Here is a 72,089-nt window from a genome sequence, read left to right on the forward strand (position 1 = left end):
TGTACAGAGCACTCAGTCATAAATTACTTCCAGTTTTAGAAGAGGTTTATAAACATGCTTCAGGAACCAAAGAAACCTCTCCTTGTTCCAATTCCACTGGCAAGAGAAAAAGAAATGTATAGGCAATAAGCTCATTTTATTCCTTAACTCTGTCCAAAAAGCCACAACTGTTAGATTTATAAAGCTATTAAGCAGTTTCTTTGCCTTGATCCAGTGGGTTTATTCTGTGGAAAATTTCTGGAAAGTAATATTTATTACCCACTTAATATTGCAAATACAGTACTAGATAATAGAAAAATGGGTATGGCCGAGGCTTTTACCTAGTGAATTGAGAAGCTGAGAAAGCACTCATTTCAATGAATATAGTCGTAGAAGGTTTTTGTAAAAATTTTAAAACTAGCTTGAATCCAGGGAAAATAAATTGGACTTTCTCATCTTGGGGTGTATATTCTTAGAATAATCATGGCTAGATTAAACTATTACTATCACACATGTTTCTTAAAGCGAGGTTTGAAATAGCAACAAATTGGGAGAAATCTTTATGTCCAACACGAGGTTTAGTTCATTCAATGGACTTTATGAAGTTATTGCAAATAATATAGAATGTTTAGTACCAGAAAGATGGCCGTCATATTTTAAGTGATTAAAATGATTTTCCAAGCAGTCTTCATGGTATGATTTGCATTTTGTAAACTAATAGAAAAATGCGTTTGTGTGTCTGCAGTGTCTGCCCGTAGTCTTAGAGTCAAATGGACAGTAAAACTCAAGACTATCAGGGGTTTCCCAAGTGGTGCTAGTGGTAAAGAACCCACCTGCAATGCAGGAGACATAAGGGATGTGGGTTCGATTCCTGGGTCTGAAAGATTCCCCGGAGCAGGGCATGGCAACCCACTCCAGTATTCTTGCCTGGAGAATCCCATGGACGGAGGAGCTTGGCAGGTTCCAGTCCATGGGGTCACAGAGTCAGACACGACTGAAGTGCCTGAACACTTGTCAGAGGACACACTTAGCCCAGGCTGCTGTGGAGGGTGCCACACAGGAATCACAGCTCGTCTGCAGGGCAGGACCAGGCACTCGTTTTCAGTGGGAGTCTTTGCAGCAGTACCACTCTGGCAGATGGACAGGGGAAACACACCAATGCAGGCCAAGATCTGCCATATCTTGGAAGCCCCAGACCTCATGACAGCTAAATATTTCTTAAAACTACTCAATATGTTTCCATGGTCTCCAAAAGGAAATCCAGTTACAAGATTCGCCACACTCAGGGAGACCCACGACTACCTGTCTAATCCGGTATCTGGAGCTCATTCATAGTCTCTTCCAATCCAGACGCAGTTTACCAACCAAGAGTCATCTTCATTAGTAAGCAGTATAGCGTAGTGCTATAGACTGAATATTCACAGTCATAAATCCCAAGGTCATAGCATTAAAAGATGGAGCCTTTAGAAGGTGATTAGCTCATGAAACCAGAGCCCTCAATCATGGAGTTTGTGCTACTAGTAAAAGAAGACTGAGAAAGCTTGTTGCCCCTTCCTCCATATGAGGTTACAGCAGCGAGATGGTAGTTTAGGACCAAGCCATCACCCAACACCGACTCCGCCAAAGGCTTGATCTTGGACTTCCCAGCCTTCAGGACTGTGAGGAATAAGTCTCTATTATTTATAACCTGCTCAGTCTATGGTATTTTTGTTAGAGTGGAATGGACTAACATTTACTGTCATAGTTAACATTACACTTGTTGAGCCATCAGGTATTTAGGTAGTCAGTTTAAGACAATATCTAAACTGAGAATAACAATCCAGGCTTTATTTACTGACTGGGATAGTAATAAAAAAGAGAAATTAGGGGTGTCCTTACCACCTTTATCAGGTCTCCAGAAGGTAGAGCTGAATTGTTAACTGAAGGGCCAGTTTTCAAAGAGAAGTGTCTTTAACACTTTACCTGTACTTATAGTGTTTATTATATTAACCTTCTATATTTATTCTTTCTGTTTTGACTTTTTTGGTTCTTGAAGATTCAAATTACTGAGTCATTTGTATATATGTCATCTCCTTTATATTTGTTTAGTCACTTGGATGGAAGTACCACCAGCCTGCCTGAAGATAAAGCCTCTTATATTATACCTCAGAAGATGCAGCCTTAGGCCATGCCCACACCAACCCTGGGATGATCATGGCTTCAGCAGAGCTTGCTTTTACTGTCTTTTCCCCAACTGTTCTATCAGGCTATTCACCTCTGGTGGTATCACACCCAGATTTCAGGCTCTACAAATTTCCAGCTGTTTGTTTTATTGCTTTTAACAATATTCTGGGATATAAATTGCTATATCATCTAATTAAATTTTGATCCTTTTGCAGGAGTAAAATCTTGAGGCCAGTCTTTGAGATTTGTTTTGATCCCAGGAGGGTTGTTCTTAGCCATCTTCCCCATAGTCCTCCCTCGTAAGCCTCCACTGATCTACAATTTCGCTTATCAGTCTTAGAAGGCTACCAGGCTCCTCTTAATTGCTTGCACCAACATCTCCACTGTTTTCTTTTTTATTTATTTTATTGGAGTATAGTTCCGTTACAATGTTGTGTTAGTCTGTGTACAACGAAGTAAATCAGTTGTATGTATACATATATCCCCTACCTCTTGGACCTCTGTCCCACCCTGCCCCACCATCCCACCCATCTAAGACCACAGAGCCCTGAGCTGAGCTCCCTGTGCTTTTTGGAAGGTTCTCACCAGCTATTTTAATGGATCTATATCCATGCTTCTCTCTCTGTTTGTCCTACCCTCCCTTTCCCCCACTGTGTCCCAGGTCTGTTCTCTATGTCTGGGTCTCTATTCCTGCCCTGGAAATAGGTTCATCTGTACCACTTGTCTACATTTCATACCTATGTGTTAATATATGATACTTGTTTTTCCCTTTCTGACTTACTTCTCTCAGTGTACATATGCTGGGCTCATCCACATCTCTACAAATAACCCAATTCCATTCCCTTTTTATGGCTGAGTAATAGTCCACTGTTTATGTGTAATACATCTTCTCTACCCGTATGCATTCTTGGTGGGAATGTAAATTGGTACAGCCACTGGGGAGAACAGTATGGAGGTTCCTTAAAAAACTAAAAATAGAACTACCATATAACCCAGAAATCCCACTATTGGGCATATATCCTGAGAAAACCATAATTCAAAAGGACACACATACCCCAGTGTTCACTGCAGCACTATTTACAGTAACCTGGACATGGAAACAACCTAAATGGCCTCTGTTTCCAGCAGTGCCCTTGGGCTTAAACTTCCCCACATCTTGTTCTTTGATAAAATCATTTCTTTGAGTGATTAAAAGCTCTCTGCTCTTATAGCTTGTCTCTCCCCCTGGGTAGAACCCATGTGCCACCACTCCAGAACTTGGGAACATTGGTCTACTTTTCTCAGAACGACACCCTTGCTTGACAAGCAGTGTGCTGAGTGGGGGAATAGGCTGTGGTCTTTTCAACTTGCTTCTCCCAGCAGGGAATCTCTGCCCACAAGTGAGGTGGGATCAAGGGGGTTTAGCCTCAGTACTCTCAGCCTATTATGCCCGGAATAGAGCATCTGCAACCTGAAGCTGAGAGGATGAGCTATGCTGACCTGGTCCTCCTGGGGAGATATTGCAGTTCCAGACCCAGAGCTGGGGGTGGGGGGAGCCTGTGTTCTTGGCTCCACCAGCCTGGGTTGGTGCTTCCATCATGCTGAGCTGGGGGTGGGGGGAATGCCACCAATTCTTTTTGTTCTTGGGGCTTCCTTGGTGACTCAGACAGTAAAGAATCTGCCTGCAATGTGGGAGCCCTGGGTTCGATCCCAGGGTAGAGAAGATCCCCTGGAGAAGGGAATGGCTACCCACTCCAGTATTCTTGCCTGGAGAATTCCAAGGACAGAGGAGCCTGGTGGACTACAGTCCATGAACTGGCAAAGAGTTGGATGTGACTGAGCGAATAACACTTTACTTGTTCTTACTGAGATTTAGTAATCTTTCTTGAATAAATACTTCTCTAAAGGTTCTCTCAGGGTTATATGCCCTTAGGAAAATTTCTAGAAACTTCAAACAATTAAAAAAAATAATTTTTTCTAGTTATGATTGCTTTGCTGGGGAGGTTTGTGTAGCTCCTCTTATTGCCATTCTAGAAATTTATTTCCCCTTCTTGTTTAAAATTTGTGTCTCAAGGACCAAAAGTCTGTAGTCATTTCATTAATACTACACATTTACTAAAAAGATGGAAAACATATGCAGTCACCTATTAATGTTAATCTCTGTGGCTCAGATGGTAAAGCGTCTGTCTGCAATGCAGGAGACCCAGGTTCGATCCCTGGGCTGGGAAGATCCCCTGGAGAAGGAAATGGCAACCCACTCCAATATTCTTGCCTGGAAAACCCCATGGATGGAGAAACCTGGTAGGCTACTGTCCATGGGGTCGCAAATAGTCAGACATGACTGAGCGACTTTACTCACTGGCTGAAAAATTATACTGATTTAAATATTCTTATTTTGTTTATGTGTATTTTTTGCCTCAAACTTTTTTTTCAATGGAGAAGAAACTTTTAGTGAAATCTTAGTAGGAAGCTGCTATGTAGTCCATGGAGCTCAGCTCGGTACTCTGTAATGACTTAGAAGGGTAGGATGGGGTGGGTGGGAAGGAGCTCAAAAAGGAGGGGACATATGTATACCATGGCTGATTCACATTGTTCTATGGCAGAAGTCACCATATACTGTAAAGCAATTATACTCCAATTTTAAAGAAATAAAAGAAGCAAGTAAAAAGGAATAATTTTCCCCTTGGTGGTTGCATCATGCCTGCAATCCATTCTCTCCCTTTTACTGAGAGATTTGATGGGAAATATGTCATTAATATGTTCTCCTGATGAACATACGACTCTTAGGAAATACACTAATAGCATTCACTGATGGGAGAGTCTTCAGTTGTGGAATGTTGTTAGCATAGCAGAATGTGCCTGGTCTGTCTAGAATTGATGTATTTCTGGGGCATGACTGTGTCGAAAAAGTCACAGAAACTATTGTTGGGGGAGGTCACGACAGGGTGTGGTCGCTGGTTGTCCAGAGCATTGGACCGGAGAAAGCAGAGGCTCCTCATCCCCTCCCCGTCCTTGAAATCTACATTCCACCTGCTGCAGTCATTCCACAGATGCAGCCCTGAGAGAATAATGTGGTGTCTAGTCCACCTTTACTGAATACGTGAGTGAATCCAGGTTTGTTGTTCTTTAAGCTGTGTTGTTGCTAAGCTGTGTGACTCTCTTTCTCTAGCCCACCAGGCTCCTCGGTCCCTGGGATTTCCCAGGCATGAACACTGGAGTGGGTTTCATTTTTTCCTTCAGGGGATCTTCCTGACTCAGGGATTGAACCCGCGTCTTCCTGCATTGCAGGCGGATTCTTCACCGTTGAGCCACCTGAGAAGCCTTCTGAGAACCTCTATATAAACTTCTAAGATTCTGATGTGTGGATGTGGAGATACTTGTCTTTCAGCCACTCAAGATGAGCCTTGTAAGTAAGTTCCCCTGCTTTGAAATCTGCCACCTAGCAGTCTGGAGGGACCTCTTTCTTCATGTTCTTCCTGCTTTCCGTGTACGGAGGCCAATTTATCTATGAAGAGATGTTTTGTGACAGAAATAGTGTTCTGTGAAAGGGAGCATCGCGCAAGCTAAATATTGCCCAAAGAGGTAAGAAAGGATCTGGGAAGCTGTGTTGAACGTCCTGGGTCTCTCCTCCGTTCCTTAAAGCCTAATATGGAGTAAGAACTCTGATTCTGTTGCGTCTGAGAATCCAATGCTTTGTATTGTTTCAATGTTAAAACAAGAAAAAGGGCCACTCTCTTTGGAGCCTGTATGAGTTTAAACACTTTATTGAAATGGCATTAGTAATCACTGAACTCTTTTACGTAAATAATAAACAGTTAAATTCAAGAGAAGCAGAGAGATGGAGGCTGTGTCTGCTCACTGCCAGCACTGCTATTTATAACATAAATTAGGTATATTTCATCAAACAATTGGGCAATGCAGCTTTAGATCTTTGTTTTTTTTTTTTTCCCTGAAACCCAATTTGCTCTAAGTCAATTTGGCGATTTACTGAAATAGTTTTCTGGGAATTGATTTTTAGTGAATTGGACTGTTTCCAGCAATACAATTAAAAAATAAAAATATTTATTTCAGTTCCTCTGGTATTTCCATGGTGCCTGAATATAAAGAGGAATTATAGAGAGTTATGGGAAGTGAATACCTTTTTTCCTCAGCTATAAGAAGTTTCACATTTTTGGTCTGTTTTTTGCCTTTATTTTGGTCCCATGTAGAAAGTTTTTTCCTCTTTATTTTAAACTTACACACCCACTAAAGAAAATTTGAAAAAGAGAGAAAAATATTAAAAACAGGACTCCAACCAATTTTTATACATTTTAAATACATTCATCCAATCGCTTTGGATATGCCTTAGTTTTTCTCACATGTTTGTAAGTTTTTCTCACATCCTGAACAGAGTTAAAACGTTTTAATATCCCATGATTCATTTTAAGTAGAATACTCACTTAAGTTTGTTTTAAAAATCAATCCAGGTATCTGCCTACATTTCCCAACCATTCAAAAGGTCTGATTCATAAGAAACTCCAAATTGCTTGTTTCTGCTTCTTCAGAGCATAGACTAGTCCTGTGAACTTGATAAAAGGCACAGAGGGGAAAAAAATTTCCCAATTAGCTGGGGGCAGAACTTTAATGGGATGCAGGAAAGGAAACTGATTAAGAGGTTTTAGCTCTGGGTGCATTTACTCATCACTGGATAAGTCATGTAATTGCCATGCCTGTTTCCCAGGTGTGATGAGGGAGTGTATCACCGTATCACTATGGTCCTTTTCAGGTCAAATAGCCAGCAGCCATCAAAAGGCATGACCCCGTGTTTCAGCTGCTTTCTTCTCATGTAAAACGTTGGTCTTACTTCTAGAATCCTTCTGTGTGAAAGAATCAACTGTCATCAATTTATAAATGTTTTGTATTAAAAAGAATTTTTTGGCTAACTCAGTTAGGGTGTGAACACATTTCCACACAGAAATGATATTAAATTTATGGTTCAATTTCTAGCAAGGTAGCTAGAGAGAGCCCTAATAGCATTATTAGTTTTATTTATTTCTACATCCTGTTGGATCCTAAGATCTCTATGGAATCATAAAGTTCAATAATGTATCCCATACAAATAGCAATGCCAGTCTTTAAATGCAGTCTCTTCCTCTACTTCATTGTCCATATCCCACATACAAGCAGAAAGGTTGAATAATATAAAAAATTACACCAGTTAACATTTATTATAGTTATACTATATTCTAGTCTTTGTGCTAAGCCCTTTATGTATACTGTATCATTTAATTCCCACCACTTTCACCATTTTATATGTTAGCAAACTGAAACTAAAAATTAAAGTGACTTGTTCAGAGAAATAGAACTGTTAAAATGAGAAAACAGACCAGAGGTCGCCTAACCCTGTGCTCCTGCCTGCCCCCTTGTGGCAGAAGCGCCACAAAGGGACGTCTCCTGCAGCCATAATCGGCGTGTAGAGAAAGTGAAAGTGAAGCGTAGTCACTCAGTTGGAGTCGACTCTCTGCGACCCCATGTACTGTAGCCCGCCAGGCTAATCTGTCCACGGGGTTCTCCAGGCTAGAATACTGAAGTGGGTCGCAAGTTCCCCCTTATCCGCAGTTTCAGTTACCTGCAGTCCACCACGGTCCAAAAATATTAAATGGAAAACTGAAATAAACAATTTATGTTTTAAATTGCATGCGATTGAATAGAGTGATGAGGTTTCTCCCTAACCCGCTCCTTCTCACCCAGGATGTGAATCATCCCTTTGTCCGGCCGATCCAGCCCTCTAATCACTTAGTAGCTGCCTCAGTTATCAAACGCACTGTTGTGGTATCACAGTGCTTGTGATGAAGTAGCCCTTCTTCACTTACTGGTGGCCCCAAGATGCAAGAGTAGTGATGTTGGCAATTTGGATATGCCAAAGAGAAACAGTAGAGTGCTTTCTTTAAATGAAAGAGTGAAAGTTCTCAACTTGAAAAGGAGAGAAAAAAAAGTTGCATGTTGAGGTTGCTAACATTTACAGTAGGAATGAGTCTTTCATTCGTGAAATTGTGAAGGAAAGAGAAATCGGTGTTAATTTTGCTGTTGCAGATCAAACTGTAAAAGTTACAGCCACGGTGCATGATAAGTGCTTAGTTAAGATGGAAAAGCCATTAAATTCATACAGTAAGATATTTTGAAAGAAAGACCACAATTTACATAACTTTTATTGCAGCATATTGTTATAATTATTCTGTTTTATTATTAGTGATCATTGCTAATCTCTTATGGTACCTAATGTATCAATTAAGCTTCATGAAAGGAATGTAAGTACAGAAAAAAGCAAGATATATATGTGCGTGTTGTGTGTTAGTTGCTCAGCCATGTCTGACTCTGTGACCCTGTCAGGCTTCTCTGTCCTTGGGATGCTCCAAGCAAAAATACTGGAGTGGGTAGCCATTCCCTTCTGCAGGGGATCTTCTGGACACAGGGATGGAACTTGGATCTTCCTGCATTGTAGGCAGATTACCATTTAAGGGTTCTTGAAAGTATTCCCCATGGATAAGGGACTGTCTAGTGTGTCGACCAAATTTTGTTTCCTTGGCAAGAATCTCCTTACAGCAACCGTTAGACTAGCTCAGTTTTCACTACCTAGGTTTTCATAGTCTTGAATTTATAGTACTCATCACTTTTATACTAGCATTTATGTAGTTGTTTAATTAAAGTCTCCATGATTGTCTAGATAGTAAGAAAAAGGTGGTATTATGCAACAAGGGCTTCCCAGGTGGCACAGTGGTAAAGAATACACAGGATACACAGGACACAAACTGCAGGTTTGATACTCCAGTATTCTTGCCTAGAGAATTCCATGGACAGAGGGGCCTGGTGGGTTACAGTCCATGGGGTTGCAGAGTTGGACATGACTGAGCGACTAACGCTAACACTCTGTGTCAATGTTTAATTGAAATAGTTTCCTTTGAGGCAACTTCCAAAGAGTCAAGAGGTTTACTATTTGTGCAGCAATTTCTTTTCTTAAAAAAATATTTATATACTTGGTTGCACCAGGGCTTAGCTGTGGCACACAGGATCTTGGATCTTCATTGCCACATACAGTCTTTTAGTTGCAGCATGTGGGCTCTAGTTCCCTGACTGGGGATGGAATCTGGGCCCACTTAATGGAATTAAGGGCGCAGAGTCTTAGCCACTGGACCACATGAGAAGTCCCTGTGCGGTGAGAACTCTTCCCCTAATCCACTGGTTCTTTTAAAATTTTTCATTTGCTATTTGTTTTGCTTATTTTTAATTTCTACCAGCTTGATTGAGGTGTAATTAACACAAAGAACATTGTGTACATACAGCATGATGCTTTCATATACATACATTTTGTGAAATGATCACATAGCATTTTTAATTGAGTGTCACTTGCTGAGGCCTTGAGAAAACTTCAGGGGTTTCTTTTTGCCTTTGGGGAAGCCTTAAGGTCCTCAGTATTGAATCTCATTTCCTGCAAATTCCTGGTGCAAACACTCTGCTGCAGCCAGGCTCCCTGGACCGTGTCCCCATCATGGCTTTCGTCATCTCTCTGTCCCCAGACTATTCCTTCCACTTCACGTATTCTTCTCATTCCCATATGTTGTTCAGTCGCTCAGTTACGTCTGACTCTTTGTGACCCCATGGACTGCAGCACGCCAGGCTTCCCTGTCCTTCACCATCTTCCTGAATCTGCTCAAACTCATGTCCATTGAGTCAGTGATGCCATCCAGCCATCTCATCCTGTTGACCCGTTCTCCTGCTTTCAATCTTTCCTAGCATCAGGGTCTTTTCCAAAGAGTCGGCTCTTTGCATCAGGTGGCCAAAGTATTGGAGCTTCCATTTTAGCGCTTCCTTCCTTCCAATGAATATTCAAGGTTGATTTCATTTAGAATTGACTGGTTTGACCTCCTTGCTGTCCAAGGGATTCTCAAGAGTCTTCTCCAGCACCATAGATCGAAAGCATCAATTCTTCGGTGCTCAGCTCCTATGCTAAACGCTAATGACCCTTTGGAGGCCAAGTAAGCTCCACAGAAGCCTTCCGACTTGACCCATCCTGCACCCACACCTGTATCCTGCCGAGTCACCGCCATTCCCCCTTCTTGCCTACTTTTGGCAGAGGCGTCTCACCCAGCGGCAGGATAGCCAACTGCTTTTTCTTTATCCCCCTTCCTCCCCGAGTCGTTTCCCTCCTTGAAGCTGGCTGTAATACTGCATGTTCTCCGGTAGGTGGCAACATTCACAAACAGAATTCAGGCAATTCTGTTGCTATGCTAGCAGGACAGTATCCCTAAGGAGAGGCACAGATGCCCTGAGCTGCTACCGCCACTGATCTTGTTCACTAATTAGAAACATTTGCTTCCTTGGAGTCACAAAAATGTTCCCACTATTATTCTGGTTTGTAAGGGGAAACAATCTGAGTTGTTATTTAAGCGATTCCATTTTCCAGCCCTCACAAACTTAGAAGATCAGAAGGGATCAAAACAGAGCTCTCTTTTATCATGTTTTTTCAAGGATTTAGGGGGGAAAAATCATGATTTTTTTTTTTCAATTTTGGTATGGGAATTTTATTTTTTCAAGATGCTACTGCTGCTGAAATTGTGTATAGGAATCTTTATCATTAGAAACAACGAGAGGGAGAGAATGTCTTAAAAAAAACATGGTTAGATTGCTAATTGAAAACAAAGACATTAAAAACTGGACATACTGTTCAGAATTCATTTTCTCTTTAACCCGAAAATTTGAGAGTTGGTTGCTTTATGCAATGGAGGAGTTGGTACATAACCCTGGTACATTTGGTACCCAGACTTTTCTAGAATAATGACAGAGGCATTGTACTTATTTAAGCCCACTCTTCCTCTGAGTTCATATGTTATTTGTTGCCAGTGACTAAGGCATCTTCCTTGGAAAATAAGTGTACTCCCTTTTTCTTGTGTTCCTCCAGAACTTTGGTTCGCCTGTGTGAATTTTGTTTCCTGTGGCAAGTTTTTCTTGGATCACCCATTCCCTAATGTCACTTTCCCTCAAACTTTATTCACGTATGTTTACAAAATGCACGCATTATAAGTAAATGAGGCTGAATTTTAGCAAATGAATTGAAATGTGTACTTCTGAATATGCATTGGGCTTCCCTGGTGGCTCAGAAGTTAAAGAATCTGCCCGTTATTGTGCTTTTCAGAGAAGTTGTGGGAGGCCATGCATTTATTTTAATGTGGCTTTAAAAAAACACCTCTTTTGTCTTATTTCAGAGCCTGTTGTAATGGGGTAAGATCTGTTCTGGGGTCATTCCACGGGTCCTGAGTTTTTAAATTCTGTACATGTCTTTCACAATCTTGTGTTGTTCAGATGGTATTTACCTCATGAAATTTGTATCCCCCTATTTTCTTTCTAGTTAGGGTTTGCTGGGTTTGTCATTTGATTCTTGAATCTCCACGGCTTCTGGACTACACAAGCCACTCTTTGAACATAATTTGATTTTTTTTTAAGAATAACTGTGCATTGTTTTATACCAGTGTTGTTTTCAAAGCCAGAATTTATTTTATGGACTATGAGAGGGCAGACCCTCAAAGTTGGCAGGGTTGTTTCAACAATGAAAATGTGTTTGTGAAAATTAAAAAACAGAAAGAAAATATGAAGATGTAGCTAGATATGCAGCCTAACCATTCAGAAGTTTCCAATGCAACAAGCTCCTTTTCCATTAGAACAGTTCTCTGGTGGGGTTAATTGCTTGTGTAGTCAGTTTTGGCATCATTATAATTTGTTGTTCCAAGTCATGCTATGGACTAGAGCATTCTGTGCCTTTTGCTCAGCTCGGGAACGAGGCAATTTACACTTCATTGTTCAGGATGAAAGTGGATGTCCAATTAAAAAGTTGTGCATCAACCAAAAAGAAAAGGGAGGGAGAGAGAAATAGCTACTGCTGAGTAAGGGAAGGTGAAAGACAATGGTTTATTAAATTTCTTCCCAAGAGCATGCTGCGGGGGTTTTGTGTGTGTATGTGTGTGTTTGAAAGGTTAAAACAGAGTCAGTTCATATTAACCTTTGCTCAGAGGAACTCTTTCCTTGAACTTGCAGCGTGGTTCCAGCCAGTGCAGAATCCTGCCTCTGACACACTCAGGCCCTTCACCTCAGGACTTGCCCAGGGTGAGGAGCGTGTTTGTTGAGAATGCACATACCTACATGGTGGAAGAGACCATTGAAGCCTGATGTGCAAAACTCAAAAAACAGTATACGGTTTTACTCCTTTCCAATTTCCTTGCACAAAGGCATTGACAAAAATGCTGAATCAGATGTGTTGAGAGAGTGGTCTCTTTTCTGCCACGTCTGTTTCTTTTAATCTGGTTGTCCTTTTTCTGCTGGTTCAACTCTGTTTGACTTTAGCACTAATCACTGTATCAAAGTAATCTGTTTGTAGGACATAGATTAAGTTAACTTAAAATTGCCTTCCAATACACTGTCAGTTCAGTTCAGTTGCTCAGTCGTTTCCGACTGTTTGCGACCCCATGAATCTCAGCACGCCAGGCCTCCCTGTCCATCACCAACTCCCGGAGTTTACTCAAACTCATGCCCATTGAGTCGGTGATGCCATCCAGCCATCTCATCCTCTGTCGTCCCCTTCTCCTCCTGCCCCCAATCCCTCCCAGCATCAGGGTCTTTTCCAATGAGTCAACTCTTCACATGAGGTGGCCAAAGTATTGGAGTTTCAGCTTCAGCATCAGTCCTTCCAATGAACACCCAGGACTGATCTCCCTTAGGATGGACTGGTTGGATCTCCTTGCAGTCCAAGGGACTCTCAAGAGTCTTCTCCAACACCACAGTTCAAAAGCATCAATTTTTCGGCACTCAGCTTTCTTCGCAGTCCAACTCTCACATCCATACATGACCACTGGAAAAACCATAGCCTTGACCAGATGAACCTTTGTTGGCAAAGTAATGTCTCTGCTTTTTAATATGCTGTCTATGTTGGTCATAACTTTCCTTCCAAGGAGTAAGTGTGTTTTAATTTCATGGCTGCAATCACCATCTGCAGTGATTTTGGAGCCCAAAAAAACGGAGTCTGACACTGTTTCCACTGTCTCCCCATCTATTTCCCATGAGGTGATGGGACCAGATACCATGATCTAGGTGCAGACAAATATTATTTGATTCCACTTATACTAGCTACTTAGAATAGTCAAATTCATAGAGTCAGAAAGTACACTGGTAGATGCCAGGGGCTGGGGAGGGGAAGAGGCATAGACTTAGTGTTTCATGGGGAAGGAGTTTTAGTTTAGGAAAGTGAAAAATTTGGGAGATGAATGATGGTAAGAGTTGCACGGCAATGTGAATGGACTTAACACCACTGAACTGTACAGTTAAATATGGTCCAAATTGTATGTTTTACATTATGTGACGTTTACCACAGAAAACATTAAAAAAGTAATTCATGTTTATATATAAACATAATGAAATAGAACTAAAAATTTATAAAGAAAAAGCACTCCTCTTTTTGCTTCCTCACACCCTCTGTCCCAGTCTCCCTGAAAGTGATCATATTAAACTCTTTTAGCTGTTGCTTTTAGTATTTATTATACTATTTCTAACTCATATGCTTATACTGATATTTTATATTTTTCTTAATTTGAATACTATTCTTTTACTGTGGATGAGGCTTTAACTACCTTTCCCCTCCATCCCCATCACTCGCTCTGCCTGTGTCCCCTTCCTCATAATCTCTTTATGTCCAAATTTGGGGCTAAATCAATGCTCAGTGTTTACACAATTCTGATCATATCAGTTGTTCAGTGCAGAAGCAAGTAGTGTTTGAAGATCAAATTTCCTTTCATGTCTAACTTTTTAATCCTGATGTTAATAATTGCCTTATTTTAAAAACCTTGAATAGACAAAGCAATCATGAGAAAGAAGACTGAAACTGGAGGGAACAACCTGCCTGACTTCAGGCTCTACTACAAAGCTACAGTCATCAAGACAGTGTGGTACTGGCCCAAAGACAGAAATATAGATCAATGGAACAAAATAGAAAGCCCAGAGATAAATCCACACACCTATGGATACCTTATCTTTGACAAAGGAGGCAAGAATCTACAATAGAGAAAAGATAATCTCTTTAACAAGTGTTGCTGGAAAAACTGGTCAACCACCTGTAAAAGAATGAAACTGGAACACTTTCTAACACCATACACAAAAATAAACTCAAAATGGATATAAGATCTAAATGTAAGACCAGAAACTATAAAAATCCTAGAAGAAAACATAGGCAAAACACTCTCTGACATAAATCACAGCAAGATTCTCTATAACCCACCTCCCAGAGTAATGGAAATAAAAGCAAAAATAAACAAATGGAATCTAATTAAACTTAAAAGCTTTTGCACAACAAAGGAAACTATAAGCAAGGTGAAAAGACAGACTTCAGAATGGGAGAAAATAATACCAAGCGAAGCAACTGACAAAGAATTAATCTCAAAAATATACAAACAGCTCATGCAACTCAGCACCAGAAAAATAAACAACCCAACCAAAAAATGGGCAAAGAGCTAAACAGACATTTCTCCAAAGAAGACATACTGATGGCTAACAAACACATGAAAAGATGCTCAACATCACTCATTATCAGAGAAATGGAAATCAAAACCACAGTGTGGTACCATCTCACGCTGATCAGAATGGCTGGTATCAAAAAGTCTACAAATAATAAATTCTGGAGAGGGTGTGGAGAAAAGGGAATCCTCTTACACTGTTGATGGGAATGCAAACTAGTACAGCCACTATGGAGAACAGTGTGGAGATTCCTTAAAAAACTGGAAATAGAACTGTCATATGACCCAGCAATCCCACTGTTGGGCATACACACCCCAGTGTTCACCGCAGCACTGTTTACAATAGCTAGGACATTGAAGCAACCTAGATGTCCATTGGCAGATGAATGGATAAGAAAGCTGTGGTCCATATACACAATGGAATATTACTCAGCTATTAAAAAGAATGCATTTGAATAACTTCTAATGAGGTGGATGAAACTGGAGCCTATTATAAAGTGTGAAGTAAGTCAGAAAGAAAAACACCAATACAGTATATTAATGCATATATATGGAGTTTAGAAAGATGGTAACGATGACCGTATATGCGAGACAGCAAAAGAGACACAGATATAAAGAACAGACTTTTGGACTCTTTGGGAGAAGGCAAGGGTGGGATGATTTGAGAGAAAAGAATTGAAGCATGTATATTATTACCATATGTGAAATAGATGACCAGTCCAAGTTTGAGGCATGAAACAGGGCACTCAAAGCCTGGGTGTACTGGGACAACCCAGAGGGATGGGATGGGGAGGGAGGTTCGAGGCGGGGTTCAGGATGGGGGACAAATGTCCACCCGTGGCTGATTCATGTCAGTGTATGGCAAAAACCACCACAATATTGTAAATTAATTAGCTTCCAATTAAAATAAATAAATTTGAAAAAATAATTGCCTTATTTTTTCGTTGCCTTACTTTTCTCCATATACATTAATAATTTGTTTTCCAAATATATCAACAGACTTGTCAAACATCTGTCAACAATTTTTTTAAACACTCAAAGCAGTTAAAACTAATTTATGGGTCCTAGTTCCTCTTCTCACCCACCACCTTACCTTCCCCAGATTTCTGATACACCAGACCCTGGAGAGTTTGCTCTGTGGGCCAGCAACACAGGAGTCACTGAGGCGCATCTCTGATCTTAGGATACTGTTTTCCAGATCCCATGCTTTTCCTATCCCTTGATTTTCTGAAGTTCAGCCTTGCTTGAGAAGCATATTTTTTGAGTTATTGGGCAGTCTGAAAATGTCTTTATTCTATTCCACACATTGATTAATTAATGTTTAGTCACTAAGCTGTGTCCAACTCTTTTGCGATCCCATGGGCTACAGCCTGCTAGGCTCCTCTGTCCATGGGATTTCCCAGGCGAGAATACTGGAGTGGGTTGCTATGCCCTCCTTGAAGGGATCTTCCCAACCCAGGGATCGAACCATTTCTCCTGACAGTTTGACTTAATTTAGGACTATGTCCCCACCTGCCAGGATTTTGAAGGCCTTGTTTACTGTTTCTGATCATCTATTTTTTTCCTCTCCAGCTTTATCAAGGTGATGTGCTCAGTCACTTTAGTCATGTCTGACTCTTTGCAACCCTATGGACTCTGGCCTGCCAGGCTCCAATGTCCATGAGATTCTCCAGGCAAGAATACTGGAGTGGGTTGCCATTTCCTCCTCCAGGGGATCTTCCTGACCCAGGAATCAAACCCACATCTCCTGCAGGTGGATTCTTTACCACTAAGCCAGGTATAACTGACAAATAAAATTGTTAAGATATTTAAAGTGCATAAAGTAATGATTTGATGTACGTATATATTGTGACTGGACTTCTCCCTATTGAGTTAATTAACACATCTATCATGTCAGCTATTTACCTGTCTTTTTCCTTTGGTGAGAAAATTCTGTTCTCTTAGCAAGATAATCTAGTTTTAATAATCTGTTTAGAAATCAGATGCTATTCCAATTCCCATTTTCTTTGTAAGTGAATCATTATTGTTGTCGTGAAATCTGTGTAATTGCTTAGAATTTTGTTTATCTTTGGTATTCTAAAATTTCATGGCAATGTGTTTTTATGTGGGTTTTTAATAATTTATTTTATGTGCATTTGTGGGTGTTTTTTTTTTAGCATGAAGACCCCTGTCCTTCAGTTTTCGAAAATTCTTCAATTTTATTTCCTTAGTATTTCTTTCTCTTTCCTTCTCTGTTCTCTCAGTCCAGAACTTTCATTAACTGGTTAGTGAATCTCAGTTCTAATTTTGATTAGAATTAGTAGTCAATTTTAATTTTTTAAAATCTTCTATACTATTATCCTTGGCTTTAAGGATTTTTCCCTCCTCCATGTGGTCCACATACGCATATTCAAAGACTTAAGAAATATGTGTAAATCTCACCTCATCTGAGAGCCCTTTTTCCTTTAATGTCTAACAAGGTTACTTGAATACTTCAAAACCATTGCCTGTAGAAATCCATCCGGCAAATTCACAAGGAACTCACATTCTGATGATCTTCTCTGACAAGTGCATTTGTGTTTTTCTTTAACCTATGCTGCTATAGTCTAGATGTGAAATGCAGATCTCCTCAAATTCCCCAAACTGCTCTCATACAAAGCACCTGTAAGCAGAATTTATTTTAGTGAATTCAGATGAAGTGAGTTATTTAAATGAGACTGAGTTTGAGCTGATTCAGGCAGTGAATTGAGAAGGGTTTTTAACTGAGTGGAGACAGAGTCGGGAAAACTTTGATCTGAGTAGAGTTTGATTTGGGTAGAGATCGAATTGAGAAAAGGTTGAGTTGTGTAGAGACCGAGTTTTCTAAAGCTCGAGTTCTGCAGAGAATTAATTGAGTAGTTTGATAGAAGATTTGGGTGACATGGACTTGGGATCATATTTCATAGAGTAAACACACTAAAAGTCTATAATAAATTCTCCAAAATCCTTTTGGGTTCCTCCTTTTTTTTTTTTTTTAACCTTTTCTTTTTGGCTGTCTGGGTCTTCATTGCTGTGTGGCTTTTCTCTCGTGTGGCAAGTGGGGGCTACTCTCTAGCTGTGGTGCTGGGCTTCTCACTGCAGTGGCTTCTTTTATCGCAGAGCACAGACTCCGGGCACGTGGGCTTCAGGAGCTGCGGCTCCAGGCGCGAGAGCGCAGGCTCAGTGGTTGTGGATCATGGGCTTAGTTGCTCCCTGGCATGTGGGATCTTCCCAGATCAGGGATCAAACCCACGTCTTCTGCATTGGCAGGAGGATTCTTCACCACTGAGCCGCCAGGGAAGCCTGGGTTCCTCAGTTTGGGGGGCATCTTTTGGTTCACTCCTTATGGAAAAGGGAAGAAAGAGCTTCATCGTCAGTTTTTCTCCTGGTTCTGCTCTCTCCCTTTCTTTCTCTCCTCCCCTCCTCCTGCTCATTCTAAAACAGCAAATGCCTTTTCAAGTTTCCCCAGAGCAGTTTCATGATCTTCTGTGACAGCCTGATCCTTCCTGTCTCAACATGGCAAGTGCTCTTCCAAGTTTCTCAAGAGACTTTTGATTCGTAGAATGGAGAGAGAAATGGCAACCCACTCCATTGTTCTTGCCTGGAGAATTCTTTGGACGGAAGGGCCTGGTGGGCTGCAGTTCACGAGGTGGCAGAGAGTCGGACACAACCCAGCGGCTGACACACATTGGTCGCTACAAAGGTATGTTAAAATTGGTAAAATGATACATTTCCCCCCCCACTGTGTTACCTTTTTAGTTAAACTAGTGATAAATTTTCAAATGCTCCTCTCTCTCTTTTTTGGAGTACATTGCATTGAAGGCTGGGAGTGTATTCGTCAATATTGACATGGAGAACAAAAAGGAAAACAAGGTTTGCTCATTGGAAAACGCAAAGATGTGCTTGTATATGAGCCCGCACATTGGTGTAGTTCTCTGTGGTTCCAATAAATGAATTGGTCACAATGGCAGTGGTAGTTTATTTTAAAGCAATTGTGGCAAATTGACTCTGATGAAAAGCTGCCACTATACTGTTCTGTCACAACCTCACCCGCCTAAATCTCTCCATATGAAGTTATGAAATTCCAATTGGTGAGCATATAAAGAGCCAAGATGACATTTCCCACCTTATATCTAACGTTTCAGAGCAAATTAAGATAACAGGCACTGAATATTTACTAAGTGCTAGAGAGAAACGGTGCATGAGTCACAAGCCTGTCCTTCGGGGAAGCTGGGAATTTTATTAGTGAAATGACACATGAACAGAAATAATTTTTAGATAATAAGACAGAGCATGAGTTTATGCAGGGATGAAATTGCAGGGTAAAGCTCTGTTATGGGATTTTGGAGAAGGGAAGGTTGTTAGGGTTTTTAGTGAGGCTGAAGGCCTGTGTGAGCAGGCTGGCCCTTCACCTGTGCCCCTGAAGGAATGCTAGGCTTATCAGGTGAGAAGGGTGTGGGGGAAGGTTTGAGTGAAGGTGAAAAAAACAAGGAGATGAGATGGTAGAGGAGAATTTCTTGGGGAAGACTCGCAGCTGAGTTCAGTTAGGAAAGGAGGCATTGATGAGTTCTGGGCAGAAAAGGCTGGATTTTGGCTCCCTGAAAAGTAGCTGCTCAGGTATGACTGTACATGAAGAACAAAGAAGGATGAAATTGTTTAACTCTGAATCCATTTCCCTGGTTACAGTGTTCTTCATTTGCTTCTACATGCTTGCAATTCTTTCTAAGCAGAAAGAGGGAGAAATTTTTTTTTTTCACTTTTTCAGTGATGTGAAGGGAAAAAAAACTTAAGAACTTTAATTTGTTTCGAATACATGGATTAAAATAAAAATGCTGTTCACTATGTAGGATTTCTGCCTGGCTGTGTCTGCTAAATTGCCAGCCCATCTGGAAAGGAAACCACTGTAAAAACTTATTTTTTTTCTTCAGGAAGAGCAGGCTTGTGAAGCTGATTCCCTGTGGTTGATGAAGTCTCAGTAAAGCTGCTGGTGCCATCAAAGATCATCTTCGGTTACTTATCCAAGTGAGGAAGCCTCTTCTGCTAGCTGCATTCTTTTGTGTATATCCAGGTATTTCTGTAACAAAATTTTTTTTTTCCTATGGGAAAGGATTGAAGTATACCTGCAATTGAGTTTCAGTTATTTTAGACAAGCCTGGCTGACTGAGGAGGAAGGAGATGGTCAGAGGAACCAGATGGTAGGAAAGGATGCCCATTTTGACCTTCAGATAGATAGGTTTGACCTTCAGAGGCTCTCAGAGCTCTTACTTTAAAAAAATGGAGTATGGTTGACTGACAGTGTTGTGTTAGTTTCAGCTGGACAGCAAAGTGAATCAGTTATACACGTGTCCACTCTTTAAAGATTCTTTTCCCGTATAGGTCATTACAGAGTACTAAATAGAGTTCCCTGTACTATGGGGGTGTGTGTGCATGCTTAGTCGCTCAGCTTTTTCTGATTCTTTTGTGACTCCATGAACTGTAGCCTGTTAGGCTCCTCTGTGCATGGGATTCTCCAGGCAAGAATACTGGAGTGGGTTGCCATTTCCTTCTCCAGGGATCTTCCTGACCCAGGGATCAAACTCTGGTTTCCCACATTGTGGGTGATTCTTTACCATCTGAGCCACCAGGGAAGCCCCCTATATTATACAGTCATTCTTATTAGTTATCTATGTTATATATAATGTGTCAGAGCTCTTATTTCTGGAGAACCCACCACATATCATTTTAATAAGTGAAAACTCTTCTATGATAAATGTCTTTATATGGAAATAGTATTTGAGTTGGTATAATGTTATATGTAGTAAACATTTTAGTGGAATATTCATTTTGATTGTTGCAGGGTTGAAAAAGTATCTGGGGACAAATAAAGACTTTTTTGATCTCTGTTAGGTCTCAACATTTTCACAGGCTAGGCGTTGGACAGCTGGTAGGCTGTGGGCACCATGTCTCCAGGGCACTGTGACCCTGGAGGGGGGGTGTCACTCAGAGCGGACCTAGGGGACTGATGTCCCAATTGAGACTGGGCAAGCAGCTTAGGGACTCAGGGCTGCTTGTTGTTGAGACAAAAACTATGCTCCTGTGTTCTTGTTCCGACCACGAACCTGCTGAACGCCTATCCTTCCTTTAAGACTCATCCCAGCTCTACTACCCTGACTTCCCATGGGTACCCCGGGGAGAAAGCGAGAGATGGCTGCTGTGTGTCCGATCTGAGAAGCCCCGTTCGCCTGGCCCTCAGCCTGTGCCCTCCTCAGCCCCCCTCCCTGACCACGTGGTGGAAAGGGAGCCTACCTTGCCTTCTCAGTGCTCCAGAGGTCCGCTGTTTCCACGCAGCCAGATTGAGAGTGGGGGGCAGCCCCGCGGGGACACGCGCGGAACCAGAGGGGCTGTTTCCAGTCCTTCAATATAGCCGCGCTGTCATGCAGGGAGGCGTGGGCTCCGAATGACCTAGGTGGAAGAGAAGTGCTAGCCGGAGCTGACTCCTGAGTACACCGGAGATGCTGCCTGAAGAACTGCAGAAAGAATTGCAAGGAAGTTTGCAAAGGACTGCTTGAGCGGTGTGGCTAGGCGTTTTGTCCTCCACACTGCGGTACTGTAGCCCCTCTTGTCCCCCGTATATGTAGGTTCAGCATCTGGGATTTAGGCAGCTGGAGATGGAAAATATTAGGGGGGAAAAAAAGCTCTAGAAAGGCTCAAAAAACTAAACTTGAGCTTGCCAGATGCCAGCAACTATTTATTCCCCTTGTAGGAGATATTCTAAGTAATCTAGAGATGATTTGGGGTATGCGGAGGAGGTGTGTAGTTTATATGCAAAGACTATGCCATTTTATATAAGGGACTTAAGCACCCTGCAGAGTTTGGTATGTGAGGGGGTCCTGGATCCATTTCCCCCATTGATACCCAAGGATGACTATGTTGGTGCTGATGAGACCTGGGGTGTGTCCATAGGCTGATGAGGTTGGGGCTCATTCAGGTCCTTCCACAAGCCTTCTTTCCTCCTTTCACTTCCAGCTCACTCATTCATCAGGCAAGCTTCACATTAGGTATTAGCAGCCCAGTTGAAGGGTCCAAGTGCCTTACCTTTAAATTACTCCTGAATCTATGGGAGGAGCTGTGTGTTTAAGACCGTGCAGTGGGGTCACCAGCAGGGTGGCTCCTAACACTGCCTGATGGGGCAGTGGTGGTCAAGGAAGGCTTCCAAGAGGAGTTTTGAGTTGGGTTTTAAAGGAAGGACAGGAGTTTAGCAGGTTGGTGGTTAGAACAAGTGCACAGGAGCACAGTTTCCTCTTAACAACAAATACATTAACAATCTGAAATGAAGACAATATTATAAATCAACTATTTGTTGTTGTTGAGTTGCTAAGTTGGTTCTGACTCTTTTGCCCCATGTCCCTGCCAGGCTTCTCTGTTCATGGGATTTCCCTGGTAAGAATACTAGAGTGAGTTGCTATTTCCTTCTCCAAGGGATCTTCTTTTAAATTTCTTTATTTTTTAATTGAAGGATAATTGCTTTACAGGATTTTGTTTTCTGTCAAACCTCAACATGAATCAGCCATAGGTATACACATATCCCCTCCCTCCTGAACGTCCCTCCCATCTCCCTCCCCATCCCACCCCTCTAGGTTGATACAGAGCCCCTGTTTGAGTTTCCTGAGCCACACAGCAAATTCCCGTTGACTATCTATTTTACATATGGTAATGTAAGTTTCCATGTTACTCTTTCCGTACATCTCACCCTCTCCTCTCCCCATGTCCATAAGTCTGTTCTCTGTGTCTGTCTCTCCATTCAGTTCATTTCTGTTCAGTTGCTCAGTCATGTCCAACTCTTTGCAACCCCATGAACCGCAGCACGCCAGGCCTCCTTGTCCATCACCAACTCCCAGAGGCCACCCAAACCCATGTCCACTGAGTCGGTGATGCCATCTAACCATCTCATCCTCTGTCGTCCCCTTCTCCTCCTGCCCTCAATCTTTCCCAGCATCAGGGTCTTTTCAAATGAGTCAGCTCTTCACATCAGGTGGGCAAAATACTGGAGTTTCAGCATCAAAATCAGTCCTACCAATGAACACCCAGGACTGACCTCCTTTAGGATGGACTGGTTGGATCTCCTTGCAGTCCAAGGGACCCTCAAGAGTCTTTTCCAACACCACAGTTCAAAAGCATCAATTCTTCGGTGCTCAGCTTTCTTTATAGTCCAACTCTCACATCCACACATGACCATTGGAAAAACCATAGCCTTGACCAGACAGACTTTTGTTAACAAAGTAATGTCTCTGCTTTTTAATATGCTGTCTAGGTTGGTCATAACTTTCCTTCCAAGGAGTAAGTGTCTTTTAATTTCCATTGCTGCCCTGCAAATAAATCTTCTTGACCCAGGGATAGAACTGGTGTCTCCCACGTTGGCAGGCAGATTCTTTACCTTTGAGTCACCTTAGAAGCCCCAGCTATACATCAATTTAAAAGAAGTGTGTTGAAAGTTTCAGCTGGTGCCTGGCATTTTTCTAAACACTTTACAGACATTATCTCACTTTATCAGAGCCCATAGACTAGAAGCTGCTTGGAAGTAAAGGTTGAGTGGAACTGTATTTTGGTGTTTACCCTAGCTTTTTTCTTGGATCCTTTTATTTTTTACTTTATTTATTTATGTTTGTTTTTAAAATTGAAATATAGCTGATTTACAGCGTTGTGTTTATTTCTGGTATATAACAAAGGATTCAGTTAAACACACACATACACACATATATATATTCTTTTTATATTCTTTTCCATTATAGTTTATTATAAGATATTGAATACAGTTCTCTGTGCTATACAGTAGGGCCTTACTGTTTATTTTATATGTGTGTGTGTGTGTGTGTGTGTGTGTGTGTGTGTATCTGGTAATCCCAAGGTACTAATTTCTCCTCCCCCACTGCCGCTCTTTCCCTTTGGTACCATGAAAGTGAAAGTTGCTCAATCCTGTCTGACTCTTTGTGACCCCATGTACTATACAGTCCATGGAATTCTCCAGGCCAGAACACTGGGGTGGGTAGCCTTTCCCTTCTCCAGGGGATCTTCCCAACTCAGGAATCAAACCGGGATCCCCTGCATTGCAGGTGGATTCTTTACCAACTGAGCTATGAGGGAGGCCATGTTTGCTTTTTATGTAGATGAGCCTGCTTCTGTTTTTAAATAAGTTCATTTGTATCATATTTTGGATTCCACGTGTAAGTGACATATATGATATTTGCGTTCTCTGTCTGACTTATAGTATGATAATCTCTAGGTCCATCCATGTTGCTGCAGATGGCGTTATTTCATTCTTTTTTATGGTCGAGTAATATTTCATTGTATACATGTACTACCATTCATCTGTTTTGGACACTTAGGTTGCTTCCATGTCTTGGCTTTTGTAACTAGTGTTGCTATGAATACTGGGGGGCATGTATCTTTTCAAATTAGAGTTTTTCCTGATATTCCAAAGAGTAAGATTGCTGGACCACATGATAATTCTATTTTAAGTTTAAGAAACTTCGATACTGCTCTTCATAGTGGCTGTACCAGTTAACATTGCCACCAACAGTGTAGGGGGATTCCCTTTTCTCCATACCCTCTCTGGCATTTATTATTTATAGACTTTTTGGTGGCAGCGATTCACTGTACTTTTGATTTGTATCTTTCTGATAATTAGTGATGTGGAACATCTTTTCATGTGCCTATTGGCCATCTGTATCTCTTCTTTGGAGAGATTCTATTTAGGTCTTCTGCCCATTTTTTGGATAGGGTTGTTTGATTTTTTGTTATTGAGTTATATGAGCTGTTTGCACATTTTGGAAATTAAACCCTTATTGGTTGCAAATGTATTCTCCCAATTGGACACTTTTATTAATGGTTTAATGAAGGCTTTTCTTTTCCTATTACTTGCCCACTGTGTGATATTTTATACCTCTTGGCACTTACATACACATCTGTTTTATCAGTTACCATCAAGCCCACACTTTGGACAATTAACCGCGCTCCCAGCACATCTCTTGAATGATGGAATTTTTCAAGTTTGTGTCTCTTCCCTCCAGTAAGAACATAGCCCCCATTCCCCCAACCTGTGATCCCAACTCAGAGTCGCACCCAGGGTACGTTGCTTTCATAGTACTTCTTAGCCTTTTGTCAAATGTCTAAAAACTGTGGAGCAAAGGAGTGTAAGTTTTTTCAAGGCTCAGAACAAAAGCTTCATGTGTCTTACACAACAGCCATGTGGTGTACGTCAAGTGCCCAGTTTACAAACTCTAATATAGAACATATTTGAAAAGACTCCCAGCTAATCCACACTGAGAATATCTATGCGCTTTTGGGGGGATTTTGGCATGAGTGTTTCTTTTCCGGAACAGGTGGTGAAGCTAAATTTGTTTGGTGTGCTTGACATACTTGGAGCCTGATATTAAAAGACTTCAGTGGCTGCAATAAACAGTTCTTCCTTTCTTTGTTTACAGGGAATTGGGACTTTCTCTGGGGTGTTGGATTTCTGTTGCTGCCCACAGGCGGGCTGGAAAGTGTCCTCAGCATGTTCTTCCGCAAGGGACGAACAGCTGGGCTGACTTGGTTTGGAAGCTTTGTTGCTTGGCTCTGAGACGTGGCCCCAAGTCCTGACATTTGGGGAATAACTAGTTTGAGTGATTCCTTCAGCGTCACAGAAACTAAGGAAATGTATACCATTTCTTCATAACACCCATGTTTGCATATATGTGCTTCCTCACAGGGTTTCCAGGTTATAAGATGGTGGGGAAGGGATGTGGGTGCAGAAAGAGACATTGGTATAAAAACATGGGAAGATTTGCTAGTTGTTGGATTTGAGAATCTTTCAGGTCTAAAAGCAGATGATTCGGTTTTTGTTTGTTTTGGCTAAATCAGATGACTGTCCCCGAATCAGCTTTGTGATGAAAAGTGAGGCTTCCTGCTAAGGAGGAGGGTGGCTTGCTCAGTTATGTCCTTGAGGCAGGGCAGCCCTGATTCTTTCAAAGCATACGTTTTGGATGGACAGCTCTTCAGTTTAAAGTTCCAGGCTGCTGGAACTAATAAAAATAAATGGAAAAAAAAAAAAATAAAGTTCCAGGCTGCTACTGGAATTGGCCGTTAGAAACACTTTTATTGAGTGGGGTAAGCAGAGGCCACAACCAAAGTATCTTCATTCTACCACATGTGACTTCAGCTGGGAAGTGTCACTGACACTGTGTTATCTCTATGGATTGTTTATGATGATTGCTTTCTATAGCAAACCTCAGTCCAACTGTCAAAGCTATCTTATCTGCAGTGGTCAAGACTAGTGTTTGCATAGTTAAGGTTGGTGGAAAGTCTTCCATTCTCCCAGCTGTTTATTGGTGTTTTCTTTCAAGATCCAGAGGCCTGACCTTTCAGTGTGTGACGGTACAGGCTTGTTGCAAGGATCAAAGAGCTAAACTTAGTTTGCATTTAGAACCTTCTCCAGGTGCAAGTTTGAACTCCTTCTGGTACACTTTCCCCTTTTGTTTTTTGCAGGCACTGCCATATGGTCTGTAAGAAAATGAGCTTTACATTCTCAGGTTTGGGTTCAGATAACAAACTGCTATTTGTTGAGACTGTGACCTGGATAATGATTTACGACACAGGTACTGCTGTGGTAGCGGAGGACAAAGTACAGTGGCTTCACAAGGAGAGAGGCTTCCAGCTCTCCCACATAACAGAGTCCATGCTTTAGAGTTGATGTGACAACTTCATAGTATCTGGTTTCTTGTCTTACCATCTTCAGCACACAACTTCTGTTTTGTGGTGAAAGATGATTGCTTCAGCTCCCAAGGTCAAATCTGTATCCCAGCCAATGGGAAGAAAAGAAGAGAAGTGTGTGTGGGAGGTGTCCCTTTTAAGGGAACGACCTAGAAATTACACATGTCACTTTCACTCAGAGCCTGCTGTCCAAGATTTAATGGTATGGCTGTTGTGCTATGTTTATATCCATCCAAAATTTGTATGTTAAGCCATAACTCCCAATGGCAGTTAATTAGGCTAATTCTCATTAATTAGTTAATCAGGTTAATTTCTTTGGGAATTAATTAGGTTTAGATGAGGTCATGAAGATGGGATTCTCATGATGGAATTAGCACCCTTAAAAAAGAAGAGACCAGAGAGCTTGCTTTCTGTCTACGCTGTGAGGATACAAGACAGCAGTCTGCAAGCCAGGAAGAGGGCTCTTGGCAGGAACAGAGTCAGTGAGCACCTTGATCTTGGACTTCTTAGCTTCCAGAACCATGAGAAAGAAATTTCTGTGGTTTAAACCAATCAGTCCATGGTATTTTGCTAAAGCAACCAGAGCAAAGATAGTGGCCATGCAAAGCAGTTGGGAAATGTTGTCTTTAGTCAGGTGACTATGTGCCCGGCTAAATTTGGATGTTTATTTCTAAAACAAGAAGAGGATAATGGGTATTTGGGACAAATCGCCTCTTCCAAGGACAAACTATTTACATTTGCTGTGTTTAATCTTCTTCATCTGGAAAGTGAGATCAACCTCATAGAATTATGAGACTTAAATGAGATGATGCTTATAAAGCTTTTAATATGGTATCTGGGACAGAATAACTATTCAGCTAGCTATGAGTGAAAGAAAACATGTGGGTTTAGTTGGATTCTTGCCTTTTGTTAGGGTAGCTGTTATTAAACATTTTTTTGGCTTTTATATTTATCTTAAAGCTTTATCCCCAGAAGAAGATTCACTGTATCACAATGGCAAAGTGATGACTTTTTCTTTTGCTTCACTTTAGAGCTTTATCTGGACTTCTCTGGTGGCTCAGTCAGTAAAGAATCTTCCTGTAATGCTGGAGACCAGGGTTCAATCCCTGGGTTGGGAAGATCTCCTGGAGAAGAAAATGGCAGCCCATTCCAGTATTTTTGCCTGGAGAATTGCATGGACAGAGGAGCCTTGTAGGCTATAGTCCATGGGGTTGCAGAGTCAGACACGACTTAGTGACTAAACCACCACCACAGAGCTCTATCTAGTGACAAAAGAGCAAGATGTGAGGTGTTTGTGAAGAAGACCCTGTATCATTTTGAGTGTTTACCACTCCCCCTCTATTTCATCAAGAATTGCCTCATTTGCAGCCTTCATCAGAAATGCCATAATTTGGAGCTCTAGCTTCTGAAAATGAGAAGAGAGGTTGATTGTTTATGAGTCTCAGAGAATAGTTGCTAGAGCTTCTAAGAAAGAGGCAATTCCTGGAACCCAGCGAAGGGTACCAAGGCCTTTGTCCACTTGTGATGGACACTGACAGTTGGTATCTAATAAAGCTTGGATCTCATATTTCTGAGTTGCTCTGATCTCTAGAGTGAACTAATTAGCTGAATTTGAGGTTTTGATGTAAAATTTATGCCTCTTCCCTAAGGTTTTCATCATTTCAGCTGATTTTAATTTGTCATCCATGCTTATTACACAAATTTTGCATTTAACAATTAAAGACTTACTCTCATTGGACTGCTTTGAGGCACAAACCAGGCACAAACAAATCTGTATAATGTTAGTACAGATTTCCAACTGTTGCCTGAGCCTGTGGTCTGAGGAAACGGGCACAGTATTGGGACCACACAGGGTGGAGGCGACCGCCACAGACTTGCTCATGTGGGAAGGAGCAGTGGAAGGTCAAGAAAGTCCTCCCTAGCCCCTGAAAGGTACAGAAGCCGACAGCCTCCAAGGCTGCAATGCAACTGGTAGCCACTTAAAAAAAATTTTATATATATATATATATGTGTGTGTATATATATATATATATACACTTTATTTATTTATTACTGTGCTGGGGCTTTGTTGCTTCTCAGGCTTTATCTCTAGTTGGGGTGAGCATGGGCTACTCTCTCATGATGTGCAGGCTTCTCTTTCTGGTGGCTTCTCGTGCTGCAGAACGCAGGTTCTAGGTCACGTGGGCTTCTGCAGTTGCAGCAGGTGGGCTCAGCCTGGACTCTAGAGCAAGCCTCGATAGTTATGGCTCATGGGCTCAGTTGGTCCATGGCATGTGGGAACTTCCCAGAACAGGGATTGAACCTGTGTCTCCTGCATTGGCAAGGGTTTCTTTACCACTGAGCCAACAGGGAAGTCCTGGTAGACACTTCTGATCTTCCTCTACTGAATTGTTTTACAAACTGTGCACTTGTTAAATAATTTGGTAAACTATGATAATTATTCTTTAGAAATTGAAATAGAATAGAAAATACTAGAGTGTATCACAGGTTAACAAGAGAAGTATGCAATATTTATTTTAATTATCTATGTCTACATATGCAAGTTTTTGCTATTGTTAGCGATGGACAAAGATGTTTGAAAGCTATTGTTCTAGCATAAAATGCGCCAGTATTATCACTGTAGAGCTGATTTTCTGTGGTTGTTGTTATTTTCTTCTGATAGAGTCAGACTGTGGCGATGGGGAGATAGGCTTTTCTGGGTTTTGTAATCTGTATCTCCCCCTTTCACAAGATGGGCTGAAATCATCATAAAGGCTAGATAGCTCAATCAGTTCCATTCCACAAATCATTGTTGATCATAAACTGTGTACAGACACTGTGCTAGGTGGTGTGAGAGATACGTAAAACCCTTTACTGCCCTCCAGGGGCTCATAAACTAGTAATGGTGGCAAAAGATAAAGGAATATACAGATAATTCAACCACAAGACTGATTGTAATAGCAAATATAATTAACTTTGATCCAAACATTATGAATTAACTCTCACAATTTAATTTAGATAATTAAAATAGTCTCATTACCCAAGAATCAATTATTTTGTATTAATACTCTTTCAGTTTTGAAGTTTTGAAATTCAGTATAGGCAAGGGTTTGGTAAGGTGGATACTCATGCATTGCCAGTCAGAATGGAAGTTGGTATTTTTGTGGAAAGCAATTGATGAACAATAATTGGCTTAAAAATACAGTATTTTCAGTAATTCCACTTCTAGGTATCCTTTAAAAAACCAGAGACTTGGACAGAGATTTTCTCCAAAGATATTTATTGTAAATTCACTTTTTTAAAGTAAAAAATTAAGAACTTATAATTTATAGGAGGAATCTATGTACAACCTGGGTCTCCTGCATTGCAGGTAGATTCTTTACTATCTGAGCCAATAGGGAAGCCCAAGGAAGTGTTTGTCATGTTTGACTCTTTGAGATTCCACGGACTGTGGCCTGCCAGGATCCTCTGTTCATGGAATTCTCCAGGCAACAATACTAGAGTGGGTAGCCATTCCCTTCTTCATGGGATCTTCCCAATACAGGGATTGAACCCAGGTCTCCTGCATTGCAGACAGGTTATTTACCATCATCTGAGCCATGAGGGAAGTCCAAGAATATATTGCATATTGTTAAAAGTCACACTTTCAAGAAATAGGTGAAAATACTGGAAAGTGCTTATATGAATTAGTAAATGAAAAAAGCAAGAGTTAAATACTGAATAGACAGTGTGACCACAATTCTAAAAAATTGTTTGTGCATTGGTGAAAGAAAAAAAAAAACTGAAAGGAAACCCATCAATATGTTAAATATTTAGTCTCTAAATTGTAGCATCTGGGTGACTTTTATTATCTTCCTCAAAAGTTTAATGTATTTTCTACAGTATGTAATTTTCTGTTTTATAATCATAAATAAAAATACCGTTTTATAAAAACCATAAAAATTACACTAATTCTAACATGCCAAATTGAATATATTATTTTTAGAAGAGCCTTTCTTGGACTATAATGACATCATTTTGAATTTAGTGTGTAGTCCTAATCTTTGCCTCCTCCCCTCGCTTTGCCAGTTGGGGAGATGTTTGCTATGGCAACAGAAATGATGAGAACAGTCTTAACTTTTAAGAAGATTAGAATGTAAAATGTCTTCTAAGCAGTTGGCCCCATCTATATACCCATTTCTATTTCCTGGGGTCCCTTTACATTTAGCCTTCTAGCTTAGGGCTAACCCTGAAGACCTTTACACTCAGTCATGGGACAAAAATGAGTGGCTGGATATATCTATGGATGTGTTTAATTCATCCATGCTATACCTAGTTTTCCTCTACCATGGGCAGTTTTGACCCAAGAGAGATTAAGCTGCTTTTGAAAGAATATTTTACATTAGAATCTTTTGGTAAACTCTCTAAAGACAGGAAATAATAACTACTAACAATTACTGAGTGATTCTTTTAAGTGTCATGCCTTAACAGTTCAATGTAACTTAACTTGCATTATCTCATTTAATTTTAACAATAACCCATCATGTATTTCATTTTATTATACCTGTTTTATCCATAAGGCACCTGACCTCTAAAAACATTAAGTAACATGTCTAGAGTCATATTAGCACTTGTACAGAGCTGGGTCCAAGCCTATGGGATGGGGCAGAATCTATGTTCTTAAACTCTATGCCATTCAGTGTTCTATGCATTACCTTTTCTGCCCTCTGAGATCCATGTTTCTACATAGGCTAGGTAATTTTAAAGAATCCCAATGTCAGAAGAGATGTTCTATCAGGACTATTACTGTAATGGCAAAATTATTCCAAATTGATTTTTGTCATGCCAGCTGCCTTTAGGTTCATTCTATTAAAATTAGCTTTGCATATTTCTGCCCTACACTCGGTGAGACTCATGTTTTAATCTCCTTGCAAATCCAGAAAGAAAAAAAAAGTAAAGTCATTTTATTGCCAGTAAAAATCTTCTAGGTTTAGTCAAAGCAAGTTACAATTTCTGGCACTCCTTGGCTCATTAGCTCTTCCAGATGGTGCGTGTAAACATGGCAGGAGCTGCAAATTGTGTGAAGGCCGAAATATAAATCAAGAAATAAGTATTCATTATAATTTGTATGACAAATGGAAAGCCTATAAAGCGAAACTGTACATTGCTCAATCAATTTCATCCCATTACTTTTGGGATTCCCCCAGGGACTATTTTCAGAAAAGGACTTCCCTGATTTTGTCAAGGTCAGTTGTCATTACAGTGTTTAGAGGAGGAGGCCTTAGCTCATATATGTTTGGGAGCATCATAGCTACATTCTTCTCTTTATGATCTATGGGCTGATTTTAGTTCTTTAAGAAAAACTAAAGAGAGAGAGGAAAATAGAACCTTAAAAATTTGAGGGTCATTTGAGCAGGAAAAGGAGGCTGGTTGCACATGTTCTCATGCCCACTGTGGTGGATGTGGTGCTGTCTTGACCAGATTCCTCCCCTGTCTAGGACGAAGGTACTCATTTCACTATATCCTGCTGGGAGAGTTCATGGCAGATGACTCTCAACTGAGATTCTGAAGAGATCTTCCTGGCCCAAGGTCACATGTCTTCTGAGCAGTCCACATCTCTGGGCTGGTTAGTGCCGCAATGTAAAGGTTCAGTTGCTCCTCCATCCCCCTGATCTCACCCTCCATCCCCCTCCTCAACTCAGAACAATTACAAATGGCCCCCCCAGCACCCGAGATCCTCATAGGATTGGCTGAGGACTTTCTTACTACTGAATCGCAATCCCACTTTTTGTGACATTTTAAAATATATTTTTATTTTTATTTTTTTTTCTGTGAAAGTTTTAGTAATAGTTTTGCACCCAACATAAGAAGCAACAGCATGAGGTGGTAGAGAGGGCACCAGACTAGGAATCAGGAAACCTGGGGTCTAATGAAAATGGTGCCACTATTAAGCTCTGAGATATCAGACAAGTGATTTATCTTCTATGTTCCTTATTTTTCCTATGTTTCCAGTGTAAAGCCTGTCTGGGATTCAGCAATTCTTCCCCAAGGCTCTCCCCAAGGGAGTGTCCTTTGACTCCAAAACTCTGAAATTGTATGTGATGTCTATGCATTTTTTTGTGGCAAGAGGGGCCATAACTTCCATCAGGTTTTCAAAGGGCTCCACAGAAGTTCAAAAATCAAAGCACCAGGTGATTAGCAAGTCATCTGTCTAACTCAGGCTAAAAACTGATGCTTCTGTGAAATACTGCATGAATTAAGATGAAAGTAATAGAATCTATAGTGAAGAGGCATCTTTACGGACTCTAGCTCCGAGATTTTGGGACTGAGCAGGGAGGTAAGAAACTTCAATCTAGTGAGAGAAGTTACAAAAATAGGCAAACTTTGTAGCAGTTCACAGTGGGAATTTCTTGAGAAAGCCACAAAGAACCCTGGTTCATTTGATCCTTGGGAAGTGGAGACTTTGAGGGATCAGCTTCAGCAATCTGAGGGCATCTGGCTGCATATTTTAAGTTATGGGCTTCCCTGGTGGTTCAGATAGTAAAGAATTGGCCTGCAATGCAGGAGACCCAGGTTCGATCCCTGGGTCGGAAAGATACCCTGGAGAAGGAAATGGTTACCCACTTCAGTGTTCTTGCCTGGAGAATCCCCTGGACAGAGGAGCTTGATGGGGTATACAATCCCTGGGGTGTCTGGCTGCATATTGAAATTTATACCTGTGACAAAGGCAAGCTGACCTCTGTGCTGGGGGAGATGGAAGAGCACCTCTTTATGCAGCAGCTTATGGGAAAGGATGACAGAGGCACCCAAGATACTTGCTTCCTAGGAAGAAGAGATGAAGCTTATTTTACAGAAGGGAAAATGTCAGGTAAGCATCAGAATATAGCACAGCTGGGAGGGTTTCCTTCCTTTGCCAGTGTTTAAACAAGGCAGAGAAATCTCTCTCAAAACCAGTGGGGAAGGATTCCTATCCTAGAAGGAAGACTGGACTAAGCTGTCTTACAGTTGTCTGGGTCAGGGTTTTTATGAACTTGGTGAAGGATTCTGATTCATGATTGCTGCATGTGGAAGATACAATTAGTAGAAGAGCTGCTACAATTAGAATATCATGTAATGATGAAAAAGAAATATTGAAACCAATCAAGAGATAATCCAAAATTTCCCCAAGTGGAAATATTGTCTGTATAATTCAAACCTGATAGATCCAACTAAGGCTCAGAGTTGTTTTTGTTTGTTTGTAAAACATCTATACATTTTAAACAGACTTTCAGTTTATGAGAGATTACTATTGATATCTAGAAGGTGGCTGACAGTATCTTAACAGAGGATGGATCAGATAAAATAGATGAGAAGAATAGCTTCTCTTGGGTTTTCCTGCACACATCACATCAAGCGCTCCATGTTGTTTATCATGGACCATCATGGAGGTGTCTTAGCTGATGCTGAAGAAAACATTTGCGGTGCCATGCTGGAGTGCTTCACTGTTTCTGTCAGCCTCAGGGTGTCTTAACTTTTCTTGAACAAGTTCAAGAGAGTTGAGCTTGTGGAAACTTTTTATTTAAAACTGAAGGTGTGGTTTTCCAGGCTCCAATTCGGTGCCTTGGTGAACCATCTTAAATCTCTTGGGGGCTCTCTGAATTGTCTTTTTTCCTTATTTTAAATAGTTTGCATTTGTATTGAAATTGGCATTAATGAAAATTATTGGAGGTACAGAGATAATGCCTTTCCATGCACTTGGGTCCACAATAGTTAGCAATTTAAACAATGCAGTATGTTTGTGTATATTATGTGTTTTGGGAAAAAAACCAAAATTCCTTATATAGAGTTCCTCTAACAGTGGAAATTTGATTCTCACACTACCCATTATTATTGCCAAGAACTGATATGCCTCTGTACATACCCCTGGAAGTGGTAGTTTTATCTCACTGGTGTGTTTATGTAGCTGTTGAAAACAACATAACAAAATATGCTATTAGTACATTTACCACAGCCGTGGATAGAGCTACGGGCCCATCACTATAGTCTCTGTCATTAATTGCACATGTTTCTGGATCACCAAATTTACTCAAATATTTTTGTCTTTCTAGTTGTGTCAGTCATTGTTTGTGTTTCACTGAAATAGACTTCTTCGAGCACCTCAAAAATTTAAGTTGCCTATACCCACAGCAGGCTGGTCTTTTTTCTTTATAATTTTCAATACTGCTTAATTTTCTGTTTGTAAGTTCATCTTACGACAGACAGAAATGGTCTTTTTCTTTTTAAAATTAAATCTACAAGAATTTCTAGAAGTACATCATTTATTTTTATCAAACTTGATTCTTTTCTCCTTGGATATTACTTTACAAGTTAAGTTTAAATTATTAAAAAACTGTTCATCAATATAAAATTTGTGCTTTAGGTTATGAAATAAATTTTAATATTTTTTACACAATATGTAATGAGATGATCTTATTGGTAGATATGAAAAAAAAAATGTTTCTCCCTGAAAAGTTCATTAGCTGAATTCCTATTTCACTAGTTTTTTTTTTTTTTTTTTTTTTTTGCAGTATGCCTCAAAAATGTATCATGTGATACTTGAATAAAAAATGACTGGAAAATTGCCTGCAGAACCAAAGACACCAGCAATATATCTATTGTAACTCAAGTTATCATTTACACTTATCATGATTACTAGTGACTGTGGAAGCATGATCTTTATATGTATGGGCTTATTAAGTCCTTCCTCATGAGATATTAGCCCATTTTATATACAGTAAGCATGAAAGGAACATTTGCATAAATCCATCACATCTTGTTTTCTTTACCATTAATCAACCCCCAGACATCATGGTGAGGTGGTTCTCTTCCTGCTACCCCTTCTCTTTCTCTCATCACATCCTCACCATTCCCACACCTAGCTGAGCTCTTCATTATTTCTCACCCCTAGATTACTCTAGTATCCTCTGAGCTGGTATGTCATTCACTGTGCAGCTGTCTTCTTCTTCTAAAATACAAGAGTGCTCTTGTATTAGTCAGGTTTTTTGCTTGCAAGTGAGTGAAACTCAATTCAAACTGTATTAAGCAGGGCTTCACTGGTGGTTAAGTGGTTAAGAATCCACCTTGCAATGCAGAAGACACCGATTCGATCCCTGATCAGGGAAGATCCCACACGCTGAGGAGCAATTAAGTCTGTGTATCACAACTCCTGAGCCCATGTGCCACAACTCCTGATGCGAACTCTACAGCCTGTGCTGTGCAACAGGAGATGCCACTGTGATGAGAAGCCCATACACCACAACTGGTAGCCTTCTGCTCGCTGTGACTAAAGAAAGTCTACATGCAGCAAGAAAGACCCAGCACAGCCAAAAATAAAAGTAAGTAAATATTCTGTTAAAAAACTATATTAAGCAAAAGATGTAGGATTTATTGGCCTATATCATTGGGAAATCCAGGAGATGGGTCTGATTAAAGGCCCAGCATGATGTAGGGTTTCAAATATACACAATGGGTATGTTGGTCACTGGCAGCCCAGGACTCAGACTCTACCAGCTGCATAGTCCTGCAAAAGCAGGTCTTCTTCCCGCATGGTTTTGGCAGGATGGTCCCAAGGAGGGTCACAAGTCTATATATGAACCAATCACTGAAGCTCGAGCCATGCACATCTTTTTTGGGCAGGAGCTGGAGTTGAAGGACAGAGTCAGCCCCACCATAAACCCATGAATAGCTCCTATTATTGCTGCAGAGGAGAAGAGAGACTTGGCAGGTGAACACAACAGATGTACAATGACATTCCATGTTGAAAGTCTTGCTACCACTCCCAGCTGCATTTGAATAATTGCCAGATTCCTTAACATGTTATATATTTCTTATCTACTTGTATGGTTTTATTTCTGCTTCTCTTTGTTTTTGACTGACAACTTGTCTAAGGTTCAATTTAGATAGCACATCATAACTTCCTTCTAGCCTGTCAAATTGGGTTGGGGATTCCTTGCCTGATTCCAGAGCACCCTAAACCTCTGCTGTCTTAACCCTGAACACACTTTTTTTGGTAATTAGTGCTTATTAACCCTGAAATTACTAGAGAAGCCTCTGCTCAGGAGCTTAAAATATAACCCATGCCTTAGCCCTGTGTGTGCGTGCTCAGTTGCTCAGCTGTGTCTGACTCTTTGCAACCCTATGGATTGTAGCCCACCAGGCTCCTATGTCTATGGAATTTTCCAGGCAAGAATACTGGAGTGTGTTGCCATTCCCTTCTCTAGGGGATCTTCCTGACCCAGGGATTGAACCTGCATCTCTTGTGCTTCCTGCATTTGCAGGCATGTTCTTTATCACTGAACCACCTGGGAAGCCCCATGCCTTAGCCCTACCCTAGCTCAAATCCATCAGAATTTTGTGATGGGAAATGGGGGGATAGCCTGTCTATCTTCATCATCAGCAGCACCATCATATATCTATCCATCTATCATCAGTCTACTTATCTACCTATTACATATCTATCTATCTCATTTTTTCTTAAGCTCTGTAGGTGATTCTGAGGACAATAAGGATGGCTGGGCTTCATCCTTAATGCTCCATCCAGATCTAAAATTCTGTGGTTCTGAATCAGGTTGATTATGTTCTTTGCAGCCAAAGATGGAGAAGCTCTATACAGTTAGCAAAAACAAGACCGGGAGCTGACTGTGGCTCAGACTATGAACTCCTTATTGCCAAATTCAGACTTAAATTGAAGAAAGTGGGGAAAACCACTAGACCATTCAGGTATGAGCTAAATCAAATCCCTTATGATTATACAGTGGAAGTGAGAAATAGATTTAAGGGACTAGATGTGATAGACAGAGTGCCTGAGGAACTATGGATGGAGGTTCATGACACTGTACAGGGGACAAGGATCAAGATCATCCCCAAGAAAAAGAAATGCAAAAAAGCAAAATGGCTGTCTGAGGAGGCCTTACAAATAGCTGTGAAAAGAAGAGAAGTGAAAAGCAAAGGAGAAAAGGAAAGATATACCCATTTGAATGTGGAATTCCAGAGAATAGCAAGGAGAGATAAGAAAGACTTCCTCAGTGATCAGTGCAAAGAAATAGAGGAAAACAATGGAATGGGAAAGACTAGAGATCTCTTCAAGAAAATTAGAGATACCAAGGAAACATTTCATTCAAAGATGGGCACAATAAAGGACAGAATGGTGTGGACCTAACAGAAGCAAAAGATATTAAGAAGAGGTAGCAAGAATACACAGAAGAACTATACAAAAAAGATCTTCATGACCCAGATAATCACGATGGTATGATCACTCACCTAGAGCCAGACATCCTGGAATGTGAAGTCAAGTGGGCCTTAGGAAGCATCACTACGAACAAAGCTCATGGAGGTTGTAGAATTTCAGTTGAGCTATTTCAAATCCTGAAAGATGATGCTGTGAAAGTGCTGCACTCAATATGTCAGCAAATTGGGAAAACTCAGCAGTGGCCACAAGACTGGAAAAGGTCATTCCAATCCCTAAGAAAGGCAATGCCAAAGAATGCTCAAACTACTCCACAATTGCACTCATCTCACACACTAGTAAAGTAATGCTCAAAATTCTGCAAGCCAGGCTTCAGCAGTTCATGAATTGTGAACGTCCAGATGTTCAAGCTGGTTTTAGAAAAGGCAGAGGAACCAGAGATCAAATTGCCAACATCCACTGGATCGTTGAAAAAGCAAGAGAGTTCCAGAAAAACATCCATTTCTGCTTTACTGACTATGCCAAAGCCTTTGACTATATGGATCAAAATAAACTGTGGAAAATTCTGAAAGAGATGGGAATGCCAGACCACCTGACCTGCCTCTTGAGAAATCTGTATGCAGGTCAGGAAGCAACAGTTAGAACTGAACATGGAACAACAGACTGGTTCCAAATAGGAAAAGGAGTACGTCAAGGCTATATATTGTCACCCTGCTTATTTAACTTACATGCAGAGTACATCATGAGAAACGCTGGGCTGGAAGAAGCACAAGCTGGAATCAAGATTGCCAGGAAAAATATCAATAACCTCAGATATGCAGATGACACCACCCTTATGGCAGAAAGTGAAGAAGAACTAAAGAACTTCTCGATGAAAGTGAAAGAGGAGAGTGAAAAAGTTGGCTTAAAGCTCAACATTTAGAAAATTAAGATCATGACATCTGGTCCCATCACTTCATGGCAAATAGATGGGGGAACAGTGGAAACAGTGGCTGACTTTATTTTTCTGGGCTCCAAAATCACTGTAGATGGTGACTGCAGCCATGAAATGAAAAGATGCTTACTCCTTGGAAGGAAAGTTATGACCAACCTAGATAGCATATTAAAAAGCAGAGACATTACTTTGTCAACAAAGGTTCATCTAGTTAAGACTATGGTTTTTCCATTGGTCATGTATGGATGTGAGAGTTGGACTATAAAGAAAGCTGAGTGCCAAAGAATTGATGCTTTTGAACTGTCATGTTGGAGAAGACTCTTGAGGGTCCCTTGGACTGAAAGGAGATCCAACCAGTCCATCCTAAAGGAGATTAGTCCTGAGTGTTCATTGGAAAGACTGATGCTGAAGCTGAAACTCCAATATTTTGGCCACCTGATGTGAAGAGCTGACTCATTTGAAAAGACCCTGATGCTGGGAAAGATTGAGGGCAGGAGGAGAAGGGGATGACAGAGGATGAGATGGTTGGATGGCATCACCGACTCAATGGACATGAGTTTGGATAAACTCAGGGAGTTGACGATGGACAGGGTGGCCTGGCGTGCTGTGGTTCATGTTGTCAGAAAGAGTCGGACACGACTGAGCGACTGAACTGACTGAACTGAACCCAAGATTTGATAGGATGATGACCTACTCATTTTTTCCTCTCTTTCTCTTTCCTCTATTCCCCTTCTCTCCTTCTATATCTACCTTTTGCCTAGAAGATATCCAAGCTAGAGTTTTATTAAAAAAATAAATACAAAATATTTTCTCTTTATTTTAATTTTAATTGCCCTTAGATGCTTGGGGGCCATCTCAGTGATGCTGAGATTATCTGAATTATTAAAAAATGAGTTACTTTGTCTGTTGCCTCTTTAGCCTAGCTCCACGCAGTGTCTCCTCCTAATGGGGCCAGCTCTGGAGCTGTGCCTGTGGGCCCCTTATAATTACGTCTCAACAGCACAGCCAGTCAGGCCTACAGTGAGCAGAGTCGTTTGAGGCTCGTCCTGTAATGTTTCAGGCTGTTGTGCTGTTGACATTCAGCACATGTGTTTGTCATTGACACACAGGCTCCCATTCCAGCTGGAAAGCTTTGCCTTTCATGTTGAAACTCTTTTAAGGAAATGTCCCTACTTATCTCGAAGCCTGAGCGAGTGGAAGGGAGGGAGGAGTGTGTTTAAACGCACTGCATTTCAGGGGATGCCACAGGACTGTTTTCATTTGCTCCCCACAATGGGAGATCTCTGCGGCTCTTCCTGAGATCCTGACAGAAGCCTGTTTGTCTTTAATGTCACGAGGTGAGATAGAGCAGCTGTGTTTATGGTGGGAGTTACCTGTAATTTATGTTCTAACTTAAACATCTGGGAAGATTAGCTGTTTCCTTTAATTTAAAGACCTGAACTCTTTCTTTCTTTTTTTTTTCAAAGCTCAACTCCTCAAATTTTTTTAAACACCAGGATGGCAGTTAAAAAATCAGATTTCTGGCGTCTAGTACAGAGTTAGTAGCATTTTAGAATGTGAACATATACTTAATTTTAATCCAGGAAAGCATCTGCAAATGAGGAAAAACTCACTCAACTGGTTTTCTATGTAAGAGCCGGACATTTCTTAGGGGTTTTGTGAGACCCAAGCTGATTATATCGTGTGCCTCCTTTCTCACTAGTCAGCTCTCTTACTTTTTTTATGTCATTCAAATCATGCTAAATTTTGTTATCCTGGGAAATTGGCTTCCAGGGACATTGGGGAAAGTGAGCTGGGTCAACACAACTCAGGTTTGGGGACTGGGAAGACAAGTGTGGGGGATAGTCACTGCGAACTGATAATCTAATGGAATCCCAAGTGTTTGTTTTGTAAACACCAACAGATGGATTCCTCCCCTTGCCTGACCCCGTGAAATATGGTTTGCTCTCATCTGGGACCTTGAGAGGAAAAATCTATTTGTTCCTTCTCTGCTAAGGGAAATCAGATGATTTGTTCACACTTATCTTTAGGACTATTTCTCTTAAAGCTAACCTGAAAAGTTTACCAGACTCTCCAAAGAAAATTAAAATATAGCATCATTTATTTATCAACTCAGCAAACACCAAGTGCCCACTCTGTGTAGGCGTTATGGAAGGAATAAAAAGGCATCTGCATCTATATAAATACATTGAATAAATTATGACAAGTGCTTTAATAAGTCATTACACAGAACTGCCACTGGTCACAGACATCAAAAAAGACAAAGTATTTGAATGAGATCTAGGCTTAGCCTATGATGCTTTTGTGTTCTGTGAATCTTGGGACCCCTTGACAAGAGTCAAAGGGAGTAATCTGACTGGGTTCATTTTTGTGAGCCTTCATTGTCTCATGGTGTTGCTGTTTTCTTTACTAAAATTTTCTAAATTCTGAATAGCAATCAGTTATAGAATTTTCCTGAGAATTGACTGTCACTGGTTTGTACTTTTCAAAATTTCTTTCTATCTGAATGTTATTTCGATCTTTTATGTTTCTCTAGCTTTCCTCTACAGAGAGTACCATCCACAGGGAATGGAGAATTAGTATTGCAACCTGTAATCAAGCTATCAGCAATATGGGAGCTCAGAGTTCTACGTTAGCTTGGTCAAAGTCAACATGACTTTTGAGAAGTGTACCTAGTCCACATTCTCCCCACAAAAGACTTCCAGAATTGGTCGACATATTCCTCCAGCTACTTAGAAAGCACCCACCAGGTTTTATGAATTCAGTTTGAATTTGTTCCAAAGTTATTATAAAGATGTCTTTGCACTGCCAAACACATTTTAGTAAATCTAAAATTATTTTAAAATAAGTTAAAAATAATATAGTTTATTTAAATAATTATTGATTGTGAACCCTTTAGATTGTTTTCTTTTTTTGAATAATTTTATAGTGACTATCTCTGTCATAAATTTTAGTGTATATTCTATCTATTTCCTTATAATACATTCCTAGAAGTGCAAATGTTGGGTGAAAGTATATGCATGTATGTTTTCTCTTTTTTCCCTTTCAATTTTATTGAGATACGGTTGACATACAACATCGTATGTTTAAGGTGCACAGCATAATGATTTGACTTGCATACTTCAATCATGAAATGATTATTACAGTGAAATTTAGTGATCATTTGCCATCTCATATAGATACAAAATTAAAGAAATAGAAAAAAATGTTTTCTTACGATGAGAACCCTTAGAATTTGATCTTAATTTTCATATATAGCATATATGAAAGCAGTGTTTATTATGTTTATCATGTTATACATTACATTCCTGGTACTTATTTATCTTATAACTGGAAATTTGTGCCTTTTGATTGCCTTCATCCAATTTTTCCTCTCTCAATCCCTCACTTTCTGGTAAATCTGATCTCTATTTCTATGGTGTTTTTTAAAAATAATTTTATTATTTATTTAGACTGCGCTGGGTTTTCATTACTGCACAGTCTTTTTTCTCCTTGTGGTGTGCGGGCTTCTCATTTGATGGCTTCTCTTGTTGTGGAGCATGGGCTCTAGGGCATGGGGGCTTCAGTAGTTGCAGTTCCTGGGGTCTAGAGCACAGGCTCAATAGCTGTGGTACCTGAGCTTAGTTGCTCTGAGGCATGTGGGATTTTCCCGGATCAGGGAGCAAACCCATGTCTCCTGCACTGGCAGGAAGATTCTTTACCACTGAACCACCAGGGAAGCCCTCTATAATTTGTTTTTGAAATAAAGTTGACCTGCAACCTTGTGTTAGTTCCTGTTATATAATATAGTGATTTGATATTTCTAATGATCAAATTTCAAAATGGTCACTGTCATAATTCTGCTTACGATGCATCACCATAGAAAGATACTATATTCCCCACACTGTACATACCCATATCTCATTTATATTTTATAACTGGAAGTTTGTTATTCCTAATCTCCCTCACCTTTCTTTTCTCCCCTCACCTCCCTTCCCTCTGGCAACCACCTGTTTGTTTAAAGTGTTTTTATATTTTTGATACATATTACCAAACTGTTCTGTAATGTTTCTCAACACTATGATTGGCTATTTTAATTTTTAAGGTATTTTTTAGTTTGATAGAAAGCAATGATTCTTCATTGTTGCTTTAATATGCATTGCTTCCATTACTAAGGAGAGTAGCAATCTTTTTATGTTTATTACCCATTTGTACTTTGTGTGTGTGCATAAATTACCTGCTTATGACTTGTATGAATTTTATTTTTGGCGGTGCTCCCATTTATCTTAGTGATTTGTTATCAGGTCTTTAATGTGATTCCAAGTCTTGTCCCTTTGTGTTGAGATTCTTTTCTCAGTTGACAACTTTGGAGTTTTATGTTTAATTTGTTAAAGTATGAAAGTTTTATTTAAAAAATATCCTCTCTTCAAGAATTGGAAGCATAATGGTATATAAGCAGCAGCATCTGAGTAACATCCAAAATTGATAACTCCACTTGTAATCAATCTTTATCCTTAGGCTTAGCTCAGGCACTCCAACTCTTTCTGATCAGATGAGTTTCTGATGAGTTTCTGATTAATCCTGTCTCTTAGGGCATGAAAATGAAATACATAATCTGTGTTCTATCAGCTCATTGGTGCAAAATTCAACACAGGACTCTTCTCTCTTTCCAAATCCTATCTTCTCTCACTAGTGGTTTTCTGAGAATTTAAATAAGACCTATTATTTCACTTCCCACCAGCCCTGCTCATGCATGGACGCCTCCTGTGAGTCAGACTTCTTTTCCCCCGAATCTTCTAATAGCTCCATGTCATTGCTCCCATCTTCAGTCAGTTTGTCCAGAAAAGTCCCCTCCACTCCCAGCCCCACTTATCCTCTTGGAAAGTCTCTATACATTCTTAGGACCTCAGCTAAAGGCTCATATGTAAGCCTGATACGAAGTGAGTTGATTGTTAGAGAGGAGGGCCACATGGAGTTCTTAAATATGGTAAGTCTGACATCCCAGATGAACAGAAGCTTGACATGGCTTAACAATTTATGCAGGTGATTTCATTGCTTCTGACATTTCTATCATACTGTACATATAATTTGCTTATTTATTTTTCCTCTGAGAAGTTAGAGGACATGTTTCCTGAGCCCTGGGGACTCAGCCTGCTGTTCCCTTCAGTGGAACCTTCTCTTGCTTCTTGGGCAAGTTCCCAGCCTCCGCTGGGCTTGTATAGTGCTGTGCATGTGTCTTTCTTAAAATAATTGCCTGTTGTCCGGACCGTTCTCCCTCTATACATTTTTTTGGCCTATTCTGCTGCAAGTTCAGCCAGAGCACCCCTGGGGTCTTATTTATTTTTCTTTCTTTTTCTTTATTTTTACCCCCAGTGATGCCTTATATATAAAATATGCTTGATAAAAGTTTAGCATTGTTAGTCCTCTCTTTATAGGAATTATACTTGTAGCATGCTACAATTGAGAAATACAAATTTTACTTTATAGCCAATAGTCTGTCAATCACACAGTACATATATATTAGAAAAAAGTAGAAAATATTGTTAAATAAAAGGAATAAAAGGAAAATGTTCTGTAGTTACCCTTCTCAGAAGTTGCCACTGTTAATATTTGGGCATATATTCTTCCAGAATTTGAAGAAGATGGTGAAGAAAAACACTTATTGAGTTTTTCTTGAGTCCTCAGTGTGTGCCAGGCACTGCTAAGCTCTCCATGTGGAAGTTCTCATACCACCCACATGTTCACACTGTGAGAAGGCAACTCCTATTTTCTCCATTTCAGAATGGGAGACACTGAGGTTTAGGGAGGATAAATAACTTACTCAGGGTCACGTGACTGGCGAGTAGCTTAACCTGGATTTGAACACATACAATGTGAGCCCAAACATGTATGAATCAACAGAGCATGTTGACGAAAGTGCGTATATCCAGAGCCAAGCTCACCGGGCTAAAACCCCAGTTCCTCACTAACAAGCTGTGTGACTGTAGGCAAGCTAATTAGTCTTTTTGTGCCTCAATCCCCATTCCTTTAACTTTAAAATGGGGTTAAAAATGATATTAACCCCAAACTCTGCCCAGAATTGTAATGAGGATAAGATGAAATAATTTATGTGAAGTACTTAGAACAGTGCCCACCTATATATAGTAAAACCTGAGTTGTTAGCTTTATAATACTATGTTCATTGAGTAAAAGTCACCATACTATAATCTTCTTTGTAAACCTTTTATTTATTATACTGTGAGCATCATTTTAGTTCTAAATATACTTGTACCACATGATTTATAGGACCATACAATAATCTAGTTCTTTGAATGCACCATAATTTACATAACAAATTTCCTGTTTCTCTAGGATGTGGGCATCACAAGATGCGGAGGGCTGCAAGAACTGTGGCAAGGCTAACGTAAGGTGGATCCTCAATAGAGATTTGTTGACTGATTGAATGAATGCATATTGTTGAAGTTATTTCCAGTTTTTCACTATTAACCATGTTTTTTTTTTTTAATTCTTTTTTTTCCATTTATTTTCATTCGTTGGAGGCTAATTACTATTAACCATGTTTTTAAGAATTCTTTTATTTGAAGGAGATTTTGAAGTTTAAAAATTTCACTGTGCTGTAATATATCACCTTCTAATCATTGTTTAAGAACCAAAATGTAACTCTTACACTGATGTAAGGACCCATTGGAAAAAAAAAACAAACCCATTGAGGCCAAGGGTACCCATTTGGTCCAAGAGAAAAAAACACGTAAGCTAAAGTAAAGGTACATGGTTACATTTAAAATAATAACTTTAAAGAGTCTCTTTCATGAAACTGTTTTCAAAGAGTGTTTTACTATGTGGGTAAATTTTAACAAAAATTGCTCCAATTAACTCCAAGTACAGTGACACACATATGCTTTGATTACACATGTGAAACTCATTTACTCAAGAGACTTCGAGTAGGAAAAAATGCAACTTTGTGGAAAAAAAAATCCCCATTACAGTAATGATAGAGTGGTTTCCCAAGATCTAATCACATGCACATTTAGAAGAAAGCATTTTAGATTCTTTGTCACAGCAACGTCTGGTGACTTTCTAACTTTTCCCAAACAGCTTCACTCTGGCTTCTGAATTCCATCTTGTGTTACACAGATCTGTGAAGTTGCCTATGGAGACTTAGGAAACTTGGAATATGTTCAGTTTCACTTGAAAAATGTGTTACTATTCTTCAATCCATTGACCTATGGAGGAAAGTAGTGATGAATGGAGAGGCAAGATTGTTCTGATATAGTAAACAACTCAGAGAATGCCTTTAAGGAGATGATGAGCCTGGCCAACAGAACGTATTGACCAGAAGGAAGATAAATAGTTGATGACTAGCTTGAGGAGCAACGGTAGCAAAAGATTATTCCAGAAAGGGAGAAAATCTAGAATCCACCCAATGATATCCTTTTTTTTCAGTTGAGACTGTGTCACTTCTAGATAGATTTTGTTTTGGGGCCTTGAACTGAACTGTAAACCATATCATCCAGCTTGTTTGGAGGGATAAGCATTGAAGTTGCTTCAGACTTGACTATCAGTTTCACTTTCATTTCAGTTTTGTTCAGTGTGAAAATGATAGTAGCCGGCTACCTGCTACTGTAGTTACATCACTTGGAGCTTAGACTGAAAATGTAGTAGGAGACTGCAGATCTGTGAGTGACGGTGGATCAGTTCACTAGGTGTCATAAAAGGAAAGAATTTTTGGATATTTTGGCCTAAACTCCACTCACAGCCTAACAATAGGAGTATGATGTAAAAATAATCTTCCTAGGGTTACCTTTCCCTTATGTTCTTCTCTTTTTATCTGCCTCTCAGTTTTTGTTTCTCCTTTTCTCTACTTTTGATTCTTCCTCATCTAGTCTCCTGCCCCCGCCTTTAAATGCATTTCTCTTTTTTTCCTACATTTTTTTCCCTGCCTCCACTGCTACCCCCCTTTTCCTCTCTCTCCCTGTTCCTCTTTCTTCTCCAGGCCTCTCAGGTTTTAAACTGCTGACTTCTAAACTTCATGGAGCTGAAGTATTATTTTGATGGCAATTGTGAAAAAATTTTACTGCTTGTAATTTAAAAATAGTTTGAGGACAGTATTTATTTTTCCAAGGAAAAACTTGGGCTCCACTTTTTCTGATTTTAGTTTTATTACCTAATATAAAGTACTTCAGTAAGGTCTGGCACAGGAAAAGTACTACATTAAATCTTAGTGATTAGCTTTCCCTTGATTCAATTTTTCCCTCTGGAACAGTCAACCTTGAAAAAAAAGATTTCCTCTGTTTTCCCTAAACAATTCAAGATGGCCAGTTGCTGTTGTCCTTACTGATGCTCTTAAGGATGGAATGTTCACCCTTTTTCCAGCCCCCTGTTTTAGTAGATCATTATTAAATTGTCTACCCAAACTTTATTTCTGTGTAATTTAAGCTCACTTAGCAGAAAGAACAAATAAACGATGCTTCCTTGAGGTAACAGTTCAAATTCTAGGAAATGCCTCTTAGAACCTTTTATAGCATAGTCCATGGCCAGAACATGGGCTTTGGGGCCCAGGTCCACGAGCAAAGCATTTACACTGTTTCAGCATCTGATTCTTCATCTATCAGGAAAGATTCCAAGGACTGTTGTGAAAATTAAAGAAATCCAAGCTGACAGAACACCTAGAGCCCGTGTTTGGTGAGAGCCTGTTAAACGGCAGCATAAACCTCTGGAGCTCCCATTATGCAATATTCTTCTCATGGAAATGCTACTAATTCTCCCTCCTACCTCTCCATGATCTGTAAATAATGAGTGTGGTTTGGGAGTATTAAAAAAGAGAGATCAGAGATCACTAGGTATGGACAGAGAGGGAGAAACAGGGACAGCCTATCGGTCTTCGTACCTTGTGCCCAAGGGCACAGAGACTGCCTCTTTGGCAGCTGAGTGCCTAAACCTGGGAACTTCCCAGTAGAGAGCTAGGAGAAGAGCTAGTAGCTAGGAGAAGTAGTAACTCACTTGCTGAGTTAATTTCTTGCAAAAAACTTGTGTAGGAGTACCTGCCTCTGGGATTACCCCTCTGCCTCCCCACAGGCATTGCACAAGTATTTGGTTGGTGCAGAAACCAAGCAAATGTGATAAAGATCTCTCTTTCAAGTGTAAGAGTTATACAAGACAGTGTCACGTGTGTGTGTGTGTGTGTGTGTGTGTGTGTGTGTGTGTGTGAGAGAGAGAGAGAGAGACGGAGAGATGGAAAGACTAATGGAATTAAACCCTTCTCATAGCAATACTCAAGTGCCCCTAGAACTTGAGCAATTTCATGTACAGTTTCTTGGTACTTTCCCCAAATTAACCTCAAAATGTTGAAACCAAAACTCATCCAGTCCAGAAATGTTTTTATGAAAATTCACATTGGATGCACTCTTAAGATTTCAAAGGTTCTTACTTGCAGGTCATTATTTACTGATGTGCTCTCTGTGATCATCTGTGAGCTGGACACTGGCCATTTAATTGTAACATCATTAGTAGATAAAGTGATCCAGCTTGCAAGTAGTTTACTTTTTGACCAAATAGATAAAAATGAATTCAAAATTTTCTCTACAATGACATCTCTTTGACTTGCTTTCATTATGCCTTTCTGGATGATGATAAAGAGGGTGGCAAGCTGACTGGTAGGTGGAATCTTCTTTGACCCAAGATGTAAACATCATTGGTCATGGCTGTTGTGAGTAGTTATATAGAGGTAAACCTTGCAGAAAATGGGATGTGTTGAATCACTATTGATTCTGAAGTGCAACCATAATGCTTTAATAATTCAATATTTTGCTTGCTCAAATTCATCTTTCTCAGGTATGCTTATAGACAGTACCTTGCTGATGAGGGACAGTCTGAGAAAATCCATCTCTTGGAGAAGCTGTATATGGAGGTGTAAGATGTTTCTAGTGCTATTAGGAGAGAGATGAAAATTGGACAGCAAGAGGAGAACAGGTTAAATCTGTGGGCAGCTAGTATTTAAGAAGAAGGAAGGACAGCCATCTTTCCTCCTGGGTGACCATAGCAGAGATCCTGTGAACGAGGGCACTTATTTCTCAGAATCTGAAATCATATGAAAATCTCTGAGACTGTGGGACTCTTCTCAGGCCACAGACCTCAAAGATGTGGCAAGATAGGCTGGGAGGGGTCTGAGTCTATCCAAAAGAGTTTCCTTTTCCCTACAGTTTCAGGAGTCAAAGGACAATTGGGTAAGAGAATGGAATAGTAGGAGGAAATAATGGGAGAGACAGACTTCTGTAGGCATCATATACCCCTATGCATCTTGATGGGCATGCCAAGAACACAAGGCAACATCACTTTACACCCAGACCATTGCTCAGGACGGTGCTCACGCAAGCAGTGAGCAAGCTTGAGGCATGAAGTCAAGTCTCCCTTTGGGACAACACAGACTTGGTTATGCTTCCCAGACATGGTGAGCTCCCGGAGCTTTGTGTCTCTCTCTCGTAGAGGAGTGCCTCCCACCCACTGTGTGTGGGCATCTGGCTGGACCTACACGTAGCCTTTACTTGAAGGCCAAGCGGAACTGATAGAAACATACTAATGCTCACAGTGCTTACAGTGCCATGAGTCCCACGTCTCTAACCAGACATCTCATGTCTTCTGTTAGCATCCATGAAAATGGTAGCAGGGTAACAAGTTAAAATCAAATCCCAGACAACAGGAAAGGAATTCAAAAGTTTACTGAAATGTCTCAAAAAGAACTTGAACCTTCATGGAAGCACTTTTTTTTCCCCTCTGTCTTTCATAAAGTTGCTCACTCATCCTTAAAAACCATCAGTAAACTCCGAGGTTTTGGCAAAGCTGTAGAATTCATGGACTCTTTAAATTTGACCTCAAGAGTCATTGAACTTCCTGAATTCTTCCTTCAGCACAAGAAAGAGGCCATGAGGGCACTGATGGTGTGTGTTTGATAGCGAGCAACTGCGGTCTTGGAGAGGTCAGCCAGTCATTCTTGCCCTAAGGCTATATACTTAAGGAAGTCCAATTTTCAAACATCTCTAGAGACTGAGTGAATTTAGCCATATTCCCTCAGGAGCCCATTGTAACATTTCACCTTTTCCCTTTCAGGATGTTTTTCGGCTTCATAATTTAAATAGAGTGAAAAGGCTTATCATGAAAGTCTTTCCTTTTGTGGACTTCCATGGATATTTAGAAAACTGATCAGAGAGGGAAAAACAAATCATCTTGAAGTTCATTGTCATTTTCTTTTCTCAAGGTTGGTTGAATGGTGTTCCAATTTTATTTAAAAATCTTTCTCTGTGAATATCATTCCTGTAACTGTTCTCTGATGATTTCTCCAAGGAAAATAGGAAATAAATTCTGCTTATATTGTCAAGATTGTCTTTCCACCCTGATAATCCTTGCATATACTTTTCTTGGTCTGCCAGAGCACCATCTACTAGGAATTGTATTAAGTGGATCCTTTAATTGGAACACTGGAATAATAAAGTTCTAAGACCACTTCCAATATAAGATTTATATTATTTGGTGAATCCTATATCCCTAGTTTATGCACATCTGTGTAAAGTAGCACCCACTCAATTCATTATTGCTTGAGATAGCATGAAAAATTGTCATTATTTGTCCAACAGAGCATGTGTTTCCAAGGATGCATTCAACAAGAAACATCATCATTTTTTTTGAGACATCATCATTTCTATATGCTTCCTTATAAATATGTTTTGTCCTTGTATTTCAATTTTTAGTAGGCTCATTACTATTGATATTAATCAGTATCTTACAATTAAAAATCAATCTCTGTTTTAAAAGTCAAATGGAGATATAAATAATATCCCATGTGCTAACTTTCCTTCATAGTCTGATAGAGAAATATTGAAACTGTATCATTTTTTCCTCTTTTTCCCTTGAGTTTTTCAAGTTCACCCAAAAGCAGGTTATTGTTTTCCATCTTGACTTCTTCAACCATTCACTTTTCATTCACCACATGTTTATTTGGGCCTTACCTTGTGCAGGTAGCTGAGATTTAATAATCTAATTGAGTCTAGTAATTTAGTATGTAGCTGTTTGCATAAATTCTTTATTTTTTTCCTGGTTAATTCCTTAGTGACATTTCTCTGGCATGGGATTTCCTCTATTAGGCATGGAGTTAACATGAGCGGGGAAGATTGTGCAAAGGCAATCTTGAAGAAGATCCTGAGAAGTCATTAAAATTCTGCTTGATTAGGTACTTAGAAGAATTTTATTTCTGCTCTTAGAAGTATTACTTTGCCTGTTACAATAATCAACCACTTTAAGTGGTGTTGCTATTAGTACACTGACCATTAAAGCAATATATTCTGCCTGTGAATTTAGTCAAATTTTAATAGTTTAAATAAAATCAGAAAAAAGATGTTGTAGAGTAACTTTTGTTGATATAAAAATGTTTATAAAATGATAAAAATCATCACTTGATGATTTAAATTTTTTTCATTTTCCTCATAGTCATTTTCCAATTTTTCTATTATTAATACCTGTATAACTGATGTGGGACCTGTTGTCCAGAGTTGTATTTTTCAATTGTTCAAAAGGTCAGTAAAACCCATTAGGGCTTATGGTGATCTTGCCATATTGTGGAAAACAGTACCATACTGTTTTGATTACTGTAGCTTTGTAGTATAATCTGAAGTCAGAGAGCCTGAGTCCTCCACCTCTGTTTTTCCTTTTCAGCATTGCTTTGGCTATTCAGGGTCTTTTGTGTTTCCATACACATTAAATTTTTTTTATTTCTAGTTCTGGGAAAATGCCACTGGTAATCTGATAAGAGATTGCATTGAATCTATAATTGCCTTCAGTCCATATCCTCATTTTAAATCTGTCCAATGCTACATATAGAAGGATTTTAGAGACTAGCAATGGATTTTCTTAATATTAATTAAGAGATGACTTCAGCTGCATCCTGAATATAGTTTCCTTACCTAGAACAAATTGATCCTGTCTTGGCTACTGGAATTAACAATTGAATTGGCGTTTCTCTCCAGTATTCAATTAGTAGAAAATATCAGGAAACTTTCATTTCCAACTGGAACAAGAATAAACTTTGGCTAAATTGCCTCTGATAATACCAACATCATGACTTTATGCCACCCCATGGTCGCCTTGGGACCTTGGCCATTCCCACTCTTCAGCAAGAGATTATATAGGTCCAGTACATTGATGACATCATACTGGTAAAATCAGAGGAGTGTGAAGTAGTGAGCATCATGATGCTTAGGTAAGATACTTAACATGTTGGTTGTGAGACACTTGTGTATCAAAGAGTGGGAAACAAAGTCCTAAAATAAGCAAGACTTTCTCATTTATACTTTAAGTTCTTTTGGTCTCATCGGCCACTGTAGAATAAGATCACCAGATGTGTGTGGGCAGTGACCAGCATCATGCAGGTACCACCTGACTGTGCCTCACCCTGGGCCTATGGCACCTGTCTCCTACTCCCCACCTTGGAGACTCTGACACTGTTGCCTGGGACACCTGCAGGTACCACCTTGACATCCATGCATGTATAAGCTATTAAGGTAGGGGAGTGATGGCTCCATAGAAAGTGACCCTGGATTAATCCAGTTGGGTACTCTTGCCTAGAACTTTGACTCTTAAAGGCCTGGCACAAAGATGCAGGGACAGCCAGAGATTACTTATATGGTAGTGGAAGTAAGAGTCCAGGAGTGTAATGATGAGTGTCCAGTGTTGGTATGTCCAGTGGTAGAGTCCAGAACAGTTCTTGCGGGATGATTTTGGCTGTGTCCTACTTGGCTGCCTTCCTTGGTTCCTGACCATTTTTTCAACATTGTTTTTGAGTCTTCATATTGATTCTCTGAGCTACTCAACAGCTTTCCAACGAGTAACTTGTCTGCTTAAGTAGTTTCTACTGATTGCCATGCTGAACCCTGACTCTAAAATAAGAGAGTTATACCAAATGACTTATACAGTGATTACCTCATCTTTTTTCACTCTATTAATATATTGCTTCCATTGCATCAATGTGTATGCTTTTGTGAAGTTTTTATAAATCAATAATATTTTGATAATAATTAAGAATGAAATAAAAATTATGCTCTATTGGGCTTCCCTGGTGGCTCAGTTGGTAGAGAATCTGCCTGTAATGTTGGAGACCTGGGTTTGATCCCTGGATTGGGAAGATCCCCTGGGGGAGGGCATGGCAACCCACTCCAGTATTCTTGCCTGGAGAATCTCCATGGACAGAGGAGCCTGGTGGGCTGCAGTCCATGGGGTCACAAAAAGTTAAACATGGCCAAGTGACTAAGCACACACATTAGGCTTAAGTTTTTAGTTTTTCTTGGGGTCCTCTTGAGAAGATGAGTGTAAAGAGCAGAGAATTGAGTAAACATCAGTATGATTCTTAACCCTTATGAGGCTTTCTTACTGAATGTTTTGAAATAATTTTATTAAAACCCAACTGGGTGATTTATTGTAAAGTTAATGGCATGACTTTTTATTGGATAGGCTAGTTCTGTAGGTTAATGAGCACAAAGGCAGAATGTAAAAATTTCCACAAAAAAGTTTTGTGAACAAGAAAAACGTAAGGTTTTGTTTCTGTTACTTTTGTTATATACTGTGAACTCAGTTTAACACATGGTGACTGAATGATCAGATGTTTGCTGGTCATTTCTTATATGAAGGTAGTGTGAAGGATCTGGGATGGATCTAAACTGCTCTAGCTGAAACAGTAGAGAGTTTCAAGGAGACCCAGAGGAAAGATCCACAGCCAGGTACTGAAGCTGGAGAAGACGCAAAGTCTATGTGGGGAAAGGTAGAGAGAGAAGTGGCCCTATGGATATAGAAGGATATGTTTTGGAGAAATGGAGATGTGTCATGGAGATTTTGGAGAAAAATACTTTGTGGGTGATATGAGCAATCTGTCTCCCGTGAGAAATCATAAAGCCCATATTGCATACAGATGCTTGTGGATAGAAGTCTTTATTTTAAAGAAGATGAAGTATAGGGTACAAGTAGAAACAATGTGTCAAGGCAGTTGACACCTGGATTACAGAAATCACTTTTGTACAGTCCTCTATATATCATTTTTCACTGTTTTTAACTGAGGCTCAGTTGAGCTATAGTAAGATTTTGCTCAAGAGGTTCTTTTCTTTTTTTCCTCAAATTTTAAACTTTTAATTTTGTATCTGGGTATAGCCCATTAACAGTGTTGTGGTAGCTTCAGGCGAATAGCAAAGGCGCTCAGCCATACATATACATGCATCCATTTCCCCCTAAACTCCCCTTCTACCCAGGCTGGCAGTTAACATTAAGAAGAGTTCCATGTGCTATACAATAGGTCCTTGTTGGCTATCCATTTTGAATATAACAGTGTGTACATAACCCTCCCAAATTCCCTAACTATCCCTTCCCCTCGGAAACCATAAATTCTTTTTCTAGGTCTGTAAGAGGCACTTTTCCTAAGTTATATCTGTTTTCACACAGATTTGGCCTATTTCCACCAACCAGAGGATAGCATTTCCTGAGTTTCTACTATGCACCAGTCACTAAGCCAGTTGTGTATCAAGGTTGGGGAGCAGCTCAGTGGGAGTTGCCTGCCTGGGTGAGAAGAAGCCAATTACTGGTTTATCTAGGATTGTCTGTGAGTTGTGATAATAAAAAAAAGTCCACTTTTATTATTATTTTTAAATTCTCTACAAATAGCTGTGAAAAGAAGAGAAGCAAAAAACAAAGGAGAAAAGGAAAGATAAACCCATTTGAATGTGGAGTTGCAAAGAATAGCAAGGAGAGATAAGAAAGCCTTCTTCAGTGATCAGTGCAAAGAAATAGGGGAAAACAATAGAATGGGAAAGACTAGAGATCTCTTCAAGAAAATTAAGAGATACCAAAGGAACATTTCAAGCAAAGATGGGCTCAATAAAGGACAGAAATGGTGTGGACCTAACAGAAGCAGAAGATATTAAGAAGAGGTGGCAAGAATACACAGAAGAACTGTACAAAAAGGATCTTCATGACCCAGATAATCACGATGGTGTGATCACTCACCTAGAGCCAGACATCCTGGAACGTGAAGTCAAGTGGGCCTTAGGAAGCATCACTGTGAACAAAGCTCATGGAGGTGATGGCATTCCAATTGAACTATTTCAAATCCTAAAAGATGATGCTGTGAAAGTGCTGCACTCAATATGTCAGCAAATTGGGAAAGCTCAGCAGTGGCCACGGGACTGGAAAAGGTCAGTTTTCATTCCAATCCCTAAGAAAGGCAATGCCAAAGAATGCTCAAACTACTGCACAATTGCACTCATCTTACACTCTAGTAAAGTAATGCTCAAAATTCTCCAAGCCAGGCTTCAGCAGTACATGAACCGTGAACTTCCAGATGTTCAAGCTGGATTTGAAAAAGGCAGAGGAACCAGAGATCAAGTTGTCAACATCTACTGGATCATTGAAAAAGCAAGAGAGTTCCAGAAAAACATCTATTTCTGCTTTATTGACTATGCCAAAGCCTTTGACTGTGTGGATCAAAACAAACTGGAAAATTCTGAAAAACTGAGAATACCAGACCACCTGACCTGCCTCTTGAGAAAACTGTATGTAGGTCAGGAAGCAACAGTTAGAACTGAACATGGAACAACAGACTGGTTCCAAATAGGGAAAGGATGGGTCAAGGCTGTATATTGTCACCCTGCTTATTTAACTTATATGCAGAGTCCTTTGGACCGCAAGGAGATCCAACCAGTCCATCCTAAGGGAAATCAGTCCTGAATATTCATTGGAAGGACTGATGTTGAAGCTGAAATTCCAATACTTTGGCCACCTGATGTGAAAAGCTGACATTTGAAAAGACCCTGATGCTGGAAAAGAATGGGACGACAGAGGATGAGATGGTTGGATGGAATCACTGACTCAATGGACATGAGTTTGAGTAAACTCTGGGAGTTGGTGATAGACAGGGAGGCCTGACGTGCTGCAGTCCATAGTGTCACAAAGAGTCGGACATGACTGAGCGACTGAGCAACTGAACTGAACTGGCAGATAATATACCTCCTTTTTACTTGTACCTGGGTATATATCTCCTCTCAATATCCCTTTTGTAATGCCACTACTGTAAGTTCTACATATGTTATCTGTTTTACCACGTAGAATAACTCTGCAAGGCATTGTTACCCCTTATTACAGATGAGACTTGAGGAGGTTAAGACCTTCACTGGAGACAAGGGCAGAGTCAAGATTTCAACCCATCACTTCAGTCCTGCAAACCTTTTCTATTCTGACTACATCACCCTGCCTCCTCAAGTCAGCCCGGACAGTGTACCAGGGGCCAGGTTTTCTCTAGTTGAGGATTTGGTAGATTCTCACTGCTATCTCTTTTGCTTCTACCGTCATGGAGGGTATAGGGCCACTCTGGGCAATGGATAGATACCCATTCTGTCTCTGGTGACAAAAATAGTTTGGTTGTCTTTGGTCTATCAAACTTTTAGCAAGTCAGCTTTGGTTGTGAAAAGGACTATATAAAAGAAGTGACTGAATTTGGACCTACAGGACAGGAAAGCTGTCCTACTTTTTAATGCACTTGGCTCATTCTCAAGAAATAAACATAAATAGCACTGTAGCTTGTTTGTGATTAAATGCCAATCTCTTGCATAAAAAGTTGACCTTTAAAAAAATAGCTTAACGTAAGTCAAGTATCAGGATGAACTATCAAAACTACTTCACCCTTGGTTAAAATGTGCCTTTTCTGTATGCCCCCAGTGAAAGGATGGATCCACGAGAGCAGTAAATTAAGAGTTCAAAGCACTTGGGAATGCTGGCTTTGAACGGAACTAAACATTAAGCAGCAGCAGAAAAATGCTTCTTAACTGATTTTGAATTGCAGCCTTCTTTTTCCTATTTCCCCCATTTTAGGCCTCCTGTCTTCAATTCTGAATATTTATTGTTAAAATATAGTTACCAAAGGTAGGATAGTTCTTCTTTGTGGCTTCCGTGATAAAGAGTTTCTCTTGCTTGTAAATTGACATGCCAAATATTTTTGACTCAAGTCTAAACAAGACAAGCATATGGATTATATTTGTTTTGAAATAAACATGGCTTTAAGGCTTGTCTGTGGTAGAAATAGCACAGAGGGAGAGAGAAATACAAAAGTTTGGCCTTTTCTAACATCAAAACACTTGGAAATGTTTGGGGTCAGTTACAACCCCAGCAGAACAGATGTCTTCATTCTTTGAATTATCCTGTTATTCAGCTAGAATCCTACACCGCTAGTCAGTTGCAGGGGGACTGGCTGGAAACTTTCCTGCTCACTTTCCATCTGCCTCCTAACCCCTGGCCCTTATTTTATGGTGGAAGTTGACTATAGAGCTATCAACCTCTTAATCTAATTTTCAGATTAAATTATGCTTTTGCCCTTGGTACCATTTTTGTCCATATGTGATCCATAGACCCAAGGAGTGTGTTAGAAATGCAGAGATCCAGCCTCCATGCCAGTCCTAATGAATCCACACCTTTGGGTAGAGCTTAGGGATCTGCATTTTAACCAGATTCCCAAACACACTGAAGTTCCAATCACTTTGTGTTCCAGTCATTTCATATTAACTAAAGGTTTAGTCTTTCAAGTTGTTAGCCTATGCATCCTTGGGCTATATCTAGGTAATAATAATTTTAGTACTGCTTAAGGTTTTAATTCCACTAGTGTTTATTGATCTCCTACACTTGTGCCAGGCATTTTCATGATCATGATTTCAGATAATGATAAATTATCCAGTGAAGTATTTTATCTCATAATAAAGATGAGAAAGCTGAGGCACCCAAATGTTAGCTGACTTGTTCATACAGGTTTACACAAATAGTTAATGGTGGGAGAAAGATTGAATCAGGTTTCTGACTTCATTCAGTTCAGTTCAGTTCAGTAGCTCAGTTATGTCCGACTCTTTGCGACCCCATGAATCGCAGCACGCCAGGCCTTCCTGTCTATCACCAACTCCCGGAGTTTACTCAAACTCACGTCCATCGAGTTGGTGTTGCCATCCAGCCATCTCACCCTCTGTCATCCCCTTCTCCTCCTGCCTGCAATCCATCCCAGCATCAGGGTTTTTTCCAATGAGTCAACTCTTCGTATGAGGTGGCCAAAGTACTGGAGTTTCACCTTCAGCGTCAGTCCTTCCAATGAACACCCAGGACTGATCTCCCTTAGGATGGACTGGTTGGATCTCCTTGCAGTTCTAGGGACTCTCAAGAGTCTTCTCCAACACCACAGTTCAAAAGCATCAGTTCTTCAGTGCTCAGCTTTCTTTATAGTTCAACTCTCACATCCATACATGACCACTGGAAAAATCATAGCCTTGACTAGACAGACATTTGTTGGCAAAGTAATGTCTCTGCTTTTTAATATGCTGTCTAGGTTGGTCATAACTTTCCTTCCAAGGAGTAAGCGTCTTTTAATTTCATGGCTGCAGTCACCATCTGCAGTGATTTTGGAGCCCCCCAAAATAAAGTCTGACACTGTTTCCACTGTTTCCCCATCTATTTGCCATGAAGTGATGGGACCAGATGCCATGATCTTAGTTTTCTGAATGTTGAGCTTTAAGCCAACTTTTTCACTCTCCTCTTTCACTTTCATCAACAGGTTTTTTAGTTCCTCTTCACTTTCTGCCATAAGTGTCATCTGCCATGGTGTCATCTGCATATCTGAGGTTATTGATATTTCTCCCAGCAATCTTGATTCCAGCTTGTGCTTCTTCCAGCCCAGCATTTCTCATGATGTACTCTGTATATAAGTTAAATAAGCAGGGTGACAATATACAGCCTTGACCCATCCTTTCCCTATTTGGAACCAGTCTGTTGTTCCATGTCCAGTTCTAACTGGACCTTACCTACATACAATTTTCTCAAGAGGCAGGTCAGATGGTCTGGTATTCCCATCTCTTTCAGAATTTTCCACAGTTTATTGTGATTCACACAGTCAAAGGCTTTGGCATAGTCAACAAAGCAGAAATAGATGTTTTTCTGGAACTCTCTTGCTTTTTTGATGATCCAGCGGATGTTGGCAATTTGATCTCTGGTTCCTCTGCCTTTTCTAAAACCAGCTTGCACATCTGGAAGTTCACGGTTCACATATTGCTGAAGCCTGGCTTAGAGAATTTTGCAGTAGTTTGGCATTGCCTTTCTTAGGGATTGGAATGAAAACTGACCTTTTCCAGTCCCGTGGCCACTGCTGAGCTTTCCCAATTTGCTGACATATTGAGTGCAGCACTTTCACAGCATCATCTTTCAGGATTTAAATAGCTCAACTGGAATTCCATCACCTTCACAAGCTTTGTTCATAGCGATGCTTTCTAAGGCCCACTTGACTTCACATTCCAGGATGTCTGGCTCTAGGTGAGTGATCACACCATCGTGATTATCTGGGTCATGAAGATCCTTTTTGTACAGTTCTTCTGTGTATTCTTGCCACCTCTTCTTAATATCTTCTGCTTCTGTTAGGTCCACACCATTTCTGTCCTTTATCAAGCCTATCTTTGCATGAAATATTCCCTTGGTATAGCCGAACTTATATCTCTGCTATTGTTGTTCTTTTGCCTAAATAGAAGACCCTGATGCTGGGAAAGATTGAAGGCAAAAGGAGAAGGGGATGGGAGAATGAGATGGTTGTGTAGCATCAGTGACTCAGTACACATGAATCTGGGCAGACTCTGGGAGATAGGGATTGGGGATCCTGGTGTGCTACAATCTATGAGGTTGCGAAGAGCCGGACACCACTTCGCAATCGAGCAGCAACAACAGTTGAGCTTCTACCGCAGATCAGGTACTGTGCTTAGTGCAGGAGATGAAGTAAGAGAAGACGAGACCCCTGCCCACGAGACCCCATTCTCATGGGAGAAGACAGACAGTAAACAGCTCAAATGCACATAAGCACCCCATTAAAGAGCATGTGATAAATGGAGATTCTAGTTTAGAATCTCCAGATTCTAATTCAGAAAAATTATTCTTATCATCTTTATTGTCACATAAAACTAAATAAGACACTATTAGTCTTTAGGGCTAATAAAGTTCTTAGTTTTTATATCCAGCAGATGATGTAAGAATTGCCGATAAATGTTAATTAATGAGAATGGTTACCGAGGAAATATATAATCTAGAAATTTCCTTCTGTCTCATCAACAATCTTAGCTGTGATCCACTGGTCAGACAGAAAAGAACTTTTGAAGCTGTTTAAGCATGTAACTAGGTGACACATCAGGTATACATTCTTTCTGATTACCTTGAGCACCTTGGCCTCCAGATAATTGGAAATGGATTTGAAAAATAACAGAAGTATCTCCACTCTTGAGTTAGCCATGGAGTCATGTGGGCCCTGTGCTTATTACATTTTGAAACAACCTTGAACACTTACCAGAGAGCACGTTTATTTACTTCTTCTACCTCAATTGTGGTTCTGCATATCCTGAAAGCAAAATTAAAATGAGTGACTAATGTGAAATAGAGGGAGAGGGGGGGAAGGAGACAGAGAGAGAAGCCTCCCATGTCTTTTCCTGAATCCAGTGAGGTTGCCTGACAACAAAGCTCTTAAATTCCTTTCGCCTATTTCCCTGTTGAAGTACCTTCTTTGAGTTCACTTCTCCAGGCTCTTGAGGGAGTTTATGAAAGGGATAATCACTGAGGACTCTTTCTGTCCCCTCTCAAAATGGCTTTTGAGACATTGCTCCTTCTGTTTTCCTAAGCTACTTTGAGGATTCATGTAAAGAGTTATTGGAACTTAATGCTCAGAGAAATTTCATTCTCCTGACCAACTCTGCCTGAGATGTCCTCTCTGTGAATGCCTGGCTGAAACTCCATTCATGCAGCTCATTCCCTTCTTACTCACCATCCCCCTTCTGAGGAGCTAATTATCCTGTCTACCCAAGCTCTGCATTTTGAACATGGCTTCTGCAGCTGAGTTTTTCTCAGTTTCCTTGTCTGTCTTCCTCAGTGTTACCCTGAGGGTGATAATCATGATTTAGCCACCTCAGATTCCTTTCCATTCATCACAGTGGGCACCATATGTAACATTTTTTTAATTCAATCTGATTGGTGTAAGTTTGAGACTAGACTAAGTTTTGAATACTGAGAAGTTGTTCTGATAACTGAGAGTGACCAGGAAGTTATAGAATCTGTCCCAGATGTTACCAAGGGATGTACAACTTGGTGGGAAAGGGGGCACAACACAATCAGGGGTGTTATAATGAAAGAAATTAATCTCTTTCCTGTGAATAGTGCTAGACTGTTGAGACCGCTCAACAAATTGGTTGCAGTTGGGCTGGCTGAAAGGACTGTCTTTGAAGTTGTAACCCCGAATCCACTCTCCCTTTTTTTGGTGATAGGTGGCTTATTTAGAGAATTATCTCTCTCCTGTCATATATATATATATATCTCTTGTGGACTGCCAGTTAAGGCACCAGCTTTTTTAGCCCAAAAGGGGACATGTGGTGTGATGTAAGACCAATCTCTCATGAGAAACTGAATCTTGAAAACACAGACCAAAACCTAATAATGCTGGTGCTCATTCATGTGTGGATCCTAACTTTCAGTGGTATTTGTTCCTGTTTCCCCTGATTTATTCATTCATTTACTCAATGAATATTTATTGTCTATTTTTTGAGGTCCCAGGGATTTTGTAGGTAACTCCCTTATCTGTCAGATGGGGTTGACATTCTATGGTGGTTCTTTACTTTTCCTCTTCTTAGAGCTACCTCATATCCTTCTAATGCATTCATTTTTTTGCTGTGTGAGCTGAGCTGGTTTCTGTTGCTTGCAGCCACAACCGTGACTGATCCCCTGATCATGTCCACTGTCCTTACCTTCCCTGTCTGATCCAGCTCAGGTTCATTTCACCACACTGCCAAACATACCCAAAAGCCCAGTTATACGACATTGTAACAGACCCTGGACATTGGTTGATTGTTTTCAGATTTAACTATTTGATAAAGACACAGAAGACTGTGAGGACTCTTGGAGGACTCCAAGGCACAGGTTTTTTCTTTTTTCCCCTTGGTTTATGACTCAGGGTACTTTCTCATGACTTTATACACATTGCTTCTTCCTATTAGAATGCTCCTCTTTTTCTACCATTGCCTATCCAGGAAAATTCCATCTTTGAGACTCAGTTCAAAGATGACCATTATTTTCAACCTCTGCCTTAACAATTTATTCTGTACTAGGAGCAGGGGCATGGACTTTAGAACCAGTTTGTTTCATTCACTTGTTCTCTATCCTTGGGTAAGTGGCTTAAACTCTTTGAGCGTCAATTTGTTCGTATATGAAATGGGGATAACAACACCTGCCTCTCTTTGGGCTGTTGTGAAGATGGAATGAGATGGTACGTGTAAACTGCCTGGCTCAGTGCATGATCCAGAACCATTCTTGAAGTATTTTAGTTTCTTTTATATCAGTTTAGGTTTCAGCAAGAAATTACACTGAAATTAGGATAATTTACAAAGTTAGGAAGAATGCAAGAGAATTACAAGGGGGTAGTGCAGTAATCTAGGGTTAATAAGAGTGGAGGAAGAGCTGACACCAAGCCTGAAGGGACGGGGAGGGAGAGGTTTGTCCAGAATGTGACCTTGAGATGATCAGTGAGCTGGAGTGGAGGGACATAGCTAAGTGACATTGCAGAAAGAGGGATGGGAGTAAGTACTGTCACCTCATTCTCCTCTCCTCTCCTCTCCGTGTTTCCAATGGAAAGCCAGGGGCCAGGAGCCTGTTGATCAAGCCCTACAGGTCAGCTTTCCAGTCTATGGAGCAGGGGGAAGAGAAAGGAAAGTAGGTTGGGAGAAGTGGACCAAAGGAGCCAGGTTAATCATTTAATCTCACTATATTCAAGTATAGAAAAAGAAAAGAAAATTAGTTTAAGTGGCCCCATTTTGTTTTTTCAGGTAAAATCATATAAAATTACTGTTTTGTAGGTAAAAAAAGTGTAGTGTATTAGTACTTTCTCATGGCCAACTCAAAAGTCATTCAGCCTGGTATAATAATTTAGGGCTGTCAGTAACCTACTGATAACCCCAGCCAAGGCCCCCACTTTTTCCTACACTGTAACGTGTTTTATGCATAGCTGAAGGCTAAGGTTCATTTCTGGACTATGGCCTCCCCAACACGATGCCTGAATAACATGGGCCAACAGCTCCAGTGTTCTGGATGTTTCTAGGGTAGCTGGTGGAAGAAGAAAAATTATCTGGAGCTTAACCTTCTTGATTTACCTCCATTTCCCTCTATATTCCATCTACTCCTTGTTCTAGGAAGAATAGATATTTTAGTGCCTCTCGTCCCTGACAAGCTGGAATGTTGCCTCTCATTGTCTCCTCTTTCCTAGCCTTGTGACTTATTTAGCCTTGTGATAAAAGGGATCAGGAAGAAAAGCTAGCTTCTCCATAAAGGAACAAAATTAGGAAGCAATTACAAATATTTGTTATATTTGTCCCTGATTATAATTCAGAAGCCCCTAGAATAGATGGTGTATTGGGTTATACCATTAATTTTTTTTATTCTTTAAAAATTTTCTTTTTAAATTGAAGGATAATTGCTTTACAGAATTTTGTTGTTTTCTGTCAAACCTCAACATGAATCAGCCATGGGTATACATATACCCCCTCCCTTCTGAACCTCCCTCCCATCTCCCTCCCCATCCCACACCTCTAGGTTGATACAGAGCCCCTGTTTGAGTTTCCTGAGTCACACAGCAAATTCCTGTTAGCTATCTATTTTTACACATGGTAATGTAAGTTTCCATGTTCCTCTTTCCGTACATCTCACCCTCTCCTCCCCTCTCCCCATGTCCATAAGTCTATTCTCTATGTCTGTTTCTCCATTGTTGCCCTGTAAATAAATTCTTCAGAACCATTTTTTCTAGATTCTGTATATGTGCATTAGAACACAATATTTATCTTTATGACTAACTTCACTCTGTATAATAGGTTCTAGGTTCATCCATCTCATCAGAACTGACTCAAATGCGTTCCTTTTTATGGCTGAGTAATATTCCATTGTGTATATGTAACACAACTTCTTTATTCATTCATCTGTTGATGGGCATCTAGGTTGCGTCCATGTTTTAGCTATTGTAAATAGTGCTGCAATGAACAATATGATACATGTGTTTTTTCAACCCTGGTTGCCTCAGGGTATATGCCTAGGAGTGGGATTCCTGGGTCATATGGTGGTTTTATTCCCAGTTTTTTAAGGATCTCCATACTCTCTTCCATAGTGGCTGTATCAATTTACATTCCCATCAACAGTGCAAGAGCTTTCCCTTTTCTCCACACCCTCTCCAGCACTTATTGTTTGTAGACTTTTTGAGGATGGCCATTCTTACCCATGTGGGGTGATATCTCATTGTGGTTTTGATTTGCATTTCTCTAATAGTGAGCGATGTTGAGCATCTTTTCATGTGTTAGCCATCTGTATGTCTTCTTTGGAGAAATGTCTGTTTAGGTCTTTTTCGCGCTTTTTGATTGGATTGTTTGTTTTTCTGGCATTGATTTATATGAGCTGCTTGTATATTTTGGAAATTATTCCTTTGTCAGTTGTTTCATTTTCTATTATTTTCTCTCATTCTGAGGGTTGTCTTTTCACCTTGCTTATAGTTTCCTTTGCTGTGCAAAAGCTTTTAAGTTTAATCAGGTCCCACTTGTTTACTTTTGATTTTATTTCCATTACTCTAGGAGGTGGGTCATAGAGGATCTTGCTTTGATTTATGTCACTGAGTATTCTGCCTTTGTTTTCCTCTAAGAGTTTATAGTTTCTGGTCTTACATTTAGGTCTTTAACCCATTTTGAATTTATCTTTGTGTACGGTGTTATGAAATGTTCTAATTTCATTCTTTTACATGTAGCTGTCCAGTTTTCCCAGCATCATTTATTGAAGAGGCTGTCTTTGCCTCATTATATATTCTTGCCTCCTTTGTCAAAAATAAGGTACCCATAGGTGCATGGGTTTATTTCTGGGCTTTCTATCTTGTTCCCTTGGTCTGTATTTCTGTTTTTGTGTAAGTACCATACTGTCTTGATGAGTGTAACTTTGAAGTATAATCTGAAGTCAGGAAGGTTGATTTCTCCAGTTCTATTCTTCTTTCTCAAGACTGCTTTGGCTATTCTGAGTCTTTTGTGTTTTCATATGAACTGTGAAATTTTTGTTCTAGTTTTATGAAAAATGCCACTGGTAATTTGATAGGGATCACATTGAATCAGAAGATTGCATTTGGTAGTATAGTCGTTTTCACAATATTGATTCTTTCTACCCAGGAACATGGAATATCTCTCCATCTGTTTATGTCATCTTTGATTTCTTTCATCAGTGTCTTATAATTTTCTATGTACAATTCTTTTGTCTTTTTAGGTTAGTTTATTCCTAGATATTTAATTTTTTTGTTGCAATGGTGAATGGGATTGATTCCTTAATTTCTCTCTGATTTTTCATTGTTAGTATACAGAAATGCAAGTGATTTCTGTGTATTGATTTTGTATCCTGCAACTTTGCTAAATTCATTGATTAGCTCTAGTAATTTTCTGATACTATCTTTAGGGTTTTCGAAGTACAGCATCAAGTCATCTGCAAACAGTGAGAGCTTTACTTTTTCTTTTCTGATCTGGATTCCTTTTATTTCCTTTTCTTCTCTGATTGCTATAGTTAGGACTTTCAGAACTATGTTGAATAATAGCGGTGAAAGTGGACACCCTTGTCTTGTTCTTGTCTTAGGGGAATACTTTCAGTTTCTCACCACTGAGAATAATGTTTGCTGTAGGCTTATCATTTATGGCCTTTACTATGTTGAGGTAGATTCCTTTTATGCCCATTTTTTGAAGAGTTTTAATCATAAATGGGTGCTGAGTTTTGTCAAAGGTTTTTTATGCATCTACTGAGATTATCATATGACTTTTATCTTTCAATTTGTTAATATGCTGTGTCACATTGGTTGATTTGCATATATTGAAGAATCCTTGTATTCCTGGAATAAACCCCACTTGATCATGGTGTATGAGCTTTTTGATGTGTTGCTGAATCCTGTTTGCTAAAATTTTGTTGAGGATTTTTGCATGTATGTTCATCAGTGATACTGGCCTGTAGTTTTCTTTTTTTGTGTTGTCTTTGTCTGGTTTTGGTGTCAGGGTGATGGGGACCTTGTAGAATGAATTTGGAAGTATTCCTTCCCCTGCAATTTTTTGAAAGAGTTTTAGAAGAATATGCATTAACTCTTCTCTAAATGTTTGATAGAATTCTCCTGTGAAGCCATCTGATCCTGGGCTTTTGTTTTTTTTTTAATTTTTAATTTTTTATTTTTCAGTGGGTTTTGTCATACATTGATATGAATCAGCCGTAGAGTTACACATATTCCCCATCCCGGTCCCCCATCCCACCTCCCTCTCCACCCGATTCCTCTGGGTCTTCCCAGCCCACCAGGCCCGAGCACTTGTCTCATGCCTTTTTGGGAGATTTTTGATGGCAGCTTCAATTTCAGTGCTTGCAATTAAGTTATACCATTAATTTTTTACCTTACTGGGAACAAATGAACAAAGGCCCTTTCTTTGAGAGTTAGTTTTGATAGAAGTGGGGAGGAAAGAAATCTTATTGTCAAAAGCATTCATGACCAAAAAAGTGCAAATAAAATATTAGGGAGATAAACTTCAACCACTTCCTCTTGAAAGATATCATGTGGACCTGACCCTACTCACAAAATTGTTTTCCTCCCTAGATTCAGCTGTGGGACCAGCCTCATTCATTTATTGATTTACGACAGTGCTTTAGGCTGAGTTGTTTCAGAACCCAGTTGTGTTTTATTTTCTGGTATTTTGAGCTAAGTCAGGAGTTTTCATCCCCAAACATTTCAGTGATAAGAACACTTTATTTTCCAGACACTGGATTTTACAGGCATTTCCATTCTGTGAATTGCCTGGTCTGGCTTTTGTCTAGAAAAGATGTCCATTCCAGCCCTTGCCAAATGAGAGATAGGATGCGTGAATTTCATTATTCCCCTGGGGTTAGGTAGCAGTTTGAGACGACCTCATGTACCTGTGTATATGCAGGGTCTTTGATTTCTCCATTCCTTAAATCACATTTAATATCAATACTTTAGTTGAGGAGTAAACATGAGAACTTCCTGGTTTACCCACAAAAAGGATGAGAAGCCTAGGAAAGTAGAGTCTTTATATGTTTAGGGATAAGTGAAATCCCAATAGCAGTTCATAACATTAGTGGTGGGTTATTTTCCCTGATAGAGAACAAATGATTTCACTGCTGGCGCAAGTAACAGTGTAGAGAGACATCTGGCTTCCAGTGGAATTCCTGCTTCACTCCAGTAGGGAAAAGCCATCTTTATCTGGGAGTGAAAGGGAATAATCGATTGCTTTGGAGAATGTGTGGTCATGGCTATTATGTGGTAGATAAGAAAGGCATGGTCTTTGGGTTCAGATGTTAAAGAATCTGCATACAATGTAGGCGGCGACCTGGGTTGATCCCTGGACTGGGAAAATCCCCTGGAGAAGGAAATGACAACCCACTCCTGTATTCTTGCCTGGAGAATCCCATGGATGAGAAGCTTGGCAGGTTATACATAGTCCTTGGGATCACAAAGAGTCAGACACGACTGAATGACTAACACACTTTGGGTTTGACCTGAGTTCCAATCCAAGCTCCATTATATACTAGCTGAGTAACATTGGGCAAGTTACTCAGAGCTTCAGTTTTTTCATGACTGCAAAGGCAAAAATAGTACACACCGGAGAGAGCTGTAAAAAGGGGATAGTTTCAGAGCCTGGTTCCTAAAAGGGTTTCAGGGATCATCCTTTCTGCTGTGGATGTTGCTTTTCTTTGCAAAGATGGAAAGCTAACATCCAGAAAATTAGTGAAGACAAACTAAGAAGAGGTGATTTTCTCTTAATAATTGTCCACAGTAAATGGCAGCTGGCTATTTTCTCAATGCAGGGAGCTTCATTCTGTGAAATCCACTCCTAAATAGTCTTAAAGTAGCCTCTGAAAATTTTGTGAGTCGTGTCTCATAGAAACTAGTTTTAACAAAATGCTAAAGTTTCCAATTGTGCTTATGGGAAAGACAATGAGGAATATTGTGCATGTACATAATAAATGGGGTCTTAGTTCAGGCTGTTAGGACAAAGTACCATGGACTGAATGGCTTCTAAATGACAGAGATTTATTTCTCCCTGTTTTGAAGGCTGGAGGTTTATCAGGGTGTCAGTGTGGTTGGGTTTTGAGGAGAGCCATCTTTCAGGTTGCGGTGTCATCTTCCAGTCATATCTCACATGATGCAAGAGAGCCAGTGAGCTTCCTGGGGTTCCTTTTCCATTCATGAGGGTATCACTCTCATGATCTCATTACTTCCCAAAGGCCCCTACCTCCCAGCAACATCACACTGGCATTTAGGATTTTAACAATGAATTTTGTGGGGTGACAGGGTGGATGCAAACATTCAGTCCACAACAAATGGTGATTTTGTAACAGATTCACCTGCATATGCTAGTTTCTCCCTGGAAGGGAAATCATCTATAATAACAGGCCATCTACTACCTGCTAAATATTTTCATTATACACACCCTTTTCTGATCTGTGAAATACATACAAGACTTAATTCTAAACATTTGCTTGTGACTCTTAGCAAGAAATACATTTTAATTAGGTGTGTGTGCATATATTATATACTTATATATAAAGTTAAAATGAAACTTTCAGGAAATAATGCTTACCCTTATGCTATGAAATGCAAACTTGATATTTTCTATCCTGTACCATTTCATTTGATTAAAATGTTGATAGTAATTCAAATTGGTGTTATAACCTGCTCTGTGTACATGCACGTTCAGTCACTAAGTCATGTCCAACTCTTTGCAGCCCTATGGTAGCCCACCAGGCTCCTTTGTCCATAGGATTTCTCAGGCAAAAATACTGTGTGGGTTGCCATTTCCTTCTCGAGGGTATCTTCCTGACCCAGGGATCGAACCTGTGTCTCCTGCATTGGCAGGCAGATTCTTTACAACTGAGCCACCAGGGAATCTATGACCTGTTAATGTGAAGCAAATCGCATTTTGAAGAATTCTGCCCTATATTCTAGGCACTGGTATCTAAGTTTGTTTTTTATAGCAGAAAAGACATTTCAAGAGTATGTGAGACTTACCCAAGGTCACATGGACAGGAAGTGTCAGAGTATCGGTTTAAATCCAGAATTTTGAATTCCGCGTTGTTTATACCACATTACACTGCCTTTTGTGGAACTTCCCTCTCTTCTTCTTCTGTATATGTGTATATATTTGTCTCCCAAACACACTTAGCTCTTCAGAGATCACAAAACCATTTGTTAAATCAGTCCTGGAAGCAATTAAAATAACTCCACTAGACATGAAAAGTACAGCCGCTAGAAATTTTTTCCTTTGCAGGGTTCTCCCTGAGCATGCTCTACACATAGAAAAACTGGTCTCTATTCATGTGTTTAAAAATATTTTATTTTTCTATTCCAAAGAGAGGCACAAGTTGCTGGTTGAAATTGAAAAGAAAAATATCTACTTCGTGTTTGCCTTTTATTTTGCACCCACTTGGCCTAGAAAATGATTAAAACCAAGACACTAAAGTCAAGAGGGCAATGTTTCACTCCTGTATTCATTTTGGTGACGTTTTACTGACACCTTAAAGCAAATCAGAGAATATGACAAAGACACATTTTATTGCCTATGATGTTATTCCAGTGATGTTATTTTTTGGAATTCTTAAAATAAGTTTGCAAATCCCATTTAAAAATGCCTAGCGTGTTCATTAAAAAATACTTGAGGAATCTGAAAAGGCTGTTAAATGGCCTTTCCCCACTTGCAGTTAGATGGAGGGATTTACCTTATCTGTGAGATTTTTCATTGAAGAGTTCCAAGAGTCTGACAAGTTAAAGCCCACCAGTGCCTCACAGACAGCGACTGCCTTGATAACTCTGCTCTGTCCAGCCTGGAGCTAAGCCTTCTAAGTCAGGCATATATTTTAACATTCTAATTCTAATTCAAGTTGCCAGAATGTATAAGTGATTACTGCAAAGAACTGCGGTTTGTTTTGGAAAAAAAAAGAACAAAAAAGAAACAGAGATTTCAGGCTTTGATATAACTCAATAGCTACTAAAGATTAGACTACAGCCTAGATCAAAAAAATCTCCATTATGACTGGTTATCCAATCAATCAATGAATAAGTATAAAGTGTTTACAATTGGCTCTTCATAGTCCCAGGTCCTGCATCCATGGATTCAATAAAATATGGATAGAAAGTATTTGGGAAAAAATTGCAGCAAATTCCAAAAAGCAGAACTTGAATTTGCTGCATGCTGACAACTATTTACATAGTATTTACATAACATTCACATTGTGCTTGGTATAATGAATAATTTAGAGATGATTCGAAGTATACAGGAGGATGTGCCTAGGTTATTATGCAAATACTATGCCATTTTATATGAGGAACTTGAGATACCAAAATCTGTGGATTTCAGTACCCATGGGAGTCCTGAGATCAGTCTCCCTTGGATACTGAGGGATGACTGTGTTGTTGTTGATGTTTAATTGCTAAGTCATATCCGACTCTCTTGTGGCACCATGGACTGTAGCCCACCAGGCTCCTCTGTCCATGGGATTTCCCAGGCAAGTATACTGGAGTGGATTGCCCTTTCCTTCTCAGGGGATCTTCCCAACCCAGGGATCAAACCTGCATCTCCTGCATTGCAGGCAGATTCTTTACCACTGAGCCTCCAGGGAAGCACAAGGGATGACTATACTCTGTGCTGAATTCTGTGGCAGGTTGTTTATTATTAAAGGAGTACACTCATTGCAAAATTAATTTCTTTATGCCTCCTCTGTTCAGAAAGCATTTGGGTGATTGGGAACTTGCTCTGAGTCAAGTTTCTACTTCTGACACTTGATGCAGTGCCTCTCAGAAGATCACTGGAGGCAGACTTGGATACAGAAGATGATTTCCCTGCATAATGACTATAAAAATTCACTTTGCTCTGTAGAGTAAGATCCCTTTTCTTAAATCACTAAAGTTCTGAGAAGTTTGGGATTGTAGTTATAAACCAAAGTGATCCTAATTACATACAGTCTTTGGGGTCTGTTTATGTGTGTACTTTTGTTCATTCATTTATTTTTAAAACAGAGACGAATAAAATTAAAAGCTGAAAAAAAATCCCTGCCCTCAGAAGCATCTGCTAACTTTTGACATAGTAGTGCTTAATTCAGGGACCAGGTTTCTGGAGAAAACTAATTGTTTCATAGGTTTCTTCACAGTTTTGTGGTTTCTCTGGAATAAGGAATTCCAGGAAACGATGGGCTATATGTCAAAGAGCCCAACAGGGATTTTTATAGGTCCACTGAACCAACCATTATGTTGCAGTTGAGTTTTAGGAACAGGATTAGGAGATCTTTTGTTAAATAAAATTTTGTTGAACATCTGTTTTGTCTGAAATAGACCCTATGAGGGCATAATACCTGGAACACAGTAGAAGCCTAATAAATAAGCTTAAAATTTTTTTTGTTCATTTATTTTATTTTTGGTTGCACTGGGTCTTCATTGCTTTGAACGGTTTTCCTAGTTGCCATGAGCTGGGTAACTTCTCTATTGCAGTGCGCAGACTTCTCATTGCAGTGTCTTCTCATGGCTGAACATAGGCTCTAGGTGCATGGGCTTCAGTAGTTGCAACATGGAGGCTCAGTAGTTGTGGTCCATGGGCTTTGTTGCTCCATGGAATGTGGAATCTTCCCAGGGATCAAAATTGTGTCTCCCACATAGGCAGGTGGATTCTTACCCACTGTGCCAATAAAAATGTTTTGAAAAAATGGATGCTTAATTCTTGATCCTAATCTCAATGAAGCTTGAAATCTAGTGTTATAAACAGACACTGATTTTGAGTGAATCATTTGTTCAATATGTATTTATTAAATGTCTACTACTGATTGATATTTTTCCTGAGTTCCAGACAATAAGATTGTGTTAACAATGACAAAAGTATTACCTTTGGGACCATTAATCAACCTTGAAATTGTGAGTTGAAACCTCAGTGTCATAGTAATGTCAGTGATTAATAGCTCTTGTTCAGTGATTATTATCTACCAGCTACCATATTAAATGTTTTACAAAATTATGTAATCCTCATGACCCTCCTGGGTGGTACTGTTATACTGTTTTAATTGTTATGTCATTTTATTGTTGAGAAAACTGAGACTTAGAGAGGGAAGGTGGGTAATATATACCCAAAGTCATAAAGTAAAGAAGCAGTGAAGGTAGGATTTAATCTTTGTGGTTTTTCCCCATCCTAATAATTTTTTAACCTACAATCTAACAGTAACTCTTCACAATTAAAAAAGTAGTCTCAGAAGAAAAAACCTAGGAAAAAAGGATCTCATGTTTCTTCACTGAATTCGTACTGTAGGTGAGAAATCAACACTTCAGTTGATGGTTGATTCTGGTCCCCCTTATGGACACCGGATTCTAGGCCAATGCCTGTGTTTAGAGACCTTAGATGATGCAGCATGAGGTTTTTTTTTTATTGCCTGAGTTTAATTAATGACTGCTCTTTGGTTAAACCTTATGAATCTGTGTAAATCTCATCACAAGTGAGACTGAATCTTGTTTTGAAATATTTCTTTTTTTTCC

Source organism: Muntiacus reevesi, chromosome 17, assembly GCF_963930625.1.
Source record: "Muntiacus reevesi chromosome 17, mMunRee1.1, whole genome shotgun sequence".
Lineage (NCBI taxonomy): Eukaryota > Metazoa > Chordata > Mammalia > Artiodactyla > Cervidae > Muntiacus > Muntiacus reevesi.